General features: G+C 37.0%; 4 protein-coding genes and 1 long non-coding RNA gene across 6 annotated transcripts in view; 4 read left to right on the top strand and 1 right to left on the bottom strand.

The window, feature by feature from the left end:
* Positions 1-549: 549 nt before the first annotated feature.
* Positions 550-22,704, top strand: LOC139959647 (uncharacterized). The gene is made up of 18 exons (XM_071957437.1): positions 550-866; positions 2,208-2,304; positions 4,108-6,087; positions 6,732-6,999; positions 8,284-8,541; positions 9,102-9,274; positions 9,892-10,042; positions 10,936-11,127; positions 11,797-11,973; positions 13,311-13,477; positions 14,490-14,648; positions 15,245-15,664; positions 16,780-16,873; positions 17,445-17,509; positions 17,914-18,303; positions 18,904-19,496; positions 20,212-20,355; positions 20,717-22,704. Exons 2-18 carry the CDS (start codon positions 2,233-2,235, stop codon positions 20,877-20,879), a joined length of 5,466 nt encoding a protein of 1,821 aa, XP_071813538.1. The 5' UTR covers positions 550-866; positions 2,208-2,232; the 3' UTR covers positions 20,880-22,704.
* A 146-nt stretch (positions 22,705-22,850) lies between these two features.
* LOC139959668 (uncharacterized) lies at positions 22,851-27,602 on the bottom strand. Its single transcript, XR_011790197.1, has 2 exons — positions 27,301-27,602; positions 22,851-24,165 (listed from the first exon to the last, which is right to left on the bottom strand). It is a non-coding gene; the product is annotated as an uncharacterized lncRNA (long non-coding RNA).
* Positions 27,603-27,940: 338 nt separating this feature from the next.
* LOC139959653 (gamma-glutamyl hydrolase-like) lies at positions 27,941-39,607 on the top strand. Of its 2 annotated transcripts, XM_071957449.1 has the most exons (9): positions 27,941-28,169; positions 29,574-29,736; positions 30,364-30,451; positions 31,564-31,702; positions 33,152-33,258; positions 35,306-35,399; positions 36,449-36,586; positions 37,053-37,187; positions 38,568-38,706. In XM_071957449.1, the coding sequence occupies exons 1-8, from the start codon at positions 28,079-28,081 to the stop codon at positions 37,175-37,177; spliced, it is 945 nt and encodes a 314-aa protein (XP_071813550.1). In that variant the 5' UTR covers positions 27,941-28,078; the 3' UTR covers positions 37,178-37,187; positions 38,568-38,706. The 2 variants fall into 2 exon arrangements, with proteins under 2 accessions (XP_071813550.1, XP_071813549.1); XM_071957448.1 differs by lacking the exon at positions 37,053-37,187 and having other exon boundaries at positions 38,568-39,607.
* A 2,243-nt stretch (positions 39,608-41,850) lies between these two features.
* LOC139959648 (galactokinase-like) lies at positions 41,851-54,345 on the top strand. Its single transcript, XM_071957438.1, has 7 exons — positions 41,851-42,180; positions 43,811-44,000; positions 46,800-47,058; positions 47,971-48,152; positions 48,835-48,985; positions 50,101-50,263; positions 51,911-54,345. Exons 1-7 carry the CDS (start codon positions 41,998-42,000, stop codon positions 51,980-51,982), a joined length of 1,200 nt encoding a protein of 399 aa, XP_071813539.1. The 5' UTR covers positions 41,851-41,997; the 3' UTR covers positions 51,983-54,345.
* A 2,932-nt stretch (positions 54,346-57,277) lies between these two features.
* Positions 57,278-60,948, top strand: part of LOC139960362 (neuropeptide CCHamide-1 receptor-like) — a 7,566-nt gene continuing 3,895 nt past the window's right edge. Inside the window, exon 1 of the mRNA XM_071958676.1 lies at positions 57,278-60,948. This exon is cut by the window's right edge and continues 3,895 nt beyond it. Coding sequence (XP_071814777.1) covers positions 59,083-60,204 — 1,122 coding nt within the window. The 5' untranslated portion in view covers positions 57,278-59,082 and the 3' untranslated portion in view covers positions 60,205-60,948.

Raw genomic sequence — 60,948 nt, 5'->3', positions numbered from 1 at the left:
AAAGTTAATAAAAAGTTTGATTTTTTTAAAGTCAAAAACATAATTAGCATATTTGGCATATGCATTCAGGGCCTCGTGCGTCATGGAAATTAGAGATTTGACCCGAACTAAGGCATGGCCCGAATCTAGTATGTTCCCCTAGGCTTTCATGAAGTATGAATACCATACCGGGAGTGATTGGGACTGGGGGCTTTCGACATTTGCAACCTCTCACGGAACTATAGGGTTTGAACTGGTGTTCAAGTGTATCAATATCACGGACTCTAGTTTATTTTGAGATCTCATTCATGTGCAAAGTCAATGCGGACGAAGAACTCAGTAAATATTGCTGCGTGGGTTCTGTGAACCTTTAATGGTGTGATTTTGGACTAGTCAAGATTTGGGTACCTTGGTCAGAGATGTAACCTATGTAAGCCATATATACTATAGCCTCTTCTGGAAAGGATCTCCTTACCTTTTTCGTAAATGACTTTATGACAAGCTCCTTGTGAATTGTACGGCGTTCGATATAAAGCATTTCTGTTGCGGATTACGTAATTACCCCGCTCTGCTACAACTTCGCGCGGGAGATTCGCGATTTGTATGTTTCTGTGAGTGAGTGTGAAGTTAGTTTGTTAGGCTACCAAACAAAGTTGGCTCCGTTTAGTTATAAGTCTGTACGCAGGTTAATTCAGTTGTCGATTCAGTAATATAGCCTTACTCTAGTTACACTGGGATGACTTCGTAAGCACACTCACCGGTCTGTTACACTCAAGTCGCTCACTCGGTCCTGTTCTAGACGTTGGACCAGTATAATGGATAGGTCTAAGATAATGTTTCAGCAACTGGCGGTCCACAGAAAGTGAAGATTGAAAACGAAAAAAATGGTATGAATGATAAGTTAGGCTTAACCAGGCTATATGCCTAGGCTACAGTAGGCTAAGCCCAAATTAGGCTAGGGCTTACTGTTAGAATGTTATTTGTTAAGATAGGCCTGCAGTAAGTTAGGCTATCGCCTAGACATATTGTTGTGTGCATTGTTTTTTTACGCAAATGTGAGAAGGCCACATAGCACAGGAAGGACATTGCATTGTAATTTGAAGCAAGTACTAGGCCTAGTAGGCCTAGGCCTAGTAGTCTACCCTTTTTTTTTAGTATAGGGTTATAACCATATATGGAGGTAGGAATGTTCTGTCCACGACCACATCACCTTGCAAATGGTGTAAGATTCCAGCTCAACGGTTCATGTCTGTATTACTATTACTAGTTAACTTTGCCAATATGCAATAGAAGAAAGTAGCTGACAGATGTTTGTTTCAGTCCCAGATAGTTTCTGCTGTTACTCGATCTAGGCCCTCATTCCTCATTCTCAAATTAAACCAGCTAAAACGTCCTAGGCTGTCTGTCTTTCCATCAGACCCTAAATTAGGCTATACCTAGTAATAGTAGTACTGTTAAACTGTTATACAAAAATTTGTTTATATTGAAAATGAAGTTTCTACCTTTAGATTAGATATAGCCATACCCCCCCCCCTCGCCCCCACCAAAAAAAAAAAATAAATAATTAGAATAAAGAAAAAAAATTGCAAAGGAGAAATGATGTTAAACAATCACAAGCCAAAAAATGGGCCGGTACAATTATAGAATACAGGGCCATTCATTAACACTTCCTAGCATCCAGATGCGCGGTGTGTCTGTATACATGTCCATACACGTATGACGCCCTCTAAAATCCGGATGCTCAGATAGAATCATCGAGTGGCCCTGTATTCTATAATTACTCCGAATGAACATATAAACCTAAGAGGAATATATATAACTTTTTTTTGGTTCCCCAAATTGCAGCTCAAGTTCGTCGTGCATTTGTAGCAACAAAGGATATGCGTTTGGTGTTTTAATCTGAAATTATTTTACTGAGTGTTTTATCATTTTACAGACCTCCAATACAGCCTAGGTATTTAATTATACAGGCCCATTTATGTGTTCATTCTACCAAACGTGTAGTTTGGCATTGAGTTTTAGGTCCAATTATTTTGTAGACCTAGGCTTGGCTATCCTGCTTTTTTGCAATGAACTTGATTAAAATTTGTAAACTCTAAGGCCTGTGCCTTTGTTTGGCCTAAGAAAATAGTTAGAAAGACAACCAAACCTTCCTTGAAAGGTCCTGAAGATGAGACTCTGATACATTGCTAAAATATGCTCCATATCCTCTTTGGATTTTATTTCAGCTCTGCAATTCCTACATATTTAGTCATGTTGGGTATCATGGAAGAACCTCCTGCACTTCTGAGCTTACCTGCTGTTGAGAATGGAAGCTCTTCAGAGGTAAGGTTTCCTATGGGCTAGATGGCACATGTATATATTTGACAGGCTGATACTTCTTGTTACTCTGACCGATTGGTACTGACATACTGTACATATACCCTACAGTACTCCGCAGCAGAATTAACTGAGTTAAAATTAATATTTTGCATAATGAGCAAATAGTGAGGTGTCCCAAATTTATTTATAAAATAGTATGGAAGAAAAATGTAGGTTCATCAGTGTTCCAAATTTACTGTGAACATTTGCATTAAAATGTGGGTATATTGTTATGTTACATGCATGCATCGGCTGTACAGTATCAGATAAATTTAGTCTGTAATACACACTTTACAAGTAACTGAAATTTTGCCAGAACTATATATGCAATACCGAAGCTGTTGTTAGTAGGATAATAAGTACAGTAATGAGAGGTGAATTTTGCAGATTAAAAACCAAACCTTGGCAGCCAAGTCTTGTTCATTGGTATCCAGATATACTGTATATATTGTAAACATGAAAAACGGTCACAAGCCCACCTGTGAACTCTTTTTGCTATATTTGTAACTTTAAATATGATAAGTCGTTTCAATGATCTTCTGGCTATATAGAGACAAACTAGACTCCCCATATGTTTACCATTCTCAAAGTGATATTCCATAGTAGCACCTTAAACCATTGTTGTCACAACTTAGTGATGACTTGAGTCGCCAGATTCCTGAGGTGAAGTGATTTTCCCCATAGTATAGTGATTTGGGTCAAAGACTCCTCTCCAGGAAAATCTCTGGTAATTATTCAACTAAAATCGGTGCTGTGGCCGAGGGAGCCGGGAGGGAGCTGGGAGGGAGCCGGGATGGCGAGGGAGCCGGGAGGGGAGGGGTGCGTGGGAGCCGTAAAAGGCGGTGGCATTTGCAGCAATAAGGGCTTATCAATTGGGAGGTTCAGGGTTCAAACCCCCGCTGGGTCATAGTAATGTGGGTTTTTCATCCAAGAGCAATGTATGGTTTTCCAATATGAAATGACTTTCTGGATGGAAAAGATTACAAATTTGAGTTAAAATGTTGAATTGGAAGCCAATCGATGGGAAAGTTGTAATCCCTAAGCCCTTGAGATTTGGTTGATTGAGTGAAACTTATTTTGAGTGGGAAAACACTCCCTTACCCTAAGAAATGGATCTTCATTCTAAGGTGATCTGTGCTGTTATCCATGGTCTAAAAAGAACTTCAAAGTATTTAGATTCCTATAATTATAGTTTTCAGCTTGATTTATCATCAGCTTGATGTATCATCATTGAGAATTGAGAATATCTAGATTTGAAGTGGATATTCTCTGTATTTAGAATTTTCCCATAATGCAACTTTCTGTAGAAAGTTTTTTGTCTTTGTGGAGATATGATTTAAAATTAATAGGTAGAAGGAATAGTGTTGACAGCTCAATTACGGTGGATGACATTATTCCCTTTTCTTTTCTTTTTTTTAGATTTTTTTTTATAGATTTTTTTAGATATATTCACAAATTTGGAGGGAAAAAATGCACTCTTCACTTTGCAAAATGCTGTGAGGATCGGAAACTTTCCTTCTTGTTTCCACAAAGCAATCAACTTCAGCCACCGAAATGTCCCTATAAATGCCACATGATTTATCGTTCAACAGCCAAGCTTTCATGTCGTGTATTTCACCTAAATTATGAACTTGCAAACTATGCAATCTAGTATGATCATAAACACTCATATCATAATGTCATTTTCTTCATGAATAACACCGATTTCAGTCATCTGTGAAAATGAAATGATGTAACGGTGCCCTTTTTCTCTGCCCGTTTTTGTAGGACAAATCTTTGAAGCTGAAGAAACAATTAAATAATAGGAAACTCACTGATTTCTTCAAGACTCCTCCAAAAGCTGCCATTCAGAAACCAGTCGACCTCCTGGGATATTTTTGTCCGAAAAATTTCTCAGAAGAGAATCATAAACTGAAAACAGGGCAGACAGATTCCAGCAAGATTACCAAATGTAATGGCAGAAAGGAGACAGAGAAGAAAGAGGGTACAGATAGGGAAAAAAAATCCTCAAAGCTGCAGACAGGAGATGAAGAGAAAACCAAGATCCCGAGAAGCCCTGATAGCCGTGCTCCTTTAGAGGCGGCCAGTAAATCGGCTGTACCATGTAACAAGGGGAAAGGAGGAGGAGGTAAACTTAAAGGCAAGAGGAAAAAGATCGCTTCGCCAGGCTCAAGCGCTGATGATTTTGAATCCCCTCCTCCGTCGAGAAGACCCAAACGACCAAAAGTTGACGGCAAGAAGTCCAATACTGGAAAGAAGGTCTTCTCCCTTTCAGATAGTGACAGAGAGGACTGTAATGTCGAGGCTAGGTATGACACGGCTACCTGGAAGGAAGAGGAAAGGGTGAGAGATGAACCAGAGGAACCAGAGAGGGTGGAGGAGGAGGAGTGTAATCGGGGAGAAAACACATCACCTCGTCTGGATCGTAACGTAACTGATGATACAGTGGATGAGGCGAAGGATGTGGCCGACGATGACCAGAAACCATTAGAAATCATTAAGGATGGAAAGGATGAAAAAAGTAACATGGAAGTGATTTCCTATGAAGAGTTTTTAAATTCGGGGATGGATGTGGCTGAGGAAGATGGGAAAGACTCGAAGGCGGAGAATGGCAGGAACGAGAAGACCGCGAGCGATGCGGAGATTATCTACGGAAGCGGTGAAGAAGACAGTGTAGTGATGATATCTCCTGGTGGTGGAACACACTCAGTGGAGTCAGAAACAATAGGAGAGGAATCATCTCTTGAAGAGTCTGAAAATGACATATTCGACGGTGATGTCAAACCATTGGTAGACGGTTCCATTGAGAAACTGCCAGCGATGGATTCCTCAAGTGGTGAAAAAAGTGGTCACGATCACATGATAGGGGTCGGCAAGACCGATCAAAAACTGGATGATTCCTCAACCATTATAACTCCCACGAAACCAACCCCAGAGCCGTTGTACCAATCGCCAAAGTTGGTCGTGGCCGCAATGGTCCACACGTCACCAGGGGTACCAACCGGTGGAAAGGTCATAGGCGATGAGGTTCAGATGCTGCAATCGGTCGGAAGGACTTCCAATGTGGCGTTGGATGACGCTGACAATTCTATCAGTCTTATTCAGGTGGTCAACGCTCCGGTCAAACCAGTGTACAGCATCTTCTTGAAGAGAGGGAAAGGCACGAAATGCACGGAGGAACAGAATGACCGGTCAATAGATGACGACCAGGGGCCACCGAGGAAAGGCAAAGACAAAGGATATGCTATCGATGGTAGAAATGCTGGTGACGAACAAGTGAAGGGTGAAGGTGTTAAAAAAAGGGGAAGGGGAAGACCAAGAAAAACAGATAATAGACAGAAAGATTGTAAGGCTTCTTGTAGTGACGATAATGGGGCTGTCTCTGAGAAGAAGGAAAGTGGCAAGAAGGCAAAGAGGGGGAGGCCAAGAAAAATTGCAAATGAGGACAAAAAAGACACTCCGAGGAGAGATACTCCAGACAGGTCAATGGTCATATCAGAAGGCGAGAAGAATCACTGTGGGACCCGCACACTGCGTCCAAGGAGGTCAAAAGCTAGAGGGACGGTGATCGTTGACGACGACGACGAAACAGAGGAAGAGGAGGGGGAGGAGGGAGATGAGATAGTTAACAAGACAGGTAACGAGATAGCAGAAAACTCTGTTCAACTCGACAAATCTGAAATTGTGAGAACAGCTAAATCCAGGCAGTTGTCTAAGAGGAACAGGGTCAGCAAGTATCCGGTTAAGGTATGATGAAAACAATATTTAACTCATATCATATGTCCGAATTGAATGTAATAACGTACTTCTTAACCAATTGAATCATGTATGTATATTAGATCCTTCTGCAAGCAGGAACTCACGAAGAAGCCATCATTGGCTTATCAAAGCCGCAAGCTGACCGAAGTCAGTCTCTTAGATTCATATTTAACATCCATGATTATGAATTGTCAACAACTCTGTAACTAGACGACATCCATTAATCTTGGAGTGACTCAAAGTCGGGACCTTATGATTGGAAGGCACCGGTGTTAACCACTGAGCTAACACTCCTAGCTCATGTTCATAAATCATGTTCATGAATCTGGATCATGAATCATGTTCATAAAATTTAACTGTGCCTTGACAGCATCATTGTCAGATAACATCGGCCACAGGCGCAACCGTTTGGGTCTCTTGAGAGCATTCTAAGTACAGCGTGTGGAATAAGGATGTAGAATGAGCTTATATAGTATTAATATTATGAGCGTACTGTAGGTCAGTTTTTACTAATGACACCTTGCCCTGCTCCTATCCCTTCCACCTACCCCCTGCTGAAAAATTTTCTGGCTTATTTCAGTCCACTCAATGGCATTCATTTCACATATTTTTTATCCGCTTCTTACTGTCAGACAAACACCCAAAGAGCAAGAGAGATCGTGAAGAGGGCAAAACATCAACGCAACCCACATCAAGGCACCGGTCAGAAGGCACAAGGACAACCAAACAAACGTACCTTGAGGGTCAGGCTTGATCCGTTGGGTCTGTCGGACAAGGTCATCACGGTAAAATATCTTGGTGTGGAAACCCAGGGTCCAAAGGAAGTCAAAGGTCAGAGTAATAGAAAAGAAGAGACGGATAGCCGTAAGAAGCCAGCAATCAGTATTAAGAACCACAAAGGTAATAATAATAATATAATGTTCAAATACCAGGTCAAAGCGCTTTTAATACTGACGTTATATTACCCCTGATCAATTATAACCTGTCCCAGAGACAATCCCTCTAGATTGCTGCAGTTATATACTGCGCCCAATGACAAGTTACCTCACAGGTACAGTACCCATTTAACCCCAGAGAGGCAACTGAAATAAAGCAACTTGCCCAAAGACACAACGTAATGAACTAGGCAGGAATCCAACCAGCAATCCTTTTGATCACAAGTCAGAAGTCTCTTTGCTTTTATACAAAATGCACTGTAGATTCTTATATGATGCAGTCAACTGGCACAAATTGGAAGGTTTTGATATGAACAAGTGTGCCAGGGTGGTACTTCTTATATGTGGAATCTTGACCATTTGGGAAATATTGACGAATATCAAAATATTGATGCACATTGCACGCTTCTTGATACGCAGGACCAATAGAATCAGTATTCTAGAGATATCGAGAATCAATTCAATAATTGCAAAGCAGAAAAGGGAAACATCGAAAGACAATTCAAAAATAGTGACTTCTGACTAACAACAATACTGATTTCTGACTAACCAGCTATGTGGTTATCTCCATTTGGTTGTTTCTGGTTAGCAAGTTTTAGCCTGTTTAAAGGGGACACAAACCCAACCATCATCTCTGGCTTATATGAAAGAGATCTTTGTGAAAATAACTTCCTCAAGTAACTTGGAAAATGTCCTGTTGGTGAGGGATGCTAGTTTAAAAAGTCGTGTCTGAGCACTGTCATTTTGTAAATTATCTTTGATCATTGATGTCATAGTGTTAGGAGGATCTCAAACCTTTCACTTTCTCTTTGTTTTTCTACTCATATTTTCAAGGAAGAATATTAAACGGTGCTTTAAACTCATCTCCATTACAGAAAATAAACATCAAAATAAATAAAGAGAAACAACAAATTGAAGCACATCTGATACAATGATGTCATATTTAGTCTTGATCAAGACATCAATTTTGTTTGTTAAGGAACATTAAAATGTGATATCTTCCAAACGGTTTTACCACTTGACGTGGTTGCTTGGGGGAGGTATTACATGACAGTTATCTCTATCGATAAGACCAGTCATGATGGCTGGGTGTGTGTCTCCTTTAAGGAAACAGCCATGCAAGTGGAAGTCAATGTTCATTTTCAGTTTTCTGTACCATTTGGGATGAGAAAGGTTTCGTTTATTCATTAGAAAGGTCAACAGGGGGTCACTTATATTAATTGGTTTCATTTTAATTGTCCATTCAAAGAGAACAAACCACCTGTAAAGCTTGCTCCGATGTTCACTAAGGAAGGATTGAAGTCATTAGCCAAGAAACAGCAGGAGACAGAACATGTAGTGGAGGTTCTCACCCTGAGCTCTGATGATGAGTGTACAAATGACTCTGTGGCAACTGCCTCACCCTTCACAACTGTGGCGGTTTCAAAGAAGTGGCAAGCCAAAGCCAAGATGCAGGACGAACCTTACTCGCCTCCTTTTCCTAGTATTAGTCATGTGACGCAGAAAGGTAATCAGAGACTGCATCGCAATGCAAGGTTTTGGTGGAGAGCAGATTGTGAAAACTACAACTAAAATCCTTGTAATGGCAATGTGATCTCAATCATTTTGAACTCGTTTACTTGTTGTTTTCCAGTTTATTGTGCTCTTTTTTTAATCCTCTGAGGAGGTATAGGAGCCACATTTATACAATACAATTATTTCAAAAGGGAATATGTATATAAAGAGATGGAAAAAAAGAACGAAAAAAAGTGTAAGTTTTTATGCAAGGTTTTGAACTGAGTTTTTACTTCTTTTATGCTTGTTAGAAGTAAGTTTCGAGTGGTACAATTCTTTTGTCGGACGTTTGGTATAGTTTACAAATTTTTCTGAAGACGATTCACAGATGTCTGATTCTTGACTTGAAAAGTCAGCTTCCGACGATGATTTTGTGATTTGGAAAATGAACGAATTCAGGAAGTATTTTGAAGCATTTATCCTTCAGAACCTTGCATATCTTCTATTCTTTGTTTCCTTCAATTGTTTAACATCTTATAAATAAATCCCTTGTGACTCTTTCGTCCTACCCAGATGAATCAGGTGATCTGAGGAGCTTTTGGAATTTACCTGATGTTGACCACTCTAAATTAAAAATATCAAGGATCGTGCTAGGGAACACACCACCTCCTGCCATCGACTGGAACGCATCACTCGATAAATTCACCTGTAGTCACAAAGCCGATCTCAGGATACCCAATGTTAAGGTTGGTATGCTTGATTTGCTGGGTATATTATGATAAAAAGTAACAAAACTATGGGATAATACTGGCATTGAAAGCACCACCGAACGCTTCTTTCGCGAGTTCCTACTTGCGGGAAGATCACATAAACATACATACATACATCACCTAAGGAAAAAAGTCCTGTGTTCGTAAAGGTTGATAACTAAATTCCCACACTTAAAAATCAAAAATGTAAAAATGTACATTATTTCATTGAAATTTGCTGAAAATTGCTTAATCTCTTCAGAAGACATATTTTTGAAGATATGTACATTTTTTGAGAACTGATGAACTTAAGGCTGCTTTTGAAAAAGATTCAGCTGTGATCAAGAAAATCAGACCCTCAGATGTTTGCATAGTTGTGCGAATTTTGATTTCTTGAATTTTCCTCTGATCTTATGGATGATACTTTTAGTTGGAAGGGTTACTATTAACTACTGGTGAGTTCAATGGCAACAGTGATTAAATTAATTCATCCCATTAATTACATGGCTTCCGGATAAGCTAGTAGTTCCTTGAAATGTTTGCCTAATTTACGTATTTTTTCACTTCGTTCTTGCATTTTACAATGAAGAATTTTGTTTTATCATTTTCTCCAGTTTGGGAAGCATCCAGAACTTTCATACGAGAGTCAAAAAGCTGCACTGGAAGAAATTTCAAAGCATAATCCCAAGTTTCCTGTCAAGAGAATTTTCAAGCGTTACCTGGCCAAGCGGAAGGGAGAGACATTAGAAGAAAAGAAAGCAAAAGGTAGATAGTTTCATTTTTTTTATATTCAAGTTTGCAAAACTTATCTGAAATTATTATTTTCATCATAGCTGTGCAAGTGCAATGAACAGTGGTCTAACGAAAGATGCATGCATATATATTTTCAAACTCGTGAAGTGCAAGTTTCACCTTTTTCAGATATACAGTACCTGTATCATACATGTCTTCCTGTATTGTAGAATTTCTTCACAATGCCCCTTTTATATATTTATCAGTTTTAATTTCTTTTCCTGTTTGAAAAGTTCGTAAATGTTGTGCTCATCCTTGTTAGTTAATTTAATAAATGATTAAAATTGTTTTCTAATAACAGTAAAAAACTAAATGGCAATTAATTCAAGTCCACCTCGCCCGATTTTATTTTCTGATTGTGTTTTTACACAAATAATACTGTACAATTCATCGATGAAAACACTATGAAAACAAGAAACTTAGTTTCCATCATGTGACCTTCCATTGATTGAATTATGATAATACTTCTTAAATCCAAAGTAATACCAAAACAGAGAGAGAGAGATGATTAGAAATGCAATGTGTTCATGTTAGCAACATGTAATGTATGTATGTGTGTATGTATGTGTGTATGTATGTATGTATGTATTTTAGATCCTCCTGCAAGCAGGACCTCGTGAAGAAGCCATCATTGTCTTATCAAAGCGGCAAGCTGACCGAAGTCAGTCTCTTAGATTCATTTTTTAACGTCCATGATTATGAATTGTCAATTGTCAACAACTCTGTAACTGTACGACATACATTAATCTTGGAGTGACTCGAACTCGGGACCTTATGATTGAACCGCACCGGCGTTAAGCACTGAGCAAACACTCCCTAAATGTATGTATCACCACCTTGTGTTATTGTGCACACTTTATATGTAGATGGGAGTCATACAACCACAAGCAAGACACAGCTGGGGAAAGGTTCTCGAAAGAGAAAAACAGAGAGTGAAGATGACCCCACTCAGAGGAAGGTCAGGAGGAGGTCACTGCGAGGTCAGTCAGTGAAGGACCACAAACAGGGAGCAGCTGATGAAGAGAGAGACAATATCAAGTCTGAGGGTAAACCTAAGGGTGAGCAGATTCTGTGGTCTTGTCATAAATGTAAAAAGGGGTGATATTCACAAAAAAATTATCTGTTTGCTCGCTTAAATGTCTCTGGACAATTTGCACCTGATACACTTATCTGATGCACATAGCATCACATAAAACCCATATCATGGTAATTACAGTCAGTTTAATTTAGACAGGTTATCTATCACAAGGTATGTGGCATTCCTACCTCTCAATGACATGTACATTTGGTGGTATCTTATTGTAAAGACCACCGTATTCACCAAACAGTTGAAGAAATCTATCATAGCTTTATTAATTTGCAAAGAAAACAATGTTTTGAGATCAGAGTACCCAAAATAGTGTTATACAATAGCCCTTTTAAGCATCCCTAAACAAAACACACTCTATTTTTTATTTGAACTGATTTTTTTCAGGCAATCACTGGTCTGGGCTTGCATTGAATTCAGTTATCCTCAGTAAGGCTTGAGTAAGCCCCTTCAGATGTTTAACGTTCATAAACATGTTTTTAATCTTAGTCTTTCTGCAATGAGTCTGAGAAATTTAACTTATTTCCTGCCTTGAATGTTCAAGTTATGTGTATGAGGCAGACTTACCTAAACCCAGATGAGTTTGATTGGTGGTATTTGCGCCTTTTCTTTATATGATAGTTTTATATTTTGTCAACAGAAAAACTTCCACCGACCGATCTATTATGGAGTGATAAATATCAACCTACAAGCTCTGAAGAAGTTCTCGGTAATGCAGTATCTGTGAAGAAACTTGGCGGTTGGCTCTCAGATTGGAAAATCAAAATACAAAGGATAAAGAAGAAGGAAGCCAAAGCCCAAAGAGGGTGTAAAGCAGGTGAGAAGCTTCAGTTTGTTCAACGCATAGTTCTATAACATTAATAGTTTATTAATACCGCAGGTAAGAAGCTTCAGTTTGTTCAACGCATGGTTCTATAACATTAATAGTTTATTAATACCGCAGGTAAGAAGCTTCAGTTTGTTCAACGCAGCATAGTTCATTAATACCGCAGGTAGGAAGCTTCAGTTTGTTCAACGCCCCAGGTATGGAGCTTCAGTTTGTTCAACGCAACATAGTTCATTAATACCGCAGGTAAGAAGCTTCAGTTTGTTCAAAGCATAGTTCATTAACACTGCAGGTATGGAGCTCCAGTTTGTTCAACGCATAGTTCATTAATACCGCATGAAAGAAGCTTCAGTTTGTTCAACGCATAGTTCATTAACACTGCAGGTAAGAAGCTTCAGTTTGTTCAACGCATAGTTTATTAACACCGCAGGTAAGAAGCTTCAGTTGGTTCAACGCATGGTTCATTTATACCGCAGGTAAGAAGCTTCAGTTTTGTTCAGCGCAGCATAGTTCATTAATACCAGCAATCAAAACCAATATGATGCTGTAGGGCCAGTTTTTTTTGCAGCCCATGAGATGTCTCAAGAAAAAGAAAAAAAATCAATCTATTTTACATCATCACAAAAAACAAGCTAGCTGCTTAGAATCAAAGGTTTGGAATCAACAGCAGGTTGTTGGTTAGTTGCGGCCCAGTCAATTTTTCACTCCCTATATCTGGCCCATTCATTCAAGAAGGTTGCTCACCCCTGCTGTATGGTATTGGTTGATCCATAACCTTTTTCCTGACCTGTACTTCAGATATCCTTTACTTGTTCATTCTGATTTATGTATAATTAACAACTTTTGTGTCAGCCATGGTGTCAAATGTGCCTTTGTCTAGCACTGTATTGTTCCCTGCCTGCCTGGTGTGGCCATGATAAGTTATAAAAATATAATAATGGTCACTGAATGTATTTATGCATCCTGAGCTTCACATAAACAGCGTTTTCATGTCCTTCTGAAACTTGTGTCGCAGATCAAGTGCAGGGCTTAAGTTCACTGACACCTGACAGATGGCTAATTGTTGTCGGTGCCCCTACACTACCTCTAGTAGTTAAACGCCCCTATTAACCATCCGTTGCCAACGGTATCGACTGTACAAAATTGCCATACTTCAATGAAAATGCAAGGCAAATCCTAACTTTCTCTGAAGAATTTGCCTTGCTTCTCTCAATCCTTAATTGAAGTGTTTATCAAGTCATTGGTAAGAGGAGACTTTTGGTCAATGGCAATGAGTGGCTGTTACTCTGAAGATTTTGTGAAAATAATTTTCATTTCTGGTCTTCCAGCTGAAACAAGAGAAGACAGTGAGAGTGATTTTGAACCAAGTGACGGAGGTTGTTCCGGAAGTGAGGATGAAGGAGATGGCATCTGTAATACCTTCCTCATCACAGGACCCCACGGAGTAGGCAAAACATCCATGGTCTACGCCTGTGCCAAGGAAATGGGATTCAAGGTTTGTATACAGTGAAAGAATGTAAATGTCAGCTCCTTCTGTAATATGCAAGTCAGGCGGTGCAGGTCCTCATATATTGTTGTGGATAGCCTCATATCATGTTTGTATGTATGTATTTTAGATCTTCCTGCAAGCAGGAACTCGCGAAGAAGCCTCATTGGCTTATCAAAGCCGCAAGCTGACCGAAGTCTCTTACATTCATATTTAACGTCCATGATTATGAATTGTCAACAACTCTGTAACTGGACGACATACGTTAATCTTGGAGTGACTCGAACCAGGGACCTTATGATTGAAAGGCACCGGCGTTAACCACTGAGCTAACACTCCTAACTCCATATCATAGCAATAGGAATAACACTATATAAGCAAGCTTTCCTTCTACTTACTTTCTCTAATTTTTCTGTTCAGTAAGGTAAAGACCATGAATATTTAAATTGCACAAAGATTCAACACTTTATAACCACAGTTAGGTATGATGAATCTAAGGATATATCTGAAGGCAAATGCAGTTCCATGAACAACACACGACATTTCTCTGGCATATATTTCCTTCCCTGTTTTAAGAAAAAATACTCTGTGTATATTGGCAAGTGAAATATGTCGGTGATTTGGGAACGATCCAAAGTAGACTCTGATAATAGGTTCACTGCCTGACATATTACCTGTTGTTATACTAGATCTAACACTAATAACACAATTACTTATTTGCATATGCTTGCAGAAAACAAAGAACATTTAATCGATATTTTTTTGTTTTCCAATACAATTGAGATTTGAAAGAACAAGAGCAGCAAACAAGGGTACACTGTTTTAAAACAAATTCTGTGTTTATTTTTGAAAGCATTACCCAGAACATTTCTCAGAAATGGATCACATGGATTTATGATAATTAAGTTATTTCTCGTCATTACGAGTACTTTAGATATGGTGGCATGACTATGTGCCTATGGTAGCATTGATATGTATTTAAGGGTGACAAAAACTTAACAGTTCTTTTAATTTATTCCAGGTTATTGAAGTGAACGCTTCGTCGAAAAGAGTTGGAAAGCAGATATTGGATGACCTGGGTGAGGCCACTCAGTCACATCAATTAACCGGTCAGGCAGGTCTCAAATCTGCTGACCTTGCAAGGTTTTTTAAATTGAAGACTCCACCTGCTCTGGTTAAGGTGAGTTGATATCAAAACGGAGTGATCCTTCCGACATAAAATATGCGGGGAACATGTCCTGCCATGTGATTTTTGACCTCTGTAAGGACCTGCCGTTTGGTCTTGTGACATAGTTTAGAAAAATTTGAGTGTTATTTATGCACCTGAAGCCCAATGGTGATAATTTTATTCTTGATTATTATTAGCTTGAGAGGACATTTGCAAAGTAACATATTGACAAGGTGTGAACCAAATACTGTGGTAATGTCAGTCAACATTTTCAACATGGTGTGAGCTGCCATCACATGGATGTTTTATATAGAACAGGATACACATAATATGGTATCCTGTCAACCCAAATAATCTTGTAAGTAAACAGTGTTTACAAGGACATTACTAACCAATGGGGTACTTCTTTCATCATGTTCAGAAGTCAAAATGTATGTTAATGTATTCAAGTCTCAAGGAATATAAATAATATTAAAGAATCAAAACAGTTTAAATTACGATGGTAAGAATGTCTGCGGTCTCCTGGTTCATTATTCACTTTTGAGAAGGAAAAAGAAAACATAGTCAATAATTTTTTGTCTTTGTTTTTCTTTTGCTTTGTTTTGCAGAAACCGGTCAAACAAGCAAAACCAAAGATTCATAAAGCTTTTGCAGCATTCGTCAAAGCTGGTCAGAAATCGTCTGAAAAAGTTAACTCAAAGCCGTCCAAGAAGACGACACCAAGGAAAACAGCTGTCAAAAAAGACTCACCCAAAAAGTCTCCGAAGAACTTAACCCCTAAGAAGGGTAGACCCTCCCCGAAAAACTTAACCCCTAAGAAGGGTAGACCGTCCCCGAAGAACTTAACCCCTAAGAAGGGGAGACCGTCCGCGAAGAACTTAACCCCTAAGAAGGGTAGATCGTCCCCGAAGACAAAATCAGCCAAGAGCCCTGGAAATGGAAAGATGGGGTCACAAGCAATGAAGCCCTCTGTTCCAGAGAAGATCAAGTCTGCTGTCTCGGGCGCAACCCTCATTCTCTTCGATGAAGTAAGTAACAAAGGGGTTTTACAAGATTAAATCTTTGGGATGAAAACAAATCTCAGACGCTGCTCTTCAAAAGTATGGAACAGTACAGCTACCACCTGTTAGTTCCAAACCAGATATAATGTTTAGACACACCATGTCTGAGTGCTAGGCTGGAGGAGATTAAAGGTGTGGCACATTAGTAGTAATGAAACCTGACCGCTGCTGGTTTATGAGTGAGATCACTGGCTGGCCAAAATAACTAAGGTGGGTTGTCTTTGCATCCAGGAGAAATCCACAGTGTGTTTCCCATCTGAAATGGCCTTTTCAAATTGCTAAAATGAGCATTAACTGTAAATTGTACAGTCACCTGATGTGAAGCTTAATTTCCATGCCATTCTGGCTTCCATGCCATTCTTAGTTATATGGCTGATTAGAGTTGTAAACTAAGTGCCTGCCAGGCTGATTATCTATTTTATGTTTAGTGGTGGATCAATTGTAATTACTCTCCTTTTGGTGGTTAGGAAAGAGGGAAGAGAAGGGCAAGAAAAGTAGTTTAGCTAGGACTTGTGGAGGTACGAACTTGATCTGAGCTGCTTCCCTGGTTGTTGATTGTGAGACGTTTCTCCATTAAATTTGGTTCCTCTTTCTTTCATTTTATTCTGATATTTCTCTTCCTGATAACCTTACATAAATACACTTTTGATGCTACATACATGCTATCAAGATATGATAAATAGATTTGAAAAATGAATGTGGTTCTTTATCTCAATCTGTCAATTTTATGTCAAATATTCCCAGGTTTCCAATTTGTTACGGTATGGGATTAATGCTGTAAGGTGAGAAACCGGTGGGTTATGGAAAGTATATAATTCAATCAAATTCATTGAGTATGGGCTCTCTAATCTTCAGCTGGTCTCCAGGGTTTCTTAGGCTGATTCTGTTCAACCTTGATTTGCGTAATAATCAGTTCATTTTAGATAGCACATACAAAGCCTGTTTGAAGCCAGCTTACATGTCAGTGCATTAGGTTTGCCAGGTCCATTATATTATTCAGCCGTCATGGACAATCTGCCAACCAGCATCAAGCATCTATCAAACGCTGAAACTATTTCTCTGTGGTTTCATTTCATTCACAGGTAGATCTCGTATTTGAAGAGGACAAAGGGTTCTTGAGTGCTATTAGTACATTTATGGCAAGTACGAAAAGACCCATCATCCTTACAACTTCAGGTGGGTATACTTGATAGCGATATTTAGTAAGTAAGTAAACGAGGACTAAGAACTTCCTTGCTATGCCAGGGTAGTACTTGAAAGTGATGGTAGGTTTAGTAACCGAGAACGTCCATTACTATGCCAGGTCACTACGGGATTATAAATTGGAAGAAGGTTAGCATAAGCTCTACAGCTTGTGTGTTATTTATAAAGATAATATACACCTAGACTGATAAATCTCGACAGAACCCCATTTCAGTTTAGAATATTAAAGAGAAACAGAACTCAGTGGCACAAAACCTGGACCTGTAGTTGGAATGAAAATGATTGGATCCAATGTTTATGAGGAGTGAGCATTGATGTGTAGTGGATGTGAACAATTAGTAACAAGTGAACTATGACTTGATATTTTATTAAATCCAAAGGATTTGTAATTATATTTATTATCTTCTTTAAATTTAATTTTGCTCAATCCTGCTAAATGTTACATCCAGTATGCTTCTAATTTGTGAAGTACCCCCTCCCCCTGACCCAGACACATGATGACTTCATTGAGATTAATGTGAGAATGGACTTTTTTTGTTAACAGATAACCACTTTGGAGATTGCCTAGAAGGAAAAATTGAACATGTTGTGTTAAGGAAACCAGATACAGTAAGTAGACTGTAAATTATTGATTGTTTAAACTTAGGTTAGTCATAAATCTTTCATTTATGCTTGGTATAAAGATGTGTTCAAGTTAAACAATGGTTTTACTTCTTCAGTGGTCAGTTGCATCAGTGAAAACAATAAAACTAATGCAAAGACTGTTGATGCATGGTCCATGTATGACTTCCCTTATTCTTCTGCAATGTACTTATCAAAAAATATATGTAATAATTTCAGAATTTTTACATCTTTGCAATGGAACAAGCTACTAAGAAGTGAGTAATGTGATCAATGTGTGCCTTTTTTTTTAAGTATGTAGTTTTGAAATTACAGATTACTTTATGAAGTACCAGTTGAGAGTTACTTATTATGAATTATGACCTGTTTCCATGGCAACTTTTCACTAACAGTCTAGACTTGCTACAAGTATGCAGCTGGTATGCTTAGCTGAGAATGTGCTGACTGATCACCAAGACGTAAAGAATCTAGTCAGTTACTATGGAAACGATATTAGGCGCAGCCTCCACAGCCTACAGGCATGGGTGAATACTGGCGCAATGCTGTCGCCATGGCAGCAAGCCGGGGACATTTCTCCTTACAGAAGAGTCTGCAAGCTTTCCCTGAAGAGATTAAAAGGAACATCAGACTATACCTGCCTCCTTAAAAAGAACTCACCAGATGATGAGAGGAAAAATGCGAAGGAACGAACAGAAAATTCCTCGTTGCCGAAACTGAATAAGAACAGTTTGCTTAGCCTTTTAGGATGTGGAACAGTTCATTCTGTGGATGCTATTTTTCAGGTAAACAGCTAAACTTTTTTAGATGAAAAGAATTCTGAGTTTTTAATGTCTCTGTAGGTTCCGCTGCATAAACTTGATCATGAGGGGGAAGTTTTATTTTATACATGTATAGTAATATCCTTAACCACTATATTTGCCAATATTTTTTTTTCTCAAATTCTCAAATTCAGTAATCAGATGATTACTTTCTCAACAACAGTCAAAATCCAATTGATATGTTGGTAAAAGTTACAAAGTGAGGTCTCCTTGAATACTGCACTTGACCACTCCTTAATATTCCACATAAGCATTGATCAGAACAGTTAGAAATACCATTTGTTCGACACAAAGCAATACATATCCTATGAAAGGAAAAGAAATCGAGGCACAAGAAAAACCCAGCTGTTCTGACATCATTTATTCAGTGGTTGACAAACCTTGTTCATTTTTTCATCAGCTCAGTTTAATCAAGGGAAAGTTGCTGTTATTTCCTTGTTTAGAGAAATGATTAATCATCATTGTGCTTACATTTCTGTTGCTCTTTATTTTGATGGAATTTTATCTTGAATTTCATGGCTGTTTTTGTTCTTTTTGTTCTCGTTGGTCTTACTTTATTTTCAGAATACAAAACAAGCACCTTGTGGATCCATCACTTCATATAACTCTATCAGAAAACTCTTGCGATACGGTAAAGATTCAATTCGTAATTTGGAAAGGAATACTTTGCAGACATTTTGTTCGTATTCTCCACCAAACCGGACGCATTCAGAGAGTCCTCAAATTGTGAATCGTCCAAAAAAACTGGACGATGAGGAACTTCAACGTGTAACGGACAGTAAAGAATTGGACCTGAAGTTTGTTGAGAAACTGAGCAGTTACACGGATAATTTGTGCACTTTGGACGTATTGGAGAACACTGCTGGTTGGAACAATGGTAACGTCGACAAGGAGGAGGGGCATTGGTGGGGTGTAGATGTGTACGCGGGTCTAGACAACGTTTCAGATGACAGAATGACACAATGGAGTAGGAGAGAGTTTAATGAGGATCTTTGTAGTGTTTTAGAATGGGAAAATTTTAGCCTTTGTAAAAGAAACCTGGAGCAGATCAAGAATAGTTACGAGGACTTGAATTCGTCGACGCCAGAAGCCAAACTCGGGAAAGATCAGAGCTCCAACAGTCTTCTGAAATCAGATTGCAGACAGTCACGAGAAATGTACGTATACTTTTGTACGATTTCACACATTTATCCTTGTTTTCATCAGTATTTTTAACCATCATCTAGTAGAGTTAGTCGTCGACAATCTAATAGGGCAATTATTTTATTAAAGTAGGTCCTTGATAAAATATAAAACTGTTGCTTGCATTAATGGTTTAAACGTAAATGTTCAGACATTGGTGTACTGTAGGTACATTAATGGTACAGTCAGAAATGTTACTGTACTAAGAATGAATTTAAAGTGTAATGGTGACCACTAAGCGTTAGTTTGTTCCTTAATTTATGTAGGAAACCATTGTGTTAACACTGCTTATTATGCAGGACCAAGAAAAGACAATGGGGAAAAAAGTAGAGGGTTTTGTCTAGATTCAAATGGATTAAAACTGGTATTGTGACAGTTTACTGTAATATTGAAAATGTCGAGAAGGAACTTACAAACTCAATCTTGAATAAAACAATACCATGTTGTTGTTTTTTTCAGCCCAAACATACCCCCTATAACAATATATGGGGCTGCTGCTAACTGTATTCCAATTTCTTATGTTTGAAAAGTGACTGGTTTAAGTTTGAGACCTATTCTTTTCCAAAAGAAATAAATAACAGATATTTAAAAAAAAAGCAATATATATACTGCTTTGTTTGCAAGAATTCTTGATTAAAGAGGTTTCCTGTATTCAAAGTGGTTTGTTCCATTCTTTGATTGATCTTTTAGAAGCGGTCTCTATGGGATCGTTGCTAGGAAACTTCCTCGGGTGATAAGGTGCAATCATCATAACGTATCATTAGATTACCTGCCTACCATGCGATCCATATGCAGAAGTGAACAACTTAGGGAAGCAGCTCATCTTAAGAGACGGTAAGCCACAAAACTTCACAAACATATTATTTGCAATATGATAAGTTTCAGCCAAGCCCATCTGATGTAGTTTGACCTTTCAGGTACTACAGTAGGTCTCAAGTTTCAGAGAATTTCCATTCTTGATGGCTTTAGGAGGCCTGCGATGAATTTTTGTTGTGGTATTAAATATGACCATTTTTGAATATCCTCTGTATCATTAATGCAGCATGTTTTCACTAATTGCTGAATATTTAAGGTTATTTGCATATATACGGATAGATGTTAATTGGTAATACAATGTAAGGTTCATGCTGTTCCATATATGCTACTGTTGGATGCTTTAGTATTTGAATTGAATTGTGTATATTTAACTCTACAGGTTTCTGCACTACTTTGATGCAATTTCATTGCCATTGAAAGTAACTGACCAAGTCCAGCTAGCTTCAGTTGCAGAGCACTTCAGAAGGCAGGAGATGAAGCCAGAGGCAACAGATGTAGATAACATCGATATTGAAGGGGGCATTCCTGAAGGCAGGAGATGAAACCAGAGGCAGGCGATGTAGATAACATCGATATTGAAGTGGGCATTCCTGAAGGCAGGAGATGAAACCAGAGGCAGCCGATGTAGATAACATCAACGATGAAGCAGGCATTTCAGAAGGCAGGAGATGAAACAAGAGGCAGCCGATGTAGATAACATCAACGATGAAGCAGGCATTTCAGAAGGCAGGAGATGAAACAAGAGGCAGGCGATGTAGATATCATCGATGATGAAGCAGGCATTTCAGAAGCCAGATCTTTACATACAATAAAGAAATAAATGCTGACACACATTTTTAGTAAACTGCACAAATTCTGTCAATATTGACACACTGAACAAGGCCCTAGTTATGGTCATCTGTGACAGACAAATGCACATGGACAGTGTACTAACTAACGAGATAAGTAAATTAATGTCAAACAACTCTTTCATTTAAAAAGGAGCTTCTTTTCATTCCAGTTTACCAACCTTGACAAAAAAATACTCAAAATAAAAGAGATTTGGAAACTTTCTTCAATTTTAGCATCGTAACTTAGGGGTAATCTGACCATGACTTATTGACTCTAAGAAGACTAAGATCTATCCATATTCATAAATGAAGCTATTAAAGCTGGAAAATTTGCCACCAAAAGTTAGCTAAATAGCTATAATTTGCTATAAATTTGTGCATTCCTGATGGTTCCTTACACTTCCAAGTTAAACCCAGAAGAGATTCAAAGTAGGTAGGTTTATATTTCTATGTCATAAATCCTGACCAAATGTTATGTAAATTGTAATGTGTACAGCATATTTGTGGTTAACACTGAAGACCTGGATAGGAAATATCAAGAGTGGGTGAAACTGCTTGATATGTTAAAATGACCACAATACTTTAAAACATTTTCACTCACTGAGAATTTCTTCTAGTGTGTCGCATAAGTAACTTCACCTTGTATTCATTGCTGTGAGAGAACTTTTAGTCTTGGCTGTAGTCATAGTAACCGACGGAAACAGACGTTCTTTAAGTGATATTTTGGTACCAATGCATCCCATCAGTTAACCTTTTTACCCCTTTTAAATTCAAGCAGTTGTGATATTTTGAAGGTATACTATATTTCCCTTTGTAAAATGACACCACAAAATGGTTTTGTAAGTTTCATCAATTGTATTCCATTGATGAAGATCTGGTGGTTGCTAGGCAATGGATCCAGGTGGTTGCTAGACAATGGGTGTGGATCTTCAGAACATTTAAGTGAAGCTCACCAGATTTTCTTGGATATGTTGGGCAACCTTTTTGGAAATATTCTAAACTTTGGGCATCAAAATTCAATGACATCTTGTACATTTATGTAATAGTTTCATCTTTTTATCATATTTTGGCAAACTTTGTTTATCAATAGAAATTAATTATCTTTTAAGTCAAGAAAATGAATGGAAAATCTTTGCATCAATTATCTCTGAAATAAATGGATGACTCTTTTACAAGAAATTATTTCTCATGTTTTGTTTGTTTGTGCTTTTAGAGCCTAGTGAACTGGTAATATGTGCTAGTTTCTTACATCTATCAGTTTCTCTTCAATTTAATCTAATAGTCATTCCATAATTAAAGAAATCATTCAATAGTTGTAAAGGAATTGCATATTCATAAATTGACATTTGTATTTGAAACCTAGAACCTTCCCCTCCCCAAATTCCCACTGCAAGGAAAAACAAGAGTTGCAATGGTTTCGGTGCCAGAGGTGGAAATGGAGCCAACCTAAGTTTGTCCCCAAATATGTATGCTGTAATGTGAAATTATGGTAACGTGTGCTTGAACAACCAGATGCATTTAACTACCACTTGCAAAGCATTTGCCTGTATTTTACTAATGTGAACAATCTGAACTTCCAGAAAAAAATATTTATGGAAAGTGTAGTATGCTATAATTGGGGGCCAACAGTGATGGCTTTTAAAGTAAGTTACATAAACAGACTAAAGATGAACATAACAGACTTAAATATACTACTGATAAAATATAATTTATTTATTCCTCTTATCATTTATGATGAAAAATTTCTCTTTGAAACATTTTCAAACACAACTTGATATTGTTTTTTACACAGAGGAAGATATCATTTATTTATTTTGGACTATTATTAATATTATTATGATTGGATTTAGGTTATTATTATTATTATTGGATTATTATTATTATTTTCATATCATTTATTTTGGAAGAATGGAAACTGGATGAACAATTGTCATTTGGAAAAATGGAACAAAATGATAAATTCTGCAAACATTGATTACATTTTTATTAAGACTCTCATGATGAGACTCAACAATCCCTGTACCAATAAAGCTGATAACAAAGACTGAGCCCTCTGTACAGCTGATGCTCTCCGTGGTCATACCTTATTCAGTGCACTGTAGCACAGCTTCATCAGACAACAGTGAACGCTGACAATTTCTATTCGACAGCCAGCCTTTGAAATAACGGCAACTGTCTCAAGTTATAGTCTAATCACCGAGCTGCCATGACTAATGTTATGAGGACGACAAAGAACTCAAGTGCTAAAATTAAAATTTGGTCCTGGTGAGATATCTCCTTTCTAGACATAATTCTTCTCTGATGTCTACATACAGTATCTGGACAGCCTTAGCAGGTCCATTCTGAGCCTGGTTTTGAGATGCAGCAACAATGTCTTTCAAGAGTTGACAAGAATACTTCTTATGAGCTTTAACTTTTCAAACTTGTGTCATTTCAACAAGAATAGTTAATATATAATTTATAATATTTTATCCTCCTCACCACCCCTCCCCCCCCCTCCAACAACAAGTTAATCTTCTCAAGAAACATTACAAATGGCAGTTTATCTCCCAAGTAACAGTAGAATAACAGGAATACTCTTGTTAGAAGAAATATTTGCAGAAATAAGTTCTAGAGCAAAGTCCTAAACTAAGAGAAAGCAGGCTACAGCTCTATATAGTTAGTTTACATAAAGTTCAATCCAAATATCATTGTCATGGTGAGATATTTGTTATCTGCTATTTACTGAATCAGGTTGTTGGCACCCATGCAAATGACCAGGAAGAAGATATGAGTTCAATGTCAACGTAGCACACTAGCGTATGTCCATAATCATAGTTTCTTGATCCAATAGTGAAAGATGAGGATGGATGAGATTGCAAGTAAGCCGAGAACTCCCCAAACAAGGTTATCCTCTGGGTCTGGTGCTAGCGTGGTATCAAGTGTACTTCCATCAACACTGAACATGGTGGCTGTTTCTCCATAGTCCATTGTTGCAGCCTTGTAATCGAGTTAAATACTGAAAGATGACAAAACAACAGGTAATAGGATGACATGAAACAATGATGACGGCCATAAGTGTCAATATATATACAGTACCAAAACCTGAACAAAAGTGTTTCACAAATTGCCTGATTTTATGATATTTTGTTGCAAAATATAAACCACTTTTTGGGCAAGCTGAGTACCTGAGGCCATACACATTACATCTTTTCTCTGCTGTCAGTCAATACAATAACCTAGCAGTGTTGATATGATAATGAAATCCACCTTTCACCATAATATGCCATTTTGGTAAAGACACAAGTATTACAAACTATGGTCCTACTACCAAGGTCATCATTGTTGTTTGTTCAACTATATTTCAACCATCAACGTTATCAACATTTTACATAATTCAAGTATATACATGTATACAAAGTATATGGTTGTGGGGATCCTCGAAAAGTTCATAAGAACTTATAAGTGAGGTATCCCCAAAATACAAACTGACAAAGTATAACAAAGGTACAAAGTATGACAACAACAAAAAATGTTACAAGAAAATGAATAATAATAATAAGAAAAAGTGTGGGGGAGAAGGGAAAAAAAAAACGTTAACTAAGACGTGGCCCGAAGTTTAGACTAAATCATTCATTTCTATTCGAAAGAAGGTAACGCATTAAATTACGTTTGAATGAGGATAACTTATTAATTGAATGCAATGCAGTTGGTACGGAATTCCAATAAGAAATAGCAGAGTACAGTATTTGACAAAATGTTGACTACTTGCAAGAGAATAATGGGGAACGGAAAGTAAATTTGCATTGCGGGTATTGTAAGCATGAAAACAATTATTTGATACAAAAAATAGGAGAAGCTACTTGGTAGATTGTCATGAAAGAAGTTATATACAAAGATTAAGGTGTAGTACTTGACTAATTCAAATATCGTTAAGTGTTTAATGTCACAGAAGAGGCTGTACGAGTGACTATTGTAAGGAACATCGTAAATTGCATGCAACACTTTCTTTTGCAGAATATAGAGCTTATTAATATGACTAGGATAAGTGTAACCCCACACAATACAACAATACGATAAAAAAGGCAAGATAAGAATATCGTATAAAGTTATCAGAGTTTTAATGGGGACAATTTTTTTTTAACGATTGATAATGCCAATGGCTTTGGACACTTTTCTTTTTTAGTTCTGAATATGTGGGATCCAACTGAGATTTTCATCTCTAGAGGGTAATGCCAAGAAAATTTGTGGAATGGGAGAAAGGTACTGGCGTTCTATCAATTATAATCGTAAGGTTGGAAGAAACTATTTGTCACTAATTGGGATGAAAAATAATGGTGGTAGTTTTTATAGAATTTAAGTGAAGTTTATTGGATCTGAACCAGGCAGTAATTTGGGGGATTTCAGTATTGATATCGTTAACAAGAGTATTTATATCACAACCTTTATATAGTAAATTAGTATCATCTGCATACAAAATAAAGTGAAATTTTGGAGTGACATTAGGAAGGTCGTTTATATAAATGAGGAACAATAAGGGTCCAAGAATAGAGCCCTGGGGAACACCACAATGAATTGCCTGCTTCGAAGAATTAGCGCCAGATAAAGAAACATATTGGAATCTATTATGAATGTAGCTATTAAACCAAGATAATGCAGCCCCCTTATGCCATATTTATCAAGCTGTTTTAACAGAATTGAATGGTCAAGCGTATCAAAAGCCTTGGAGAGATCTAAAAAAATCCACCCAACTAGACATTTACTTTCAAAAGATTCAATAATATAATCTACAAGACTTAAAATAGCCTGGGACGTGTTACGTTGAGGCAGAAAGCCAAACTGATAATCATATAATAGATCATGTTTCATTAAAAAGGAATATAAACGATTAAATACAAGTTTTTCAAAGATCTTTGAAAACGAAGGTAAGACAGATATAGGCCTATAATTACTGTCGCTCTCTCGCATGCCACTTTTAAATACCAGAACTACACAAGCTATTTTCAAGTCAGACGGAACAATACCTTGAAAAAAAGAGCAATTAATGATATGCACGAGAGTTGTGCAAATAGCAGAACTAGATAATTTAACAACTTTGGGACTAATGTTGTCATAACCACAGCTTGAATTTTTTAAATTTGAAATACAATCTAAAACCTCCACTTCGTCTGTAGGATTTAAAAAGAAAGAATTCATGGAATTAGCTTGGCACATATAGTCTAGGGGGTTCTGTATACCAACCGAAATATCACAGGCTAAATTTGGACCAATATTAGTAAAGTAATCGTTAAATGCATTAAAAATATCACAGAGATTAGAAACACAATTTTCATCCAATTTCAACAAAGTGACAGAAGAAGTGGAGGTTTTGTTCTTGATGAGAGAATTAATGCAGTCCCACGTTCTTTTGTGATTAGATGATCTAAATGTATAGAAATAAAAATGTTGGTTAGGCTTCATTGTATAATCTGCTTTAAACTAGTTGTATTCATTTATTATACACAGAAGCATTCAGAGAGACATAGCATACTTTTAATTGCAAAAGGATTGAATTTGCTAGGTTGTAATAATCACATGAAATTGTTGTGTTAAGTTGATAAAAATCTTCATGTTAGCATATTTAACAAAAGTAATTACACATGAGGTTGTCGAGCTACTGGCTTCTGTTGAGTCACGATTTAAATATAATGCCTTTGGTGACTGCCGCTAGTATACATGAAATCTCGTATTTGGCCTCAAGTGGGGTCTTTCATGTCATCAAGTATAACATTAAAGCCAAAGCTAATGTTATATTTGGAAGCTGGAGATCACTTATGACTTTCTTCTTATCCTTTGCATGTTGTTTACTGCAATCCCTGAACTGCTATTGCTAACATTTTTACTACAACAACCGAACATCCAATCCTTGTAACTAGTGTTAAAACTGGTAAAGTGGTATTGGCATTACGCTTGGTAACACATGTCAGTATTTGATAAGTAGGCGATTAACCTACTGTAGCCTATCAGTAGTATCACAGTTAGGCCTGCAGCCTAGGCCTATATCAGGCTACTTAAGCGAATATTTAAATAATGAAATCCTCACTTGTTAATCTTTGGACGACTAAGAAGTGATAAGACCTTGGCCAATTCAATAATTGACTCATCGAAAACGTACCTAAATTTAAGAGAAGCAGTTCACACTCTGGAGAGCGAGACTTTAAATGGTCCTGGGTCGTGTTACAGCGGTGCTGGGCATCATCAGTGCTAGATTGCACTATTAATATTATAGAGCTAATACCGCTAATACGTCACTGCAGTTACCACACAAATCTTGACTGGCGATTATGCAATAGTCATCTTTACAACGCTTACTGATCGTGGTCGAAATCCAAACAAAGCACGTCACGTATGGCGTATTTGCAAGTGACGTCACTTCAACTTTATTGAGTTCATCTAGCATATTTTGTGGTAGGCAATGTAGTCAGCACGTTGTTTATATCCCAAATTTCATAACAGTTTTATCATAACAATAACGTGAAGTCACATGATTTGAACAATAGTCTTCCGGTTTGATAGGGGCACCGGACTGAATATTTCAGGCAGAGCTAGCAAACAGCAAAATAATACTCAAAAGTAGGTATAACGCGGTCACCTGGCAGTAACGTGACAACCGCTCGAATGAGTAAATGTGGGTAATATGCACGACTTTCAATACCCTATTCGAGGTAGACTGTGTTAATTTTTTCAGCAGGCTGTTGGCTGGCTTCAGCCTAGAGATACTGTAGGGGCAACTTGAATCTAGCGGAAGCCGTACCACCGGATATCACACATACGGTACTGTCAACCTCACTGAAAGTTAATTCTATTAGGTTATATCGAAGTTCGGGCAACATTACTATAGGAGAGTCCTTCTGCATTTCTCTAGTTGATTTTCCGTGCAGAAAGACAAGAATATGTCACCATCAGTGCTCCTGACATTGGCTTTAGCCTCTCTGGGGGTATTGTACGCAAAATGCGAACATATTAATGATCGTCCTATTGTCGGTAAGTTGGTCAATTAGGTTTAATTATCGTGTTTTTTAATTATGTACTAGGTAGGCTAGGCCTAATGCATTTTTGGAAGTGACTGACAGATATAGCTGGTGTTATGTGCAATTGATAGTGATTGATACAGTATGCTTTTCACCAGGAAAATATGGTTGTCCTTGCACTAAAAAAGGCACTTGAAACTGTTGACCATCCAATTGTCTGATTTTGGAATATGTGGCATTGAAAGGAGTTTGGGAGTTTCTTGCAGACTCCATACCTCAGAAGCCAATGGGGTGAAGTCTGACTTTCTTCTGCCCATTACTTGATACATTGCAAATATGTTAGTGAAGCTAAGTCGATCCTCATTTGCAGTAAAAGAAAAAACTACCCTTCCTGAGGAAAATCTGTCACTGTCAGTTAATAATGATCCTATCAGGTCCAAATGTCTACCTACAGTATCTTGGTGTTGTAGTTGATGACAAATTTCAATTCAGGGCACATTTTGAAAATCAGATATTAAAATTAAAAAGGTCTCCCCTTTCATCCTTTATACAGTCTGACACCTGGAAAAAAAATTGTATTTATAACACTCTTAATTATTTTACCTCATGCTGACTATTGCTCACCAGTTTGGTGTCCCTCCAGAGAAACTACATACAGTGTGTTCAAAATCATTGTATGTGATTATACTATTAACAGTCACTCCCAGAGCCATGCCAAAGACCTGCTTGAAGAGCTCACATTTATGAGTATTAAATTTAACCAGCGTTTTAATTTATAATATCTGTTTTCAAGTGTGGAAGATTGTTCATGGTCTTGCTTCATACTATAAGGCCAACGTATTTACCAAATTAGATGTGTATGTATAAAGGGTCCACAAGGATTCCTTCTAATACATTGTGAGCCAGAGTCTGGAACAGTCTTCCATACAAAATATAAAACTCCCATTGTCTTAGATGATTCAAAACTAAGCGTGCAAATTTCATTCTTCAAAATGTGCCTCAATATTTTTATAATGCAATCTTCACTTTTACGATATATATGTTTTATTATTTTTACATTCTTTTTAATTTTTTATTGGCTATCTGAACTTTCTATACTGCTTATATATTCTATTCCTTATTTTTTGTACTTTTTTTGTATTTATGTTCTTTGGTTGTAAATTTTATGTTTTAGCTCCAATGAAAAGCAATCCTTAGAGATTGATTTGGATTTTATATAAACTTGAATAAAATGTTGTTGTGCTGTATGTAGGCCCTAGTAAAATAATTCATAACACATGAGCATTTTATATCATATATTTATGTTAAACGTTTCCTTTTAATTTGATCTTACATTTCGAAAAGGGGATCATGTTGCATCACACATTGCTACTGTATATCTTGCAAAATTCTTTTTTCTCTCTAAATACCATCGCAGGTATTCTTTCACAAGAATCTGTTGAGAGCCTGAAAAAGTTTGGACCAACCTACATTCCTGCTTCATATGTGAAGTTTATTGAATCAGCTGGTGCCAGAGTTGTTCCAATACTAGTGAATCAAACAGACAGTTATTACAAACAGATGTTCCAGTCTCTCAATGGGTTTGTTATTCACAGTGTTAGCTATTTTTCACTTTATCAAACATACTGTGAGATGAAACAAAACTTAGGCATTGCTTGATAGTACCAAAAGTCAGTGAAGACCGAGTAGGACAAAAACCAGAAACTTGGGAATACTTGAGAAGTTTATAAAAAAGAAATTGCATTCCAAAGATTGTTTAACATATAAGCTGAAAAGTGTGTTTTAAGTGTTTGAAACTGTGGTCATTTGAACATATAGTTTTGTGCCTCTGTATAAATGGCTTTCAGTATCAACGTCAGAGATCAGTTTAATGTAGGATTCTAGAATCCCATTGTCATTTGGTTTATGCAATTCAAGTACTGAAAGATTCTATGTAGATGGTCACCACTGCCAACCTACATCAAAATAAGGAACAATCGTTCAACTTTACTACAGTAGGCCGATATTTACTACTGGTTTTACACTTTTGGTTGGTATTGCTCAGGGGAATAAGAAAAAGCATTTAATTGGGTGAAATGATCACTTTTGTTTCCCAGTGAAGTAGTACTTGATCTCATGTTTTAGATATAGTTTTTCATCGTTAAAATGTCCCTAATAATTTCCTTAACATATTGATCAAATGAACTCTCCTTTCTATCTATTTGCAGAATGTTATGGCCAGGTGGAGAGGTTGATAGTTTATTCAAGTCTGGATATGGTAGAGCTGGTAAAATATTCTATGAACTTGCCAAGCAGGTAGAAAACAATTTTTTTGTTTTAATTATTTTGTCATAATGGGTGGTTAATTATTGCATTATAAACATGGAGTTATTCATGTGGAGATCACTCAAGAACTAACATGACATTAACATACATGCCTTGGCAGGACTTTATAACAAGTGAAGGGGTGGGTGTACATATTAGTTAGAGCCTGTCTGCCCCACCAGCCTAGGTTTCTTATTCAAAGCCACACCAGGAAATACAGTCTCTTGACCTATTATTTATTGCTGCCGTGCAGTGTATTTGTATGGAGTCATCAATTGATTTGGTTTGCCTGATTTGGGAGATGGAGCTCCGAAACATTCACCATGGCTGCTGTTTTTCGTGCAGTGATGATGGATGGGTTAATACTGTAACCTCACTCAGTGTTTGAGAGAGTGGTCACATGCTGAGGTACTGTACACTCTTGTTTGTCAGATAGGGATCTTGCAAACCCTTGAGAAATACTGGTACTGTAGTTTGGACAATATGTCAGGGAAAAAGTTTAATGTTCTGTTATGTAAAAAATTTTCAAGTACTTTGTATTTCCAGTATACGAAACTGCGTTATGCACTTTAATAGCAATTTGACCATTCTGCATAGCATTTTGTGATGCGAAGCTATTCCCTGTCTGTGTATTATCACAAATGGGGTACATGTGTGTTTTAACCTGCAATTGAGAAAATGGAGAATATCCATGTCATTTTTTGGGGGGGAAGGGGTGGGGGTGGGCGATTATTGTTTAAATGCACGAGTGCCATTGTGTTCTGCTGTGTACTATAGCATTAAAACCGCAATAACTATGATGTAGCTGTTTATTATTGCAGAGGTGATGTGTCAACCCCCCAAAAAAAGTTACTTTTAATATAGTTTTGATAAAGTTATCTTCTTTAGTTGGATTTGCACAAAGCTCCTTTTTTTGTCCTTATCTCACAACTGGAGGGGGGGGGGGGCGGTGGAAAATGGTAAAACTACCCCTTTTTGTGAAAGACAAGTTAACAGTCTAGTCTGGATTAGTATACAAGGTGCAACACAGCAGCTGTCCTTGGCCATGCTGTCAGTAATCACAACGTGCAATTCTTTCAAGTAAGTCTCTTCTTCTTTCGCAGAGTTATGAGAAGGGTGACTACTTCCCTATTTGGGGAACTTGCCAAGGACTTCAGTTGATGTCAGTTCTTACAGCTGGGAAGAACATTTTAGCTACCATGGGGGCAGTTAGAGAGAATCTTAATGTCACGCTGGAAGTTGGTACGTGTCTTTTCAAAACAGGAGAAATATGCTGCTTCCGCTACACCCTTAAAGGCATTGAAGACTCGCGCACAAAGAAATGTCTCATGCCGGTAATCTGACCTAGTTTCGAATGAGATGTAACAGAAGTGTTAGACACCACCATCAATCCCAGAAAATACATACACAACATGCTACCGTCAATAATTAGACACTAGTGTACAGTCAATACATACAGCTATGGTCAATACCCACAACACAGTGTACATAGCAGGGATTGAACTCTCAGGTCTAGATAAAAGATAACAAGGTATCACGTTTCATTACTGTCTGCATTTTGTCTTACGAGACGAACAAAAATCACGTCAAACAACCTAAAACCCAGCTTAGGTTGTCTGATGGACGACTACCTTATTTTGCCATAAGTGTTCAACACTTTAAGCAAAACTCAGAAAATCCATATTCTAATAAAAATAAAATCTGCCCCCAAAAGTGATAGTAGCTTGTTGGTATCGCCCTCCATTCATAAGAGCAACATTGTTAGAATGAAATTTGTTTTCTTGTTTCTTTCTTTCTTTCTTTCTTATGGCTACTGTAGGTACTCATGGGAGGGTGGTATTTCCAGGACTGGGCACCTCTCAGGGCCCTGTCATTAGTTTTACTTTTGTCTCTTTTTTTGGCTTAAACGCTTTCAATCTGAAATTACTTGCTTGTCTTCTGTACTCTTACTCTTTCCTCCTTCATCTTCTAGTCTGCTTTAGTTTTATACTTTGCTAACCTGCTGTAGCTCTGGCTTGTCCACCCCCACTCCCCCCTCCCCCATCACATACGAAACTTAAATCAAAAGCTACATTGGTCTGTCTGTGTTACAAAAGTAAGCAGTATGAAAAATTACTACAATGAATACCATTCAAATAGATATACTGCAAAATTGTCAAAAAGGTACAAACTTTATTTATGAATCCATTTCCTTGTGATCATATCAGCATTTCTAGCAATATTTATGATTTACTATAATATATAGGACACAGTGGCGTAGGAAGGTACTTTTGACTGGGGGGGCTGAAGACTGATGGCCCTTTAAGGGGAGGGGGTGTCCCCCTCCCCTTTGGAATTTTTGGCATTTCCAGGTGGCCTCAGATGCAATTTGCTGCAATATAACACACTTCAACACCCACTCCATTTTGTAAACTTAATTTCGTATTTTCACCTGGCCTTAGATGCAATTTGGTGCTCCAAATGAGATTTTTTTTCTTATTTGGAAATGAAAAAGGGGTTTTCTGACTTGCCAAGCGGGGGGGGGGGGGGGGGGCGGAATGATCATTCCGCCCCTCCACATTTTTCACGGGGGGGCTGGCACCCCCCAGCCCCCCCGGTTCCTACGCCCTTGATAGGACATCCTTAGAGGTGCATACATGCTTTCAACAATGCCAACACTTGATATCCGAAATATTTTGTTTATCTTTCTAGGTTACAATAAGAGCAGGATCTTAGGAAATGCACCAGATGAAATTCTGACTGCTTTGAAAACGAAAGCTGTGACGTATAACTTCCATGACTACAGTGTAACTCCGACAGTAAGTAAATCCACAGTCGGTGTTTGATCATTGATGATCTCTGTTTTTATCTGGAAAGTTTCATCTATGCATCTGTAGATTCTTCACTAGTGCACCTTGAGAGATGATGTTACCTTTGACCTTCTCTAACCCTTTTGGGTAATCAAGTATGATAATAACAGAAAGGAAGTTTCTGTTTAAACTGTTAAAACCATTGAATGCTGCAAAGTAGCTGAACTTAATTAAAATCATTTGAAAATATCTTGAGAATATTATAACCCATTGACCACCGTGCTCCTTTTTTTAATGCAGGGATGTAAGTCTTCCGTATTTTTACGGAAATCCGGTTTTTTTTTTAATTCCAATAAGTCTTCCGTATTTTTACGGAAATCCGTTTTTTTTTAATTCCAATAAAGTTCCACAAAATTGTTCGAATATCAAAGACACAACGCGGCAAAAATGCCTGGCCCGTTGCAGCAAGCTAACTTCAATTTTCACTCATCGATCACTCAAAATACCATTTCCAGTTTCGCATCATCGCATTGCACTGTACAACATTGTGCCATGTGAATATCGTTGCGTACGTGCGAACTTCAAATCGCTATAGCTCATTTCTGTCGTTGAAAAACCTTGCCTAATTCATGTTGATTGGACTGCTAATTAATATCTTCGTAACTGCTGGTGCTCGACATAAGTTTTGGAATTAACGCTTGTGATATTTGTGAGCGGCGGAAATCTACGGGATACGCATATGAAAGTCGATATTTGTGATCGCATTCGAATGTGAGACTGTTTTTTATTCCGTAGTTCGCTCCGACGTATTCGTAACTTTGAGCTAGCCTAACATAACGATAGTGTGTAAGTAGTAAGAACTAGGGGTAGGATGTGTTAGCGCTAATACTTCTAAGCTAGCCTAACATAACGATAGTGTGTAAGTAGTCAGAGCTAGGAGTAGGATGTGTTAGGACGGCATTCACCTGGGGTCTCCGAATATTTTTCCGGTTTTTTTTTTTGGCTGCACTTACATCCCTGTTAATAGGTTGATGTTAGTGCTGAGTATTGTATTATGGAACACACTGAGAGTTTCTGTTAAAAGGTGTGAAAAACTTCAAAAGAAATTGGTGTGATATTCTTTCCAGTGACACGTACTGTAGGTGTCTATTCTTTATTCAATGTAACTAACTGAATGGTTTTCAACAACGAACAATATAATTGCCCTGATTCCTTTGTCATGAAAATATCTTGAAAACTTATAATTTTAAGTCTCAGACTCAGTATTAACCCGTTATGGCTACATTTTATGTTGAAGTGGTTTCAATCTGGTAGTATTGATAGAGAGCATGGTGGCCAAATTGTCTAAGGCGTTGTACTTGTGATCCAAGGATTGCTGGTTCGTTTCCTGCATAATTCATTACGTTGTGTCCTTAGGCAAGATGCTTTATCTCACTTGCCTCTCTCCACCCAGGGGTTAAATGAGTACCTGTGAGGTTACTTGTCATTGGGCGCAGTATATAACTGCTGCCAACTGGAGGCATTGTCTCTGGGACAGGTTATCATTGACCAGGGGTAATATGACGTCTGTAAAGCGCTTTGAAACCTTGGTATAAGCGCCATAAAAATGTGACATTAATATTAGTATATCAATTAAAGAAAATAATTGTAATTTAAAGCAAAATATGCGATAACTGGTGTCATATTTCGACTTGATCAAGTTTTCAGTGTTGTGTATGAAGGAACATTGAATCTGTGATATCGCCCAAATGGAATGAGATTTTGCTAAGCCCTTTGGGAATTTTTTCATGATAATTATCTGTATCACATAGACCGATTATGGTGGTTGCATAAGTGTCTGGCTAATAAGGAGCTGAGCATAGATCTCTAAGTTTGAATGTCACTGGAAATATTTCCTGGATTTGGACCAAAAGATGTAAAGTTACAATCAAACACTAATGGCAGCTTTGATAGCGTTAACTGAAGAGAACAGATGAAGGATATATAAACCATTTAAGGTATTTACAGTGGAAGTAATTTTATGTCTTAAGAATACTCTCCAATCTTCTCTTCACAGAATTTCAGTAATAGTGAAGGCTTAAAGGATAATTTTAACATCGTTGCAACAAGCCAAACTGATAACGGGAAAGAATTCATAGCAATGATGGAGGGTAAGTCTACCAATGGATGGATGGTACCGTACAAACTTTTGTAATTGAGTATTGGATATACACAAATTAGATTGAAATGTGTGTATCAAGTGACCTCTGTTTGATCACTGAATGAAGACGGAGTAACCGTTTATTAGAGCTGTAATGAGGTAGTGTCGGGAGTAGAAATTCAGACATCAGGCCTTGAAATTGGGGCTATATCTACTGGCTAAATGCCAGTGGATTTTGCTGGGAGAAAAAACAGATAGGCACTGGCATAAGGCATTATTCTGCTAGTGGACATTAGAAACATAAACACATGGTTAAAGTCGGTTAGCTATATTCAATCACTGATGATAACATCAGCAAATGTTATTGGGCTGCTCTTAATACCCTGTTCAGTAACTGATGTGCATTAATGTTATTTCATGAGGATGGCAATGTGAACTTGATGTTAGACAGTAGACTTTATAAGCACATGCATTTTGTCAACAATTACATGGCTTAATATGTGAAATTCTATGCATGCACAAGGATATCAGTAGAGCTCACAGTTTATATGCCTTTGTTGAATCTCTTTAATCAAAATCCTTTCTGTAGCCTTCAAGCATTTATGTTTGTTAATGTTTTGGCCTTCTCCAATATTCTGTGTGCACAAAAGCTTACCCTGAAGTCACTGGTGTGAATCCCTGTTCTAGCTAAAAAATAAAATTATTTGAACTTTTCAAGTTAGTTCATAATTTAAAGAGATGTCCGAGGGCCAAGCGCCTTTTCTTCTCAAATACAGTGAATAAATTAATTCATGGTGTCAAACTTACCTTTCTTTCTCCTGAAAATTTCAGGGAATAATATTTGATATTGTATGATTGTAGTACTTTTATTTCTTATTTTTATTTTTATTTTATGAAAGGATGGATGGAAAATAGTTCATTTATTTATTTAATTATTTCCTTATTCATTCTTTCATTCATTCTTTTATTCATTCATTTATTCATACATTCATTCATCCTTCTTTTCATTCATTGATTCATACATTCATTGATTCCTTTTTTTTCTTTTCTTTTTTGCAGGTAAGAAGTACCCGTTCTATGCAGTTCAGTTTCACCCAGAGAAACCAATCTTTGAATGGAGCCTGGACACCAACCTGAAGCATGATGAGGTCTCCATCAAGACCTCACAGTACTTGGCAAATTTCTTTGTCAGTGAAGGTATTTGCAATTCATGATTCTTGTCAGCCAGTAGTCTTCTTTGCAAATTGATTTAATATAGATGGCGTAAAGACTTTATTCCCAGTACCCTATCTGGCCATCGAATGGATACCCTAGCGATTGAAAGAATAAAAATATGAACCCACATTTCATTGAGAAATGCCATCTTCCTCTAAGGGTTAGAATACCCTAGGACAGTAATACCCTTCTTCACAACATTTTCTACATTTCATTTAGTGATGCCATCATTCTCTTGGGGTTAGAATACCCTATTCAGTCCACGAGGAGGATTATTGATTAAGAACAATTCACCCATTTTTCCACCTCCCCTCCCCCACCACCTATCTCTCTCTCTCGACCTCTCTCTCTCCACCCACCTCTTACTCTCTCACATCTCTCTTCAGGGATTGCTATTTCTTTTCTATCATCTAACATCACTTGCTTTGTTTTTGTTTTGTTTCTTCAGCACGTAAAAGTTTGCACACCTTCCAAAGCCCAGAAGCTGAGAGTGCTGCTCTCATCTACAATTACAATGAAACTTACACAAAAGGAGTATTTCATATCAACCAGTGCTTCTTTTTCAATCCATGAAATAGTACAGGTATAGCAATTTCAACCTGTATAGGCTTTACTACAATTTAATTTCAAAAAGCACCATTTTTGGCATTTTTGCAGTGGTCACAATTCGCCGCATCATTTTGTCAGCAATTTCTTCTTTTTTTCATTAATTCCTGAATTTTTTAGGCAAAGTAGATCTATTTCAACCTGCATGAATCACTGAGTATTTGATATATTTCAAATTGATTCTAGATGTTGGTCAAGATTAATTTGAACATTAGGTCAAAGATCTTTGAAGTCCAAAAATAAAAGGCCAATTAAGGTTGTGATGTATCAAAATGATGTGATACACCTTTTTGTTTTGTTTTGTCTGTACAGCTGTAACTCTATTTTAACCAAAATTGGCAGCTCTTTAATCAATTAGTAGAAGGTAACAGATTGTGTACATAAATATGAGGTCAAAGGTCATTCAATATTTCTTTTTGTCCAAAGAAGACTATATTAGCTGTATACTCACTCAGGTTTTGAGCAAATTAGTCTGATAGAAATCAGAATTCGTCACAGCATTCTCTTATCAATTGGATGCACCTGTATAAGTAAGAAAGTATGGGGGGTAGGGGGGTGGGAGTGTTAAGTTTATTTGGCAAGTGATATACAGGCAGTGGAGCTTAATAAGTCGTTAGCAATGTAAGAATATACTTGTTTGCCACAAGCAGTTGGAATCTACTTGTTTGCCACAGGCAATGTCAGAATTCACTTGCAATTGGAATACTGCAGCTTGCTGGGTGTTAGATTTGTGTTCGTTATCAGTTATTTTTTCTGTGCTTTGTCATCATTTCTGTGCAGCTACCAACCTATATGGTTTCTTTGGTTCTTTTGGTTGCAATCATTTCACCACCCCTGGACTATTAATACCCATTTAAATTCATTACAGAACATAAACTTTGTATCCCATCAAGTTGGCATATCGAACTTTCCTTTCTGGTTGCAATTAGGCCTCTTCAGTGTATGCGTAATAAATTTGTAGACTGAAAGGTCACCAGGATTGCCACCAAAAGTTGCGAAGTTGCTCAAAGTTTACCAACAACTACTTTCCTGGAGGTTCTGATTTTCTCTCCAAATTATTCTCAGATAAAAAAAGAGTGTTTGCTAAAACAATGAAATGTTGAAGAGAGGAACAAATTGCTTTGAGGAGGCAGTAAAATGCTTGTTGAGGTTTTGAAAGCTAGTGACCATTATATGACTTCCTAGCATAATCAATACTGTGACAATACTAAGGCATGTCAGTTGTAAAATCCTATCCGATTTAGAACAGATACATCTTACCTATAGAGTCGTGGGAAGGTGCTTGAATATAAATTATGATCCATTTTGCAAATTTAAAATACATTAGTCAAATCTCTTCTCTCGCTTTAACTTTCAGCTCGAAAAAGTCGTCACAGATTCGTGGATCCGACAACAGAGCATAAGTACCTTATTTACAACTTTGAGCCTGTCTTCACCGATCCTCTATCTCATTATTTTACTCAAGTATACTTCTTTCATCCAAAGCAGCACTAAGAATTTCAACATATTGAAATATGAGCCGTCTGATGGATATCAAACTTGATGACTGAAATCACACAACATGTCTTCTAAAATGTGTAATGAGCAAGCATGGGGCAGTCTTTCACTAGCAGCGTAAATTTATAATCACTAACGGTGTAAATATACTATTACAATATTTCTGGTGGAGGCAAAAATGTGCATTGAATTATTTTGAGGTTGTAGTTTCTGTTTTTCTTTTCTTTTTATGGTCATGAATATTTTTCTGTTTTGTAGCATTATTTTAAGAATACGAAAGGGTATTATCTTTCACAAGAGAGGCTAGATTAAAGAAAATGTAGCAATAATTAAAGACACTTCATATGTAAAGTAAGATAAATGTAACATTTATATTTGCACAAAACATAGATATTTCCCAAAATCTTTGTATTTCTCTATTTTCTTAAATGTAAGTGTTTTTGCTATTAAGCTTCCTGTTCTCTGATATTTTACATTATTGTCAACTCAAATGGAGTTTGGGTTTTGAAACATGTTGCCATGACATTAATTAATTAATTAAATTTTTTATGATTCATTATACAGTATATTTAGTATTTGATCATATTCACCCTATACTTCTTGACAGGTATATTTTAAACTAAACCGCTTATCGTTTATTGTTGCTGAAATATAATTAGAACAACAACTATGGTATCGGGTAACCATATGTTAATTGTGTGTAATAATATAATATATTTACTAATTACTACAATAATTCTAATTGTAATGAACTCAATTTGTATGGAGTTTAGTGTTGTAGAATATATATGGTTTATTGGAGAATTGACTATATTTTTTTAATGTGGATTTACATATTTTATACAATGGATCCTGTAACTTTGCACCATAGAAAGAAAAATGATATTTTGGATTCTACAATTTCTGTGTCTTACTTTTTTTCTTTTGTCTGATTGGCTGACATGACATCATGTGACCATTCCTGGTCATCCATTATTTTTTCAATAAAGGATATAGTTTCCATCATTAGTCAAAATGTCAACAATTTGAAACTTGGTGTTTCAATTGTTGAGATACAAGTTGACTAGTCAAATTACAAAGATCTGAATATTGACGTTTCGGCAAGATGCATCTCGATTTTTGTCACTTGGACAAATTTCAAATTGCTGTTAATCTCTGCTATACTCTGGTGCCTCATAATTACCTTTTAAAGGAAATGATAACAAACCTGAAATTTAATCTACCAGTAGATAACGTCAAAGTCAATTTTTTAATAATTATAAACGTCAAATTGTGTATTCTGAAGCATATTTAGTTTATAATTTATGGCTATATGAAAGTAGCTCTAAACACAAGATTGTAGTGCTAATGGATATTCAAAAGTTTAACCCGGCTTATTATAAGGTTAAGGTCTTGAACTTTGACTGGGAGGGCAAAAGCAAATTGGAAAGAGGTTGGATTCAGGGGCTTCGGAGCCGATACTGCAGGTCCGGCGAATGCCGGACCAATATTCAAGGCGCTAAAAAGAAAAAAGAGTAGGACTAAGAAAAAGAACTGGCAAAAAATAAAGAACCAAAATGAAACTAGTTCAAAATGTATTTCAGAAGATTAGTTGGGTAGCAGGGGTCTTGTTGTCAAGCTCGGGAAGTGCCATTACCTGCAATCTGGGAGACATTCTTTCAAAATTTTCTCCAAACTACGCTACGCACCAACCATGGTGGCGCGAAGCGTAGTTTGACCTACCACACGTCCCCCCGATAATTATGATAGATGGCCACACTCTGATCTGACATACCAATCCCAAATAGCTTGCGACGCCCCTGGGATTTTATATTTGACGCCAGTGCTGCCCTGGAGTCACTGAAGCCGTTTGCAATGTAGGGGGTTGGGGGTCCTTCACCAGAAAAAAAAAAAATTGGATGTCACATGGTAGGCCTGCACTCTAATGCATATTTAAACTGTAAATTGGGTATATAAGTCACTGCAACCCACTATGTGCTTTGACGTTCGCATTGAATGCGAGTGGGGGGAATCCAAATTGTTCATTCTTTCAGCCTGGGGACTTTTATTATGCTCTGTATTGAGCCGGTTTGTCTTAGCGTACGAATCACTGGCGAACCGTGCGCAACGCTAAGGTATACACTAATGGCTGCTGTTATTGTCTGCTGTTTGTGTGTGCTAGCTTCAAACTGGGTATGGGTCCATGGAATTACGAATCCGGAAGGTCAGAGCCAACTCTGACTACTTTGTGTAAACTGGCAAGCTGATCAATGTCAAAGCACTTATGGTCGATTTACACCTGTTTGAAGGTAGCAGCCATTTATAAGAGCAAACAATAGTGTATGTACATCGACGTTACGCGCCGCTGATCATTGATGTTTGTACACTGTGACGAGCGCAGGGTACGCTGTTGCGGGTAACTGGATCCCCAGCAGCCACTAAGGGCAGACTAAATTAGCGTAAAATAACAAGACGGTTCCCTTTTCTTACTTGTTTTAAAGCGATAATAATTAACGCTATGCATACTGTAAATGGCCAAAAATGGCACCATTAGAAAGATGAGATGTTGCTCTTTCATGTAATTTCTGGACTTGTTTTGTTACCGATAGTTTAGAGATGTCCGTCGGGGTTAAACCTTTAAGGCCACTTTTAGTCAAGAAATCGGTCTTGTTACCCATTTTAGAGATATACCACGTAAAAGAGGAACATGTCTACTTAAATGTGGTGCTGGACATCTCAATAAGGTCGATAACTCAAATTAAATCGATTTTGAAGGAAAAAATTAAATCAATTTTTGGATCATTACACATTTCGTATATACATCGCGTTTAGTTAGAGATGTCCGTATCGGGGTTAAAACTTTAAGGCCACTTTTAGTCAAGAAATCGGTTTTGTTACCGATATTAGAGGTATACCACGTAAAAGAGGAACATTTCTTGTTAAATGTGGTGCTTAATGGACATCTCAATAAGGTCGATAACTCAAATAAGTCGATTTTGAAAAACGATTTATTTCTTATTTATGCACATATTTGAACAACACACTCGACCGCAGTGTCAGTTATAATATAAGTTATAACACACACACCCGACCGCAGTGGCAGTACTGTGTGTCATGTCTTACTGTCCCTAATCTGTTAGTGGATGTGTCTGCTCTTAGTGGCTTCTACCTTCAATGAGGCGATTAAACACAACACACCTTTGTCGCCTTACCTGATAATCGCTTGACAGAAATTATCGCTTCTCCGAGTCCGATATCATTCAATTTCAAACGTTTGTTTACTTTGAAGTGTAAAGTTAAGAACACTAGTTATGGATACCTCTAAAATAACTGGAATAACCGAAGTCGCCAGTGTGGAAGATGTTCTGAAAGGTGCTGTTTCGGAATACCTGAAGCGATTTAATGTTTACCCAGAGTTTGCTGCCTGTGCACCTGGGCGTGTCAACCTTATCGGCGAACATACAGACTACAATGATGGATTTGTCCTCCCAATGGTAATTTCATTAGACTGTAATTTGTAGCCCTGAAAACTGAGCATTACTTGGTGCTAGTATAAGCTTCATCAATAATGCCATTAGCATTGCTGTATCAGGTCTATCAAAAGTCTAGGCTGGCGAAAATAAAGTTATCACTGCAGTATAGTAAAGGCTTCATATTGGACGCACCTTCGTAATTGACGCACCTTCAAATATTACTGCACAACAATACAGCAGGCAACCTAAACTTTTTGCAGTCAAGCAGAGTCATATATTTCATGAGTTTAAATCCATCCCAGGTGTATGTTGATCAAATTGTGTGTTGTGTTTTTAAGCTTTAAGCTGCCTCCCCCAGTTTTCCACATGTTTTTGGCATTTGGGAATCTTACTCCCGAAAAATAACCAACATTACCTCAATATAATACCACACATCTCTGGGACCTAACCTGTCTGAGCTTATAGAGGCTCAAACTCAGAGCATAGCAAACAGCATCCAAAGTCAATGGATGTATACTTAGGCCTACACTACAGTTAGCCTATCAACGAATGTGTCAATTAATGGGTATGAAAGAACTTGACACAGCATACATTTTGTTGTCAAGTTCTGCTCAATTGTACGTTGTGTAGGCGCAGAACAATAAATATTTTGCGATCATTACATTTCTGAGGAACTACAGTACACATATGAGATATGCATACAGTTGAGCAATTTGGATTTTTCGTTGATAGACATCCTTAATCTAATCCTTATGTGCGTCAATTATGAGCCCACCATGCTACATTTTGCAGGTACACATCATTTGTTGTACAGCCTATAGGCTACAGGCTCATGATGTCTGTATGATATTGATTTATGTAAAATATCAAAGGTCATGTGTTTAAATACTCTGCTTTTGATATTGCAGTGAGATATCAGTGAACAGCTGTTGCTACTTTCTGTACAGTATATTGTTCAAGTGTGTGTGTTGTTTTTTTCCTGCGAGGGAAAACTTGTCACAATTATTCATTCAAGGATAAAATTACAATATGATGTATGTGAATGTTTTAACACCATTTAGTGCATGCTACATTAAACAGTAACTGTCTCTACTGTATATACATACAGTAGATCTGTGAGGAATTTGAGTATATAGATTACTTATTTTTAACCATAAACAAACACACTCCTCTGCTTATCTTGCAGCAATTATTTATTCTGTGCACCCAGTCATTGCATGTGCAGTTCTGCAGGTAGGCGTGATTATCATGGTAGGACTAAGCCTATACAGTAAATCTTTGACTAACAACCTTCAGGGGTTTATTGCCAAAGAATCTATGCAAATTGTGATGTGTGAGTGAATATATGCCATTGCTAATTGTTGGATGGATATTTGGTATATGGATTCAACTTATTACAAGAAACTTATTATATTTCTTTTGAAGTTTACAATTCATGTGAGGTCGACAGAGATCAAAGTTTGAAATCCTTGTAAACACAATATTTAGTTAACATCAAAAGTAAAGCTTGGATGACCTTTATACTTTACATGTGGATCCATAGTGAGTGCAAAAATCTTCAGGTGTGCCATGGCATCGAATTACTAATTTGGCTTTCTTTTTTTTGGCTTTCTGGATATGTTGTAATTACATTGTCTAACTTTGTATACAGGCCCTTCCTCAAGTAACAGTAGTGGTGGGTTCAAAATCACCAACAGAGGAATGTACCGTTATCACGACAACTGATGGAGCCGATGATCCAAAGGAGGTTCAGTTTTTGCTTCCTTCTGAAGGAAAGCCCCTACAACCTGGAACACCCAAATGGGCCAATTATGTCAAAGGGGTAGTTCAAAACTACAAAGGTAATGATATGACCATTCGAATGCTACAGGTTAATTCAACAGTTTGTTGACAGAAGCTCTGTGCCATAATAACTTACTTACTGTAGTCTTGACAAATTAAACAGATGGCACCAACTGGTGCTAAATAGATATTGACTAATAATGTACAAGTCTGATAACATACTGAATTAAAATCATCTATCAACTATACTAGCACATTTTGTTCCCAATCCCAATTTGTGTGGCAGGGGGAGGGGTGCACCCATGGGAATGGGAGGGGGGTCATTCCATGCCAAATCAACAAGCAAAATTTGATTTTGACACCCACCGTCTCAGATTTTCACCAAATTCGGTGTGGAGTTTCATAATATAAAGATAAGAATCCACGCCAAATTTTAGCTGAAAATATCAATCGGTTCGTGAGATATCGGCTTTCAAAAATTGGTGAAATTGACCCCAAAAATCCAAAATGGCGGCCATTTTGAATTGACCTAAATTAAAACCCCCGGACTTTTTCTTCAATAACTTCTCTTCTGAGTAAGCTACAGACATGAAACTTGGGATTATAGTAATTTAAAGCATGGAGATCCTCAATATGGACATTAATTTAATGTAGGAGGGTAATAAAGGTAAGTTATGGGGATTTTGAATTTTAATGAATGAAAATAAATTGCGAAAAATTTATTTTCACACCTTCTCATACATATGAAAAATTTTCAATGTGGGACAGCATCTATGAATCTGAAATTTGGCACATTGATAAAGCATATCACAAAGAACTGTTATGCAAAAAATTGTGATGGTACTCTCTCTCTAAATGGAAATATTTCTGAAGTTGGAGCAAAATGTCGCAAATTTTCACAAATTTTGGCTGAAATTGCTGATATTCGTTATGTACATTCCGCCTTCGGCATAGGTAACAAGATTTTATGTCTGAATTTGCAGATATTGTGGAAGACATGTGACCACTCTTCTAGTTTAGCTAATTTTGAGGAAAATTTACGGTCCCAATTTTTTGTAACAAGTAATTAAAATGGCAGAAAATGAGATAGGGGCCTAATATGGCCCTACTTTGAGGGTACTTTATATTCACAAACAAAGGCATGTTTGAGATTTAATTTGCATAGGATCCTTGTTCAGTGCCAGTTGTACAGGAAAAGTGCCAAAAGAAGGTCAAGCGGGTCGTACGTTTTACGAACAGCGCCCTCAAACTTAAGAAATCTCACTTCTGGCCCTAATTGGGGGTCCAATTTGGGCCTGTGGGTTAATTTCAATATTTCTTTAAACACCATATTCCAGGAGTGTATTAACCATATTTTTAAATACTGAAGTCAAAAGTTTGTATTTAATTTTTATCTATTCAAATTTACGACTCGAAAATTGTGAAAATCATGCATTTCATATGTACTGTATGGAAATGCTTGTACAAGCCGATTTGAGCAGTTCAAATAACAACAACTTCTAAGCTTTAGCATACAGGTGCTTAGCAAATAAGAGGGTGGTACACTAGCATAAGGACTCGCAATAAAGTGCACTTTCTGGGTCATATGCCCAACGATGCATGAGAACAGCGCCCTCAAAAATCACAATTTACCAATATTTTGGGCTATTTTGTACCTATATGCCCTTTTAAGCTGCTCATCTGATCATTAAAAAACTGTCAAAAAGATGTTTTAACTTATTCTTTGCATCATAACTATACATGTCTTACTAGTTTTGTATTGAAAACCAAGAAAAACCCTTTTAATTATGACCAACTCTGACCTTGAAATGCCCAAAATTTTTTGCATAACAGTTCTTTGTGATATGCTTTATCAATGTGCCAAATTTCAGATTCATAGATGCTGTCCCACATTGAAAATTTTTCATATGTATGAGAAGGTGTGAAAATAAATTTTTCGCAATTAATTTTCATTCATTAAAATTCAAAATCCCCATAACTTACCTTTATTACCCTCCTACATTAAATTAATGTCCATATTGAGGATCTCCATGCTTTAAATTACTATAATCCCAAGTTTCATGTCTGTAGCTTACTCAGAAGAGAAGTTATTGAAGAAAAAGTCCGGGGGTTTTAATTTAGGTCAATTCAAAATGGCCGCCATTTTGGATTTTTGGGGTCAATTTCACCAATTTTTGAAAGCCGATATCTCACGAACCGATTGATATTTTCAGCTAAAATTTGGCGTGGATTCTTATCTTTATATTATGAAACTCCACACCGAATTTGGTGAAAATCTGAGACGGTGGGTGTCGGGCCCTTGTTGAGTTGGCATGGAATGACCCAGGGGGTAGTGTGACTAAGTAGAATCTAACAGGGATTTGTCATAGTTATTGCTGGTATTTCATAGTTAATGAGGATGTTTTTACAATTTAAGGAAACATAAGGGTAGAAAATAATTAGACCTTATAATCAACATATAGGTTTATTTGAAATTCTATGAAATGATAAGTTCTAGTGTTTGTCTAGAAATAGTGCTCAGCAGCCCATCATTGTAGCAAATTATACACGTATAGTAAATGTGTTTGGGAAGGGGCATGTAGTACAGGGACGTGTAGATGCATACTGTACATCCTGAAGTATTTTCTCCAAAATGCAACATATTTGAAATGAAAAACTTGTTAGCCACGGGTTGTTAGCCTGACTTTCTCATGTGAAGTGAGTACTTATTGAAAAAAGTTAAATGCATGGTGCTGGATTCAGCTCATACTGTTCTCATACCATACTCATAATGTGCTCATACCATACTCATACTGTACTAATACTGTGTTCATACTGTGCTCATACTGTCTAATAATGTGCTCATTGTGACTCGATAGGTACCTTGGCTCCATTCAATGCAGTCATCGCCAGCACTGTACCTCTGGGAGGAGGAGTTTCCAGCTCGGCATCGCTAGAGGTGGCCACCTACACATATTTGGAGCAAATGGATCCTTCATCTCCATCTCCTGATCCTAAAGCCAGGGCTTTAGCCTGTCAGAAAGCAGAACATGATTTTCCCAAAATGCCATGTGGGATAATGGATCAGTTCATTTCCTCAATGGGGGAGGAAGGTTATGCACTATTAATTGACTGCAGGTTCGTTCAGAACATTCTTCAATAATTTTTTTTTTTTCATCAGTAAGGAAATTGCATAAATTTGACCTCTGCTGTTTTAGGTGGAGGAAATTATGTGCTAGGGTGTAGAGAATAGTATTTTTATTTATAAGGTTAGGAGTGCCTCCCAACATGTATCTTAAAATTGAACTACCCCCTTCCCAGTTTTAGAATTTACACCTTCTGAGGCCCTAAAGCACTATATGCTGCCCCCCCCCACTCCCCCAATGAAGTTATGTAGGAACAACAAACCGAAATAAAAATTTGGTGTGTCTCAATACCTGTAAAGTGTTCACATATAGACCCCCTGACCTTCAGGGTCCTGAATACTAACCTTGTCCGCCTTTTGGATAATCTTTTTAAACTCTATTTTAGTTCAGCTGTGTCGTCATGATAAAAGTACTTTATAGTTTTGTGATAAAGCTAAAGTCATGTAAATTGTGTAATAAGCTTGCCAATGAGTGTGCCATACGTTACACTAAACAAGTTGTGTTTTTAGAGGTCACACAGCAGTGGTGCAAAATAAGGTTCCTACATAAGTTGACATTCATACAATCTGCAGTGATAAGTAAGTTACATTTCCATTTTTGTTTCCTTGGAAACTTTGCAATACATTTTTGTTTTGTCTGAGGTGTTAGGGTTGGATGAATTTGAGTGTCATATCTCAATGGTAAATCTAATGGCAGAACTCAAATTTGCAAAGTTCCTATTTAGGAAAATGAATTGAGAGTACTATTCCACTTAGCAGTTTGAGTACTATCTATAGATGCATATTTCTATTGGTCTTGTGTGGAAATATCTTTAATAGGAATAGCAACACAAAGTAACTATGTGACTCCCTGCTGCTACTGCTGCTAACTTCAAGATTACTTTTATCCTTTCCTCTTGTTTTAGATCCCTGGAGTCGAAGCTGATACCTCTTACCAATCCGGACATCGTCATACTGGTTACTAACTCAAATGTCAAACATGAGCTGACAGGGAGTGAGTACCCTGCTAGGAGGAAGCAGTGCTACGATGTTGCAGGCATCCTTGGGAAGAAGAGCCTCCGTGATGCGACGATGGAAGAGTTAGAAGGTCAGTACAGCGTAGTGGACAAGAATTGAAGATCTTAAACAGGAGACTTAGAAATTACTAGTTTTGTCTAACCCATTTTAAACTGTTTGCACATTGGTTTTACGTAAAGCCTGACATTATTTGGATGGAGAGATAATCGGCAAATTCTCATTGGACAGGTAAACTATTTTGTGAATTAAAAATAGAGCTCTTTGTGAATGATTGGATGCTGTTCGGTACCAAGTACTCTTACCATTTTCTGTTCATTACCTCCTCGACTTGTCATACTTCATCAGAAATATGACTAGTCATATTTCATCGTAAATAATAAAGTAGACATTAAACATAGATCTTGAGATTTTTCTAGTTTAGCTTTTACCAAAATGAGAGAGGTAATAACATGCTACAGTGTCTGGGCTACAAACAATTTTCTAGATTAAGCTCTTTTGACATCATGTAAGTTGAACAGACTCATAAAGTAAATCACCATTTGTCCTTGACAAATTTTTTCTACTTTTAAACAGTTCATTTGAGGACATGACAGACACATGACGTTCTTAATAGGTTTTGTAGATCTATATGTAATTTGCTCAGATGGAAGAAATTCTGCTAGTATATAAAAATTAATTTTGTTAATTAATTTCTATAAAAATATACTTTGTTTAATGATTGTAGTCTTTTTTTTGGGTATTTTTACTAAAAGAAAATAAAGGAAAGATGGATGAAGTGACCTATCGTAGAGCTCGACATGTCATCGGAGAAATATCAAGAACGCAGACAGCTAGCAAAGCCCTTGCAGATGGAGACTATGAAAAATTTGGTGAACTGATGGTCGAGAGTCATAATTCCCTCAGGTATGAATACGTAAAATCATAGACCACATTAAATCAGAAATCCATCAGGTACAAATATGTGAAATCATAGACCACATTAAATCTTAATTCCATGAGGTACAAATACGTTAAATCATAGACCACATTAATTCCATTGGGTATGAATAGGTAAAATCATAGACCACATTAAATCATAAATCCATGAGGTACGAATACATAAAATCATAAACCACATTAAATCATAGATACCATGTCAAAAACCTGCATTATTCCACATTTGTTTTGTTAAATATTAGATGAACACCAGATCTTGAAGTCTTGTTTCTCTTTAAAAGTGTGTTTTCTTTTTTCAACTTAGTTCAAAGCAACTTGACCGTACCCACGAAATACCACTCAAAAGCATATTTACATATTATTGAAAAAACTTTGCAAAAACTCAGCTGAAAAGACCTGCTGGATACTGCAATGAAATAAAATCCTGTGATTCCATATATGTTACTTAATACTCTCCTTTGGTTGAATGCATTAGAAGCAATAAACCCTTCCATCTGGGCTGTAGTGGGTTTGAACCCTGGTCTGCCAAGGTAAGGTTTTTCATCCAGGAAAAATTCATGGAATTCCCATCTGATATGGTCTTTTAAACTTGTACCAAAGCCAAAGCGAGCTAAAACTGTAAATTGAATAGCAACCTTGTATATGTAGTGTAAGTTACAAGCTATTCAGCTTGTCGCACATACCTTCTTCTTGGCCGATTATTATTATCATTGAGAACTGCAAAAGTGCAGCTTTTCCTGCAACTTTTTTAGATTCCCTGATAGATATATATTTATTATTTTATTAGATAAATATATTTTATATTATTTTATATTTTATAATCTTTGTATCGTCTGGATTTTCTTGTCTAGACAGGAGTCTGTAAATTCTTTGTGACCACCGACAATTCATTACTGTTCTGTTCACTATGCCTGTATATTTCACAGATTCTATTTTATTGCAATCGTATTAAAGTATTATCACCGTCATATCTTGCACAGCTATATTAATAGCATACCAGTATGTCTGTTTGATGAAAGATAACAAAATTTTGTTACTTTTGTATTCAATTATTTACTTTATTTTATTTTATTATATGTCAGGGATGACTACGAAGTCAGCTGTGCAGAATTAGATCAACTAGTGTCTGCAGCCATGGAGGTGGAGGGTGTTCTTGGGTCCAGATTAACTGGGGCAGGCTTTGGTGGGTGCACTGTTACTATGCTGCGGAGTCGAGTGGTGACAAAAGCAGTGGCAATGATGAAGGTAATACAACATGACTGGCAGGACCGCCTATAGACAAAACAGTCCTCAAATTCATTCAAGCATCAATAATTTGTTACTTGATAGCATAAACTACCCCAAGTACTGCCATTATAGGGGTCATCATTGAGCACACCTAATTAATTGACCAGCCACCGTATGATTGTAAACTCAATGGCCAAGTCTACTTTCTTGTGTGAAGACAAATTTGGATTAACCACTGAAATAGTACACTGTGTGTATTTTTGGCCAAAAACAGGGGACTCAGGTGGTATTTGCTATAGGCCGGGAAGATCATAATGAACTAGGAATATTTGAGTGGTAATATATAGAATTGTTGTAATTTTCCACATCAGTAGATTAATGATACTTTGAGATAGCATGCTTTATTGTAAGGATACAAATATTTAAATATTTATAGAATTTTTGAAGTTATTATACAACAGTTAGCTTTGAGCATTAATAACAAAAGAGACAAATAACTACATTAACTGCTTTAACTAAAAGAATATCTCAAAACACTTTTCAGGGTAATATAAGTACATGATGTTAGGCATTGCCTTTAAAAGCGCTTTGAGGCCTTTGCATAAAGCGCTCTATAAATATTTGCATATTATTATTATAAATTAATAACTTTTAGTAGCCCAATATGTTCAAATTTAGACCCAAACCCCTAACCAAAAACAATATTCCAACCTCTCAGTCTGAATATATGACACATGATATAAACTTGGGTAATATAACATTCCTAAGGAGTAAATTAATGTGAGATTGGCATTGCAATGAAACGTTGGCCTATATTATAGTATATAATCATGAATATTTCATTGCAACTTTACTTTACTACTGGCAACAAACACACAAATACATACTCATCTGTTCTCAGAATGCACCAGTTGGGTGTCTTGGGATTTGTGAAGGAAGGAATCCAGATTGTTTATCCATGATTTTAAAAATGGTGTTTGGTAGTTGAAGGAGAATTTTATTCCATTATGAATTGGATAGCCTGCTTGTCAGATTTGTACAGTGTATACTAGTCTCAGTATAGCATGGCTCTAAATTCATCATTTGCCAGACTAGGTATTCTAGGGGTTCAAACATGGTTTGTAGCTTGTCGATGTTAGGTAGACGGTCTGGATTGTTTTCTCATGAATGTCAAAGGTCATTTGAGGTCAACAGAGGGAAAAGGTGTGAAAATCTTGATATCTCAAGTAAGGTCGCTTATGCAGTTCCTTTATTTGTCAAGTTGATTTCCTGTAATTCTATTAGCGAACTCTACTGATTTTGGTGGAGGTCAAAGGTCATTTGAATATATGTGAATATATCAAAAGTGCTATATCTCCAGAACCAGAACATGAAAGGAGCTCATATTTACATGGTATGATAACCTTATGTATTGAATAGTTTGTACACAATTTGATGTAGGTCAGAGTTCATTTAAGGTCACCAGGTGTCAAAACTCGAACACTATGTAGATACGATATTTCCAGATAGAAAACTGCAGTAGCTGGTATGTATGGCTATGGCTTCTCTATAATGAGTACAAAATCCCTATTGTTTTTGGTGGAGAGTACAGGTCATTTGGGTTCAACAAAGGTAAGACACTGGAAATTTTAAATGGTATCATTGATTTTCTTCATTCCTTTTCAGAGCAAGTACAAGGGCACAGCGACATATTACCTAGCCGTTGCGTCGAAGGGTGCCCAGAAACTGCTACTGTAAAGAATCCAAAGAAGATGCCAGCTGGATTACAATTTTCTATAACTTTAAACGGTATCATGTGATTGTATTGATTCCTACCAAATCGTTAAAGAAGCTTTATTTTTTAAATTTTCAAAACACATGTTAACATTACAAGGTGGGGGTAATCAAGTAGAGTACAAGTTTTAGCATTATTGAACGAGGATTTATAAACCAACTCACGGTATGTCACTTCATGTTGTCTGTCATGATAGAGGAAAGTTGGGATACCCTGGTTGACACCGCAAGATTTCTTTCATTATTGTGACCAATAAAGCAACCATTCCAAACTATCAAAATGACTTAAAAAAATGCAAATCCCAATTAATCTTTCATTTTATTATTTAATTTGTACCTTCATTTGAAAATTGTAGGCAGTTATGGAATAATGTATTATTGTACAGGTACCATGTAATTGTGGCCCTGTAAGAATGGATTTATAAAAGATACAAGAGAGAAAGTAATATCTTTAATTTGACCCGCTTACAGTACGAGTACAGTACATACAGCGATGAATACTGTACCATTCATTTAATGACTTCAAGATTTAATTTCAAAAGGAAACCAATGTATTTGTGTGTGTATTTTGTATTCTGATTGAGGACTTCAACAAAAGAATTCTAGGTCCTCAGATGTGATTCTAACGAATCTCCACGTCCTCTAAAGAATTCTATTGTAATGGGGTATTGCAAAGGTTCGTGGATTTGAACAATGGAAAAAACAATTATTTTTTTAATGTCTCTAGTTTATTAGGTAGTATCAACTTAAATTTGCCACATGCTGAAGTAATTATTTGTACTATTAACTTGAACAAAGCTTGTCACTTTTGAATTGTCTCGGAGAGTACTCACAGTATATCATGGTCAAATAGGTACACTTTATACTTTCGGTAATAATTCAATGTTTACATTAAAAATTAGTCATTATTGAGATTTTCAATTTTTTTTTAAATCATTTTATTAACAATTCTATAACAACTCATAAATTAAAGAATTAAAAAAGGTGAAATGCTAATTAAATTTCCCAATAAAAGTGATTAACTTTTGGAAAAAGTTTATTTAAGTTGGAATTCAGAAAGAGATAACTACCAGCTTCACTTTTTAGATCTTCGAATGGCCTGAACACCTAACCCATATTTTGTTGAGCACTGTCACCTAGGTAACATAGAAGCAGTTACAAATGCTAGAAGAACAGTCGTGTAATGTAGCCCTGTTTCTTTATTCTGCAAACTTGATGAAATAAGTATTCAGCTATAGGAGAATGTAGATACAAAATGTTGTAAAACATTTTGACATTCTTAAATTTGTATGAAGTTGGTGGTCTGTTTTTAATGGATTTCAACCTTTCTCAATGGTGCATGTGTCTATATCTACTTCAAACTCTTCCATCCCTTTCAAACAGGTGAACTTTGTACAGAAATTCAAACGTTTGTTTATGACTTTGTGTATTTCTAGTCCTTGATGGTAAAAATAAGAGAATAATATCAAGAAGAAGCAGATGAATAATTTGCAAAGAAGTGCTATTGATACTTTCAAGCAGTTAAACTAATCAAACAGACAAGATATAACAGTTATTTTCATTTTATTTTGTTATTAGAATATTTACGATGATATTTGTGCATTGATTGTTATATTTTAAGTCTATGTAAACCAGGTTGGATAATGTAAATATGATACAGTTATGTTTATTCATGAGCATTGTCTGCTTTCAATTGTATTCTCTCTGCCATTTCTGCTCTGTAAGCTACTCTGCCATTTCCTCCAGAAATGTTTTTTTTTTAATAATTTAAATAATTCAAAGATATATGATGAATAATGTAATTTAACAATCACATGATGAGAGTCATAGTGGTAAAGTATATATTCCTAGATATTTTAATAATAATGTATGCAACTCGCCATTTATGAAGAGGCATATTATTTGATATCATCTAAAGTAACAGGTGATCTTCATGTGAATGTGTGTGTGTTTGTATGAATGTTTGTGTGTATGTGAGTCATACCGATCTGACTCAAGAACAATGCAGATAGTTTTGCAAGAGCTCCATCCATCACGCCAGAGCAGTGCCTTTCAACTAATGTACAACGTCATACAATACATTATTTTGTCATGTTATTGTTATTGAAAAGAGAATTTGGTAAGCGTGTCAAATATATGTCATATGTTATCTTACCGGTTCGACTCTGTTGGGAGGGGGGGGGGGGGGGAGAGTGTAGGTTGAGTGAGTGGGTAGTGTGGTTGATAGAAGTATACACATGGAAAATGTATATAACTAATACAGCTGATTCATTATAATTACTTTTATCGCTTTATAGATCGCAAAATTAAAAAGAATGATAAACTCACGTTCGCGTTTCTACATATCTTAATTAACCGGTATATTAAGGTGTCGCTCTGTCAGGACATTGCCCCTTGAGGTACCGCACCACAATGAATTGCTCCCATTGACTTACACACTAAACTAGCCACTTTCAAAAGCCGATAGAGCATAGATAGAAGTTTTCAACTGACATGTCCTACCCACCGTATGATAGCTAATGGCTTGGGCTATAATAAAACATTCAATTTTTGCCACCATGACCGTTTAAATTTTGAGCTTGAAGAGCTCAAAGTATATCATAGTGCTTCCCAGCAGTCGCTGAGGAATTTTCTTGTTTCACCCAAGGTTTTCTAAAGTACCATAAATCACCTTCAATCCTCCAGAAATTTAGACCATCGGTACTTTATTTCATCGTCTTCAACATCCAAGCAAAAAAACAGAATGGTAATGACTCAGAAAATACCCAAACAAATCAACACAGTAGGGCAGTTTTGTCTATTTTCCGACTCTGTGGTGATACGTTATGAAGGCTTAAATAGAGTGCGTCCTTTACAATTACTTCCTTTACACATATATTCTTCAGAGCCGTTGCTATCTCTGATACTCTTCCCTCGATTAACTCTTTCCGTTATGCGAACGTGGTTTATGAGGTTCATGCTGTGTTAAATGCCAACTTGTTGGTAGCGTAAAGAACATAGAAACGTTAGATGCACAAAATATGACGAGATCCAAGACGCTGTTTCCCAAAACTCTTTTCTAGCATGGCGACCCATGCTGTGAATTTCCTAGGCTAGTATATACTGACGCCCATCAATTTGTCATAAAATTCCTATAAAAGCGCCAAATATGTGGACCTACTTGTTAGAGATTGATTGCATGATTACAATGCAAATTGACTGATTTTATTGCGTTTGATCGCAGGTTGAACGAATTAGTAAACTGACAACATCATACATACAGACAGTTATCCCCCAAAAAATGTATATATAGTAAAATAAACATTTCACCGCATGAAATGCATGCTCCATAGGACACTTGGCTGAACTATTACCTTCTTCTTCAGCCGTTGTCGATCCACTGCTGGATGAAGGCCTCAGCATGATATCTCCAACTATCTCTCTCCCTTGCATGTGTGTACCAATTGGTTTCATTCCAGAATTTCTGTATTTCATCTCTCCATCTCTTTCTTTGCCTGCCTCTGTTCCTTTTCCCGTCAAGCGGTGTCCATACAGTGGTTAGCGTGCTCCATCTTCCCCTTCTAGTGACATGGCCGGCCCATGTCCATTTACGATGTTTGATTATTTCCATTTTATCCTGTACCTTTGTCTGTTCCCTTATCCACTTATTGGTTTTGTGATCTTTGCATGTTATGTTAAGCATACTCCTCTCCATGTTATGTTGTGCGGCTGCTAACTTTCTTTCCATTTTAATTGTTAGTGTCCATGTTTCTGATGCATATGTCATTGATGGGAGGATGCATTGGTCATACACTTTCCTTTTTAAGCATAGTGGTAGATTGCCCTTCATGATGTGGCTGTATCTGCCAAATGCTTGCCACCCTGCTTTGATCCTCCTCCTTATTTCATTATCTTGATTCCTTTCGGTGAGAGTGAACCTTTGTCCCAGGTAAATGTATTCAGATACATGTTCCAATTTTGTTCCATTAATGATGATATGTTTGTGTTTAACTGATTGGTCTGCCATTACTTTGGTCTTCTTCATATTCATTTTCAGTCCTCTTTTCCTGCTTGCTATGTCCAAGTCCTGTAGCATGCTCTCCATTTCGTTGAAGTTGTTAGCTATTATGACTATATCATCAGCAAAACGGAGGTGGTTGAGCTTCTCCCCATTCACATTGATACCTTTATCTTCCCAATTGATGTCTTTGAAGATGTGTTCTAAGCATTCTGTAAAGAGCTTTGGAGATATGGTATCTCCCTGCCTCACTCCTTTCCTTATTGGTATTTTGTTGCTTTCTTTGTGTAACTTAACAGTAGTTGTGCTGCCAGTATAGATATCTTTGATTACTTTGATGTAGTTAGTGTTGATGTCTTGCTCTTTCAGTGCCTCGAACTATTACCTACTTTAATATTATTGGAACCTGGCTCGCAACCGACTGCATAACCTTGGTCGCCCATTTTACGGAACGCCATCCCGGCCAGTCTTTTAGGGAGCTCGAGTCCATGCTCCGTATCCTAACATAGTTACCAGAACTTGTGCTACACGCTTTCGTGAATTTGTACTTCTGCGCGGAACCAGTGGCGGAGCTAGGGGTATTGGTCAGGATGGGCGAGAATGGTCTGTAGGGGCGCTTTCGACACTATCTAAGCGGAGCGCCACCACTGGTTGGCGCGTAGCGTACAGAAATTTTTTGAGTAAAGATACTCCCTAGATTGCCGGAAATGACCCTTTCCGGGCCTGGCTAATTTGCAGATAAACGAAGAATAAATAGGTGTCATCGCCAAATTACACCAACAAAATGTGACAAATGTCAATAAGTAGATGAGAGCGCAATAAAAAAGTCAATAATCTACACTAAGTAAAAAGTGGTAAAGAGCTGAAAAGGGCGCTAGCAGTCCATTTGAGTCTGTCAGGGGGGGGGGGGGTCCGCCCCCCTGACTGTATGGACGCTCCGCCACTGCTCGGAACATTGTCAATAGTAATTTTAGGGTTACGTTCACGTAGCGTACTCGAGTTAATACACTTTGTACTCGTACTAATCGAAGGAATTTTACTAGTACTCATGTTGCTGTACTCGTATTACAAGTTTGCCCCCTCCCCCCCCCCATAGCTTGGGATGCCTGGATTAATGATCTACAACCCAAAGTGATCATATTTTATCCATATAGTGTGCTACCTTGAATGCGATTTTAAAATAAAGTGACGGTAACTTTATTAAGAATTCATCAATTTCACTTTAGTGATTTTGTCCTTGGTTTGAGATTTCTCATAATTTTATTTTAATTTATAACATTTCTACGTAACGCCACAAATCGGTGATGGATTTTTCGATGACATATCAATTGACATATGAAAATAATCCATGATACTGTCCTCGACTCTATGCATTAGTGGGTTTGTGAAAAAAAAGAGTGTAACTTAAGACAAAAATGCAAGTTTGCCGAGCAAATGGTTTATACATTAAAAATAAAGTACCACCTGTCATCATATATAGGTCCAACAATATCAGTATACATAATGTCAGCCCATCGTAAAGTGCATTTCACCTTTGGTTTCAACTTGGAAAATAAACGAACTTAACATCTCTGCATTACAAGCAGTTGCAACGAAATAGGTTTTGATGGATGAATAGCGCCAGGTTTGACCCTAGTACAGAAACTAATAAAGATGCCAATTGCGGTAGATGGAAGGACTATATAACGCAGTACTACCTACAGATTTCAAGCATTAAGTTTGCACATACTGAAAAATATATATTGGAAATAAAAGTAATCCCAGATCTATGGACTTACAATTTTGATGTCGATGATTTTATGTGAAGGATATAAAGTTTATTCATATAACAGTGTTTTCGAAAGATGGTTGGAGCGCAGAGAAAAAAGCAAATACTACTTGGTGGAAATTACTAAACATATGGTCGGGAAAGAGTAAATGGAGCTTTTTTGCCGAATGGAAAGGCATTTCGTATGAGCGAGTGGAGTTGGTTCAATCAATTGGAAGTTAGCGCTACCAAGTAAAATTAAGTAATATCCATTTGGATTCGAAACTCAATGTGTATTGATAACAAAACATGTGAACGCAATAATAATTACTAAATCAAAATAGATTTCTTTGTCGCGAGAATTTTTCTTTGGACGACGACATCTCAGGATTTACGCTTGGGATTGATTGTAATGTACATTTTCGTTCTTACAGGAATTTCGATGAAAATAACAGCTGTTATTGAGCATTTCACTGATTGAGCGACAGGTACATTGAAAAATTGCCTTAAAATTTTTAATAACGTCTTCAAATTTATGTCACTGTCAGATTAATCTGCGGCATGAAGGAAATGTGAATGTCAAAATTTTCTGATTAAATATTTATGCGTGTAAGTTAAAATCAATTAATGTTAAAATAACTGACGGGCTTTAGAGAATGTTGATATTTACATCACTTTATCGACTGAACACATGAATAAATATAACATTCGGACAACGATTAGACGAATAGGCTACAAAAGTGACAGGGATATTTCACTTCCAAGTAATCCAAGAACAAGGTATCTTGCCTATTTCTAATGAGGGAAAGATTGTATTTGAAATTTGTATAGCAGGCCTTGACAGATGACATGGAGTAATTTTACAATTGGGCGATGATTTTTTATTAAATATCACTGAGGTTAAATCACGTGACTAATGACGTTTGGATTGGATTATCTGGTCATGCAATGTTAATTTGTCTTAATAACTGGACACCATACCGTGCAATAAGAGAGACATCGAGGTCTTTGGGACGCCAAATAGGTTTTTAATATACTCGTAGATGGAACCTACATATGACTTAGTGCATCATTAGTAACGTTGCAAGGACGTTTCGATTCGATTAAATCGTCATGCGGTAAATGTTAACGTTTCTTCATAAATTGACACGATACCGTTAAATATTATAAGGGAGATATCAAGGACTTTTGAACGCCAAATACGATGATTCTATTCGTTTGATACTCGTTGATGGAACTTAACACACGAATGCTACAATGTGAGTTTCTGTTGACGTCATCAATCAGCTGTGGTATTGTAATCAGGCATACTACCGTGAAATGCTTGTTAATAATGAGTGGGTTATCAAAATGAGCGAATCTTTCAATTTATCCTACGAGGGTCTCTTAGCATCCTGCGACGACCAGCTTGCTTCAACAAAGAGTTTACGTAACGTCTACGTCACTATATTCTGCCTGATAGTTGTGGCTGCGGTTTTAGCAAACGGTACTGTCTTATACATAATTTACATTCGACAACTCTGGCGTGACGTAAGCGTCGTCATGATAGGGAACCTTGCGATAAGCGACATCTTTGTTTGTGTCGGTGTTCTCGTTCCGGAGATTTCAAAATGGATCGGTTATTGGGAAGGTAACATCTACACATCTCGACATGTCTGTCGAATTCATGTTGTAGCAGAGACACTTTTCCCAACGGTGACTATATTCTCATTGGTTGTGATGAGCTTCGAGAGATGTCGCATTTCGCGTTCGAAGGTCTTACGGAATCGTCAGCCGCATCGTAAATCTATCTGTTACTTCACACTGGCCTTGGTATGGATCTTAGCTCTTTCATCGTCCCTTCCCGTGATCAAAATTTGCCAATCCTTCCATGACCAGTTCTATTATGCGGAGGATTGGGGGAAATTTATGAATATATTCGTCATTTTTCGTTTTATTTTGATATATTTGCTTCCTTTGTTACTCATTGCATGTTTTTATACTATCATGGCTACAACGTTGTACAAAAGCCTTAGAACGACTCGAGAATTAGCCAGTCAAATTAGGATTAATACGGCAGGGAAGCGAGCTCAAGAGAGGCGCAGACGGCTCGCAATTATGGTTTTTCTTCTAGTCGTAGTATTTGCCATAGGATGGTTGCCTTTCTACGTGTTTCGATTTCTTTTTTATAATCCGGAATTTTTCTGTTCCAATATCGTGTTAGGTCACTTGAAGAACTTTCGCTTAATCTTTTTCTGCCTTCTGTCGTTGCTTAATCCGTGTATAGTTTACGTGGTCGGCGCCAACTTCCGCCGGTACCTGAATGATGTATTCAGGTGTAGAGAAGACAATGGTAAAGATGGATATCAAACAAAAAAGACAACTGTCACGTGTAATTTGGGGTCGAATGTCGTTGAGGAAAATGATAGTTGTATACAACAGAACGGTGACGTAGATGTTTAGGTAAGACCTAAATTAGACCAATAGCAGTTTATATGTTTTGATCTGCATGTATGCGGCCCCAAGCTCATAAATATGCGCTTGAAGGACAAATAATGGTTGTACGCATGATCAGACGTTTACTGCCGTCATCGAATCACTTGTTCTCACCATAACCTATTTAATTATTTTATCGAATTTTCTCCGTTGATGTTCCGGGAATGCTTTTAGGGAGTAGAAAGCACAGGACAGTATTTTAAATCAGTATATAAGTCTGAATGCTAACTTTGGAGTCGATGATGATGATGATGATGATGATGATGATGATGATGATGATGATGATGATGATGATGATGATGATGATGATGATGATGATGATGATGATGATGATGATGATGATGATGATGATGATGATGATGATGATGATGATGATGATGATGATGATGATGATGATGATGATGATGATGATGATGATGATGATGATAATGATGATGATGATGATGGTGATGATGGTGATGATGATGATGATGATGATGATGATGATGATGATGATGATGATGATGATGATGATGATGATGATGATGATGATGATGATGATGATGATGATGATGATGATGATGATGATGATTATGATTATGATTATGATTATGATTATGATTAAAATGTCCAATACTTGACACAAACAAGCAAACGAGTAATACAAACAGGAGCACTTATATGCAAAAACATACCATGGCCTAATAAATATGTGCTTCTAACAAAAATTGG

This window comes from Apostichopus japonicus, chromosome 19, assembly GCF_037975245.1.
Source record: "Apostichopus japonicus isolate 1M-3 chromosome 19, ASM3797524v1, whole genome shotgun sequence".
Classification (NCBI taxonomy): Eukaryota; Metazoa; Echinodermata; class Holothuroidea; order Aspidochirotida; family Stichopodidae; genus Apostichopus; species Apostichopus japonicus.
This window is presented reverse-complemented; position numbering and strand designations above follow the sequence as displayed.

Bases quoted from the DNA above. Each gene is read 5' to 3' on its own strand.
- LOC139959647 (XM_071957437.1), top strand. From the start codon at position 2,233: ATGTTGGGTATCATGGAAGAACCTCCTGCACTTCTGAGCTTACCTGCT. The intron at 13,478-14,489 runs GTTTGTATACAG...AATTTATTCCAG, and splicing joins CCAAGGAAATGGGATTCAAG to GTTATTGAAGTGAACGCTTC. The intron at 16,874-17,444 runs GTGGGTATACTT...TTTTGTTAACAG, and splicing joins CATCATCCTTACAACTTCAG to ATAACCACTTTGGAGATTGC.
- LOC139959653 (XM_071957448.1), top strand. From the start codon at position 28,079: ATGTCACCATCAGTGCTCCTGACATTGGCTTTAGCCTCTCTGGGGGTA. The intron at 29,737-30,363 runs GTTTGTTATTCA...ATCTATTTGCAG, and splicing joins ATGTTCCAGTCTCTCAATGG to AATGTTATGGCCAGGTGGAG. The intron at 35,400-36,448 runs GTAAGTCTACCA...TCTTTTTTGCAG, and splicing joins ATTCATAGCAATGATGGAGG to GTAAGAAGTACCCGTTCTAT.
- LOC139959648 (XM_071957438.1), top strand. From the start codon at position 41,998: ATGGATACCTCTAAAATAACTGGAATAACCGAAGTCGCCAGTGTGGAA. The intron at 42,181-43,810 runs GTAATTTCATTA...CTTTGTATACAG, and splicing joins ATGGATTTGTCCTCCCAATG to GCCCTTCCTCAAGTAACAGT. The intron at 50,264-51,910 runs GTAATACAACAT...ATTCCTTTTCAG, and splicing joins AAGCAGTGGCAATGATGAAG to AGCAAGTACAAGGGCACAGC.